This window comes from Phragmites australis, chromosome 21 (assembly GCF_958298935.1).
Source record: "Phragmites australis chromosome 21, lpPhrAust1.1, whole genome shotgun sequence".
In the NCBI taxonomy this organism is placed as follows: domain Eukaryota; kingdom Viridiplantae; phylum Streptophyta; class Magnoliopsida; order Poales; family Poaceae; genus Phragmites; species Phragmites australis.
The window spans coordinates 1,787,771-1,859,514 of record NC_084941.1 but is presented as its reverse complement, the minus strand read 5'-3'; the positions used below and the strand labels follow the sequence as shown (position 1 = coordinate 1,859,514).

The following is a 71,744-nucleotide window of genomic DNA, read 5'->3' as shown; positions in this document are numbered from 1 at the left end:
AGATTTGACACTTTGAGTACCGTACTTGTTTACAAGTGCAGAAGTATAGCGAGAGAGAAATTAGGAGGAAGACGCACCTGGCAGGTGCCGGGGTTCCATTTATATAATGGCTCGTGAGAGCGACTAGAGGGATTACAATGATATAATTGTTATAATATGTGTAACTAATCGTATCGCTAATATTCCTATGTAGTTGGAGTAGGAGGTGACTAGACGTAAAGACTGGACCGGAAATCAAGAAACAGTTGAGTCGGCAACCCTTTCGTCATGATGTCAGTGAATTGGAGAATGGACGGCACGTGTAAAACACGAACGTGACCGATGGAGACCTTTTCTCGCACGAAATGAATGTTGATCTTGATATGCTTTGTTCGTCTATGTTGGACGAGGTTGGACGACATGTAGATCGCACTCATGTTGTCGCAATAAACGAGAGTAGCAGTCCGTAGTGGTAGATGAAGCTCCTGAAGTAACTGTTGAAGCCAGTAGCATTCAGCAACAGCATGGGCGATGACATGGTATTCCGCTTCGGCACTAGAGTGGGAGACTGTAGTCTAACGCTTGGATGACCACGAGACGATGTTGTCTCCCAAGTAGACATAGAAGCCGAAAGTCGAACGATGAGAGTTAGGGCAGCCAGCCCAATCCGCATCAGAGTACGCAGTGAGAGAGGTAGCTGGTGTAGCCTGGAGGTGAAGACCGAAGCCGAGTGTGCCCTTCACATACCACAAAATGTGCTTGATGAGCGCAAGATGGGGATCGTGAGGAGCATGCATGTGAAGGCACACTTGTTGAATGGCGTAAGCGATGTCGGGACGCGTCAGAGTCAAGTACTAAAGTGCACCAGCAAGACTCCAATACTCTGTCGCGTCCTTGACTAGGTCACCGGCCATGGCGGACAGCTTGGCCTAAGTGTCCACAGGGGTCGTGGTCGAGTGGCACACAGCCATGCTGGCATGCTGAAGGAGGTCAACAACGTACAATCGCTGGGACAGGAAAAGCCCGGACGTTGATCGAGTCACCGAAATGCCAAGGAAGTAGTGGAGGTCACTGAGGTCCATCATGGCAAATTCGTTGTGGTGCCGACGGGTGATGCGTGAAAGAAGCTCGGTGGAAGAGGCGGTGAGGACGATGTCGTCGACATACAACAGCATGTACGAGATGGCATCGCCATCATGAAGGACAAATAGCGACGTGTCAAAGAGGGACGCCACAAAGCCCAACTTACGAGTGTATGTGGCGAACCGCTGGTACCAAGCGCGGGGCGCCTGCTTGAGACCGTATATAGACTTCTGGAGGTGATAGACGTGCTGAGGTCGAGAGGGGTCGACGAAGCCAGACGGTTGCTCACAAAACACCGCCTCGTCTAACGTACTGTGGAGGAACACGTTCTTGACATTGAGTTGGCAAATCGGCCAGGAGCGAGAGACAGCGATGCTCAGCACAATGTGGATGTTCGTCGGCTTCACAACTGGGCTAAAGGTCTCGTCATAGTCGATCTCTGGCAGTTGAGAGAAACCGCGAACGACCCAACATGCCTTGTAGCATCCGAGGGATCCATCAGAGTGGAACTTATGTTTGTAGACCCACTTGTCGGAGACGATATTAGCACCAAAGGAACAAGGGACGAGAGTCCATGTCCCGTTGTCCATGAGAGCAGTTTATTCATCGGACATAGCTTGACGCCAGTGGGTGTCCGTGAAAGTGCCTAGAGGGGGGGGGGGTGAATAGGCTTTTCTGAAATTTAAAACTAAAAACAGCGGATTAAACTGCCGGATATTCCGGTGAAGTTCGGATACTCCGGTATGGTCCGGAGTATCCGGTCTAGTCCGAAGTCTCCGGCCTGACAGGAAATTTTAGAATAAATTTGAACTAAAGATCACAGCTAGATTCTATGAGATTCACTAGGTCAAGTAGATATTACTAAGCTAGAATAACAATTAAAACTAGCAAGATTGATACTATAGCAATTTAAATGACAAATCATCAAAAGCACACGATCAAGTAAATTTCACAAGTAAGAACACGAGAAAATATCCCGGAGTTCGGCCACCTCACAAAGAAGTGCCTACGTCTCCGTTGAGGAGCTCACAAAGAGCCGGGTCTTCTCCAACCCTATCCTCTTCTAGCGACCACAAAGATCAAGCTAGAAATTCTTACTCAATTATGAAGATGCTTACAAACTTTCCGAGGCACACCACAAGATTTGGGTGCTCTTCGGGCGACTCCTTTCCTTCTAGAAACCCAAAGCTTCAAAGGAGATGATCGCAGTAAATGCTCAATGAAGAAATCAATGCTCAAGTGGCTTGAACCCTCTCCAAACACACACTCTCAAATTTGTGCAAATTTGGCTATAGAGATGATTGAAGAGACTTTGAATGCTCTTAAAGTGCTCAAGAGGTCTCAAGGAAACCAGCCACAGCAAGCTCTAAATGATATGGAGAGAGGAGGCATTTATAGCCCTCTCTCACAGACTAGCCGTTACTGTTTTTGTCAGAGCTTACCGGAGTATCCGGTGAACACCGGAGTCTCCGGTCCTAATTCCAAAAACGGCGTCAGAACGGTCACGAACGTGTCAGAACTAGCCGTTACAGTTCTGTTTAATTACTGGAGTCTCCGGTGAACACCGGAGTCTCCGGTCCTGACAGATTTTCCAAAACAGACTAAGTCCGGAGACTAGCCGGATCCTCCGGCATCTCCAGGTACCGGAGTATCCGGTGAACACCGGAGACTCCGGTCTTTACTATTTTTTATCAAAAAGATTAAAAGCTAACCGAGAGCCTCTGCCGGAGTCTACCTCGGAGACTCCGACTGCACACAAAACATTTTACCGCAGTATCCGGTGAACACCGGAGACTCCGGTCTTTTTCTTGAAAAGATTAACCCGTAACCGAGACTCTCTGCCGGAGGCTAGCTCGGAGACTCCGGCTGAACGCTGAGTACCGGAGTATCCGGTGAACACCGGAGACTCCGGACTCAGAAGATTTTCAGAAAGAGTTTCGTGTCCGTGAGTGAATGTGTCTCTCAATTGGGTGATTCTAAAGGATCTCTTGAGCATTGAGACACTAATCAAGCAAATGAATTCATCCATCTAAGAAAAAAAATCTATCCTAGACTCAATTTCAAAAGTAAAAAGAATTTAAGCCCTATCTTATATCCTTCGTTGATTCTTCAATTGTTTCGACGGGCGTCAAACGTCATTTACCTTCACAACTAATGCTCATACCTGTTCAATACTCACAAAGCATGTTAGTTCTTTAATCGTTTTGTCATCAATAAGCCAAAACCCACTTAGGGGGTCTAGATGCACTTTCAGTCCGGAAGAGCATCACGATACATCTTGGGGATGGGGAAAGAGCATCATGGACGATCGACAGGTTGAGCTGATTGACAGGAACGACAATCTCGTCCTTGGCACGCGTCCACATATGATGTGGGCTAGGTGCCGGCCTGACGGAGGGCCACAACACAGGTGCCATGGCAGTGGGCGCGACCGAGCCACCTCATTCCAAGGGCCCAGTGGAGCCACCCTCCGGAGGCCTTGCGGAACCCTCTTGATGTGAAGGCCAATGGGGTGATACCAAGGCCGTGGGTGCGGGCAACGTTGAACTTGCAGTGTGAGGTGCAGCCCCCTAACTAAGTCATTACAGTTGAGGCAGCTGGAGCACCGCATGCATGCTCATTGGTGGGAGCACGAACACGAGGTGGAGGAAGGTCCGACACAGTAAAATCCTACAAAAAATTCAGCTGGGTAGCCATAGTTTGTGGTTGTGAGTAGGGGTACAATCGGATCTGATCCAGATGGATATCGCTGATCCTATATCCTATCTCACTTTTTTCTTGGGGTCATATCGGACACGGATAGTGTCAAACAGTGTTGGACACGGATATCGGTCATCCCATATCTGCTTCGGACCCCTTCGGGCAGTTAGATGGTTGGATAGATAGAATTTTTTTTATTTCATTTGCATCCAAAAATCACAATAGGTTTTCTCGCAACACCTAACGTTCAAATACTTTGGATATCGGATTGGATACAGATGAATAGTATCAAACAATGTCGGACACGGATATCGGTCATCCCATATTTGCTTTGAACCCCTTCAGGCGGTCGGACGGTCGGGAAATATCCATCCTGTTTGCACCCCTAGTTGTGAGTTTGATGATGTGAAGGGAAAAATGGAGTTTTCAAAAACCACATGGCATGATATGATGATATGTCGAGTGACTGGGTCATAGCATCGGTAACCTTAGTGAGAAGAGGTGTCGAGGGTTAATTCCTGACAATGATTTCGGGATGTACCGATCGAAGGGCACGTGAACAACGTCGGGGTGTGTGTGTGTGTGTGTGTGTGTGTGTGTGTGTGTGTGTGTGTGTGTGTGTGTGTGTGTGTGTGTGTGTGTGTGTGTGTGTGTGTGTGTGTGTGTGTGTGTGTGTGTGTGTGTTGGTGTTGAACTAAAGGACACTGAGGTTATCTAGATTCAGGCCTCCCGAAAGATAACAACCATACGTCATATGTATTTTGTTATGAGTGCCTGTGAATCAGTTATCGATCCTCCTTTACAAACTAGGTCCTCCTCTCTTTGTATACCAGAGGGAGGGAGAACTTACAAGTCGGCCTCGATTAGCAGACCCATGTCTGGTTAGATATTCTACTCTTGGATCATATCCTGGAGAACCAGGTAAGCCCAACTTGCCCTAAGAGCTTTGAGTGCTTGTCCCATCACCGTGCGTTGTAAGATCGTTTGCCTAGCCATCATGTCCTTATGCCCTGTGAATCTACCCGCAAAACCATCAACTTGCCTAGTCGTTCTACAGATCCTATCTCGTCAACCGTGCGGTGTTGCGTTGGCCCGCAAGGCCCCATCCGTAGTATTTAATGCTATGGGATAGGGCAGTGCCCAACCACACTGGCCATGACTTTGTTCACTAGATGGGGTGTCTGGGGAAGAAAAACACTTAAGTAGATAGCAATAAATATGATTAGATGGGTTAAGTAAGGATCGGCCCTGTGACCAGCATGGGCTAATCGTGGGATCTCATAATATCATAAGGAGGCTAGTTGCACAAGTCTTGCGCTGGTCGTGCGAGCTTGGACTTGTCGCGCGATGGGCCAGGGTTCAAAAAATATCCCTCGTCGGTCGTCATATCCCTCATGGGATCTGTTAGCTTGGATGCCCCCTTACTCAATACTCCCACAGTAGCCCCTAAGCTCCCCCGTGGCCGTGGTCAGATCTAGTCACACCACTCGGACCTCGAGGGAACATAGTTCACCCAGAGAGTGGTCGCCAACGCCATTTAGCTTTCAGAATTTGACTCTGAACTTCATGTTGCGTGGGGAAGTTAAGCATCCTGAGATGAAGAGAGAGATATTTAATGTTTTCGGACTCGAGGGGCTTTCGGTTCCTCATGCGTGCCCCTTTGGACTTCAAGCGGTTTGGATGCCGCACCGATTGAGATTCCTCAGTACTTCCTATGGCAAGGTATCTATGGTGGAATGTGTAAGAAAACTAGGGTGCTGATGCCCAGGCGCTGCCACGCGTGCACGGGTTTGGCCCGGGCGTGGCCATGAGTCCGCTTGGTAGTAAATGGTAGGATCGCGGGGACATTTTCCATGGTGTTTCCACCTTCCACCCCAGGCATGAATCAATGGCTGGCTGGACTATAAAAGCAAGAGTTCACCCAGCAGGCCACCCATCGATGCCTTTTGCAAAGCAAGAAGACAACTCTCCCTGAATCATGGCATCCTCCTCCCATCCTTCACCGGGAAGGTTGATGGGTTTGGAGGATTTGGCAAGGTCTGAGCTGCCCCCGATGCTGGCTCCGCTGGTGTTGGTGCCCCTGAGGGTAGACTATCTCAAGGACCTACTCGCATGGTTGGAGCTGGCCACCCTCGTGCTTCCCTCGCTGCAGAGAGGGCCTCCCCCTGCCATTGCTATTTGATCACTGAACCGAGCGGTCGCCCCGAGGGAGGTTATAGACATCTTCGACAATGAGGAGGAGATCGACTAGGACCTTCTACAGAAGAAGATCGATGAAGAGGAGAAAGCGGAGGAGGAGCAGAAAAAGGTTAGCAAATCCAGCAGGGGCACCATGCTAGCCATCTTGCCTGGCCCCTACGTCGGCCGTCGGCCAATTCCTGGGGCGACCAGCTACCGCCCCAAGGAAGAATATAAGAGGTTCCTTGGCTCTTTTTAAGGGTAAGTAGGGGTCCACATACTTCTAAACTCTTGGAGCTGGTAGATCCCAATGCCTTACAAGATTTAGGCGGAACCTTTCTACCAACTGTTCATCGGCCACATGAGTTAGGAGGGAAAGAACAGGCATGTAACAGGATAGTTAGTCCAACCAGATGTAATTGTCCTGCCTGTAACCAATTCTTTCCATGAATGAAAACGTTCCGACCACTTCTGATGGCCTTGTTGATGGCCAGAAGATTATATGGGGGCCCTGTGGTTTTTGGATCGTTTGGTCCGAGCCTCTGTTCAGAGTGTACAGAGAGTTTTCCCTGTGTTGTCACGGTGCGTAGGCCCTGATTGTTCCGCCCTACCTGTCAGTTAGACTCTCGAAGCGCGGGATAGTCCTTGGTACAACAAGTCCCTTGGCTGCGACTAGCGTCCGACCCGAGCGGGGACTTGTGGCCTTGCGGTCATTATCCCGGGCCGTTAGTGCCTTTGTCATTGCGCGAGCAGTGATCCCATGCTATACCAGAGCCCACGGCCAACTGGTTGTTTTAACTTCCTGGCCGCTAGGTCCCGTGGTGGTCGAAGAGTCAATCCAGTTGGGGTCCATTGTTGGTCGTGACATCCTGCAAAACAGAGTCTAGTCTTTCAAACTTTAAAAACTTACAAGTCTTATTCCACAGTCGTCCGAAAGGTTCTGCAAAATAGAGAAGTAGACCCGTCTTCGAGCAACCCTACACGTAGAACTTGCGCAACAAGGAGATGTTCCAGGAGTTGTGTAATTCATGGTCATCCTCCATGGTTAGCTTGACCGCACTTGGTCGGGTGACATCGACCACTCGTAGGGCCCTGCTCACCTCAGGGAGGGTTTATTCCGACCGGTCTTATTCTAGATTTTCCTTAGGATGAGGTCGCTTACGACCAGTCTCCGCTCCCTCACCTTGCGGTTGTGATAGCGTCTGAGGCTTTGTTGATATTAGGCAGCTCGGATTAGAGCATGTGAAGGGAAATATTTATGTAAGGTGAAACTAACACCTTAGCATAGGATGTGATGATGATGCCTAAACTTTATATTGTGGGCCTTTGATGTGGTGATGGTATGTAAATGTGATATGCTTTTGTTATGTAAGACAAGCTAATGCAGCCACATCAATTCTGTCTAGCTGCTGGACTTTTCATCTTGTACTTCACTATCACTAAAAACTCCTTCTCTCTTACTTTTGTCTAAAAGGACTCCTTTTATCAACTCTGATTGTACGAGGTTGATTAATCTATATACACTTTATCTGTAGTGCAAACTCAAAAGCCTCAGTGAACAAAATTGAGTCCAACAATACCTATTATGTTTCATAGCTATATCATTACCCACTAACCGTCAAGTTATCATAGTTTTAATTGCACATGCATTTTATGACTTCAAGTATGTGGTAATTAGTTTGTTGATAGTGGTAATTAGTTCTTAAGACAAAAGAGGGCTATACCCAATGTCACGTCTCAATCCTTTAATCACGTCATTAAGCATAAATATGTCGTTAAGTATCATAATCATCATGTTTATTGTAAAGCAATTTTTATTGCTTGCTATCTCAATTGGTGTTTTGATTTTTGTTAGGCGTTTTGAAAATAACCAATGTTAGACTTTTCGTTAGTTTAAGTCTCGCTTAGAAGTTAATCTTTGCACCAGTTGTTATAAAAGTTTAGCAGCGGTTATTAGCTTTTCTCTCTCTTACAAGTGTGTCCCACCTTTGACCAGCCCCACCCCTCCACTCTTTTCCCCCTGGGTGCCCACCCTTCTCCCACCCCACTCACTCACTCTCTTGCTCTCTCTCAGCTAGACAGAGCAGAGGTAGCAGCCCCTCTCTTCTCTCTCAAGCACTGTCTCCATTCTTTTCCCAAAATCCCACCCAAGAAACAAGAAATGAGGTTTGCATGTCACTCTATGACATTCTCCACCTCTCTAGCTCTCCATCCATCTAATTCTTACTCACATGCATGAAGGTTTGGAGGATTTGCAATCAGATTAGTCACCCTTATTGTGCCACAACTTTCAACAAGTTTGCTCTCCCTTCTCCAAGTATTTTCCTTCCGTTTTTCCGCAAATCGATGTCCTCAAGCCTTGGAAAATGACTTTGGGTAAGTACCCTATGGTTTCCTTGATAGCATCGCAAGTTTTAGCTCAATGTTGGTTGAATTTGTGGACATCAATGGAAGATTAGCAAAGCAATGTTGTGTTCTTGAGGCATTAGAGATGGAAAGAAGGTTTGGATGAGACAGATAGTAAATCGAGGGTGTGGAATGAGTGTATTAGGTTTAGAACCAATGTATTAGTGCCATTGCATGTTTATGTGGTTTAGATTTCAACATGCAAGTCAATTCGATCGACGAATCGTCACGAATAATTGTTCTGCAGAACTCCAAAGACTCCAGAAAAATCCAGAGAGTCTGAAGAATTATGTGGAGACTCTGGACAAATCCTAAGAGTCCGAAGAATTATGCGGAGACTCCGAAAAAATCCGGAGAGTCTGGAGAATTATGAGAAGACTTTGAAAATATCCGGAGAGTCCGAAGATTTGTCCAGAGACTCCAGACTCCTGTTACTTTCTGACAATGTTTAGATCGCAAACTTTAGTTGTTTCTTTATATGTTTTGTACTTTTAGTTTGATGTCAGGATGCACCCACTACTGATATGCATCATGCAGCATATTTCATTGCATCTCTTTCATGCTCATCATCGCACGCGTTCTTCTTTAGTGAACGAAGGACCGGAGAGGGTGACGTGGGCATGATCGAGGGTGATCCGGAGGTTGTTTCTGTTACTTGTGAAGCTAATCAACAAGGCAATCATCTAAGCATTTTAATCATATTATTTTTGATCATATATTGTGTCAATGGATAAGTTATGCCCTATGTATATTTGCATGCCAATGAGTCTTATGTCGGGTTTTGGGTTAGATCCTATTTGTTGTATTACTCTCCTTTGACATTGTTTATCGCTTGATCATTTGTAATCAGGGTGGTTCATGACAAGTAATGATCTAACTTAAAATAAATGTGTTATGCTTAGCATAACTTAGGTCGTCGGTAGAAGTCGAGCGACGATTCGACCATCGTTTGCGAGCTTAGGGTTTACTATATTTCACAAAGATAATAATGATGGATGATGATGGGAAGTATGAGATCGTGAGGATGAGGCGAGGTTCGGGTGGGCAATAGGGATGGCTCGAGAAGGGAGTCTCAGAGGCTATAAGCTCACTTGAATCGATTAAGCATCGTTCGTTGCTGCAGTTAGCTCTAGCACTTGTCCGTACTTATGACATATCTGTATATGGGACGGATGAGCCGAATACCTTATGTAGCTGTGATCTTTTGGTGTACTAGTCTCAGGTGTTGTTGGTATAATAGACTTAGAAGGGGTATTTAGTTTGCTCCAGGAGTGGTTCTAGATGACCTCTGGCAAAGGCGCATGTCCAAACGGTTGGAGCTTATTTGGGAAAGGTTGATATAAGTAACCCTTGCGTGGACCTGGGTGGTCACGTGAGCCGAATGGTCCTCAAGTCGTGTGGGTAAAGAGATACTCCTCCGCAGGGTATATAAAATAATTCAAATTGTCGTGCTCTTAGTTATGAGCACGCTTTTTGTCTATTTGCAGCAATCGTAGAGTTTTTGTTTGTGATCATGATGGTATGATGGGAGATGGATAGTGATATTGATGATGGGTGGTTTGGTTCGTACGTTGCGTAGATACTCTATCGGTGTTTGGATCATGTATTTTATTGTAAAGTTTAATTTACTTAAAGACTTGTAACTTATTTTTAATTACTCGCTCTTTATTATATCTTATGATGATGTGTTTGTTATGAAGGTATGTGTTAGATCCTGGAAGAAAAATACATGTCAGAACTACCGGATGATATTCCGGTTAGTCATGAGAATTGTGATTACATAGATGATCGACTTAATGACTAATTAGAATATTATCTGGACAATTTCTCACACCCAACTTTACCCCCTTAGCTTCAGACCTGCTAATGCCCATGGTGCTGGTTTTCCCCTTTGTCCATGCTTTCTGCAATGTCCACACTACGTATTGCTTTGGAATTTATTAGAAATGCTCGAATTTTAGGACAAAATGACCTAACAATTCATTCCTGGCTGCCAGCAGTTTTTCATTTCATCATGTTCCTTTCATAGGGATGTGTAATACTACTTGCATCACGTTCTTGGCTCATTGCAATTTCTTGCAATTTCTGATGCAGCTGCACACAATTTTAGATGAAATGATACTGGGAGGACAGGTGATTGAAACATGTTCAGATCAAATAATGAAATCTGTGAAAGAGATTGCAAGGAGGGGGTAAGCACACCACACCCCATATGTAGGATCATCATAACCACTTTTATGCAGTCAACCAATCAGAATCTCAGCACATCTAATCCCTCGTACAGTCTTAAATTCATTCAACTAAACAGAAATTCAACTCAATCTGTATAGACAGATAGAACTAATCAAACACCTTTCTTTTCAGTAAATATGACTTCTCAGCTTGTGTATATGATCCATACGAGTAAAACCCGATGCGAGCAATCAATCACTTGAACGGTTGCCGCCAAATAATACCATCAGTTCATGACACTGACATGTACAAGCATGCAAAGAGGTTCACGTAAGACCATCTGATACTCTTATTTGAATAAGTCGGGTTGCAATTCACTTAATTTCAATTTTAATTTTATTAGATTTGTAATGTAGTGCATATATTATATTAGAAATTACAATTGTATATAGTTGATATGGAATGGGTATATCATGAGAATTTTTCTAGATCTCTGACATGTAAAGACATGCAAACAGGTTCAGCATGTCTCGTTACATCTTTTGCTTTTTCCCACCACTTGTTAGGTCACCATTTGCGTGATCTGCGCACCAGCACACAATCTTACAGACTGTTGTTTGCGTGGGACGTTCGCAAGTGGGACGAGACACGCGACATCAGGTTCACGGGTGGCGAAGCCGGGGATCCGGTTGCTTCCAATCCCCTGTCAACTAGCATTTGATTGGTTGGCTGTACTTGGCTGTACTTGTCTTGTCTATATGAATTATATATATAAATAAAAATAAATTGAGCGGAGTAATATTCGTTAAAAAATATTTGTTTGATTATATCTATCTAAATAGATTGAGTTGAGTTTCTATTTATTTGGTCGAATATGAGGTAGCATGAGTGGATATAAGAGTTAAGATTATGACTGATCGTTTATATAAAAATAATTTTATGATATTGATAAGGGAGTTCATCTGTATAAATGGATGTAAAAATCTGTATTTACTGGACCAAACTGTTGAGAGAAGGTTCAATCGAGCTTTCCTCCTAGACCAGGCTGCGGATGCACATTTGTATTCACTAAGCCAGATTAGAACAGTGCACGCGAACAATCAAATATATTTCTCTCTAAGATTATATGTATTCGTCTAATCAGATTATTCTCGTATGGACAAACAATCAGACCCCTAATGATCTCAATCATTGAACGGGCACGGGAAGCTTGCATGGTCTCGGTCTTCAGCTTTAAAAAATGTAACTCCGCGACGTGATACATCCACATCTTTAATCTCGACTGTCTATCTCTCTCATCCATCTATTTATTCTCTCATCTACCTATATTTTTTCACCTAATCCTCCAACATAAATCAAAACGCAGATATATGGCTAAAATAGAGGCTACGTACGCAACACGTTCTAAAATTTTCCCTTTGCTTAAGCTTCACACCGATCGGTATGCTATTGCTTGCTGTTTGGTTTGTGGCGTTGTGACTGATGTCACGATGTTCGATTCTGAAGCAAATGGAGCATTTGGGGCCAGATCGATGATCTGTGCCAAACCATTTATCACAGGCATCGATCCAACTGGAGAACACTACAGCTCACCAATCGGTGATGATCATCATTTGAGGCCTCCCGGCATTTGCAGTTAGTATAGTACCTTGGAATTTGATTAGTTCTGTCTTCTGTGCACATAATTAGCTAGCAATCTTTAGTTTCACTTGATTATTTGTACAATGCAACTGTCAGGACTGAAAGTTCTTTTTACTAGAGATCGATTCCGGATCTAGTGGCTACGTATCGAGATGGCCGTTCCATTTTTGTGTCCATCTTAATTTCATTCGTCGCGACTTTACCGCTGTACTGTGCTGAGGGTAGCAGTAGTATCAAATGAATTTTCCCTTATTTCAGTTGTATGGAAAATTAGGTTCCATGCATGTTACAACAAGTTTTGCAACTCGCGAATTCCCTGGCCGTTGCTCAACACACTGTTGTTTCAGAACGAAATAATCTTCTTGCTATTTTTTGGCCCTGCTAGTGCCCGGAGGTCTGATCAGACGCTAGCATCAGACGCTGGCATCGGACGCATATTCTATCATTTGATTCAACTGCATTGACAGTTTTTAAGTCGTCCGATCATAATGAAAATCTCTTACCGCAACATATAGAGATATTTCGCATAACATTCATCTTGATCCGCCTTTTTTCTTATGAGGTAACAAAATCAACTGCAAAAATTGCAGCATCCCACAGTAAAGTTGACATCCTAAGTCATCCCGTTGCAAAAATTACAGCAAGGTGTGAACAAAATCAAAAGTTCATCACTAACAGCTGACATATGCAAATGGTCTCAAATAGATGACGCAACTCTTCCACTGAAACAATAATATTTGGTAGTGCAACAAGAAACAAATAGTCCTTACAACATACTAAAAAGCTTAGTGCAATAAGTGCCAAAAACAAAAGAGATTGCAATAAATGGAAAACATTGCTGCAACATTTCAAAATAACTAATGAAACATAAAAGTAACACTGGTGTAATATATTGAAATATAATTCAAAGATCTCAAATAAAAAAAATTAGAATTATGCAACATTACAATATTTCAAAACATAACTACCAACATTAAAAAATTGTACTTGGATCATCTAAGAATAGAAGCTAAAATATATGCATCAAGCAACATCTGCAATATACAGATATGAAGGAAGCTGCTCAAATATCAAACACCTATAGGAACAAGTCAAAAATATTGTTGCAACATGCCTACTCAGAATATGGCACACGAGAAGCCATGGGGATGCTCTGGGATCGATCCCACGACATCAAGCTCGTTGCATCCCGCTCCTACAAATTTTTCTTGGCCAAGACCGACCACCGTACAAAATCCACGGATGGAGCCACCGGATACCTAGGGATTATGTTGACACAAAAAATTATCACAGCAAACACTGAGCACCTTGTGTGTAAATCGAACCGAAACCTCCCTGGAAGAACGAGAAGTTTCGGCCTCCCCGATTGGAAGTTTCGGTCTGGGTCACCCGACGGGCAGCACCGTTCATGTGGCACCGCACGTTGAATCTTCGTCGTTACATGCTTGGGAGAAATTATTGTTGCAACAAATAAAAATATATACTACAACAACAAAAATACATTCCTGCAACATCGCCAACAAAAATGTGCAAGAGGCTCTAAAAAAGTAGACGCATGACGAGCAAACCTACGAGTGGACGAGTGCGTTGATCATGCGATCCGAGAACGAGGCCACGAGTAGCAGGCAGGGTTCAAAAAACCGTCGGTAACCGCTCAAAATCGCGGTTACCGACCTTCCCGGTCCGGTCCGGTTTCAAAAACCGCTCGGTAACCGAAATTTGAATTCGAAAAATTCAAAAAAATAAAAAAAATTCAAAAAAATTCAAAAAAATCTTTAAAAAAACTAGACATAATTCTAAGAACTTCTGTGAAATTTTTTTTCAAAAATAATGTCGTTTGCATCATATTCTATAGGGAGAAAGTTTGAAAAAAATGAAAAAAATTGAAGCGCGCGGCTCAATTATTAACTCACGTTAAGGAAAAGTGTAACATGCAAACACATATTTTTCTTGTATAAAAACGTATTTTAAGAGAATCTTTAAAATTGATTTCACTTTATTTAGAGTTTTATTAAATTCTCTATGATTTTTACAAAGTTCACAAGCATAAATGAATATGTTAAGAAACATCACTGTAATTAATTTTTTCATGTCTACTATTATTTTTTCTATGTAAATCATAATATAAATAAGCTAATGAAAGTGGTTTCACTAATTTTTAAGGTGTGATGGGTCAGTTATGAATTAATCTAGTCGCAACACATTTACACAATCATGCATGTTACAATAACTAATTCATGAGTTCATATATTTTTAAAAGGTATAGGATCATGTAAGAAGACTAACAAAATTAGTTTCATGATTTTTGGATTAGCAAAGAGTAAACTATGCATTTACCTTGGTTTAACAAATAAAATTTCTCACAGAAAATTTTGAACTTTTTATGAGTATAAATACTTTTATCATGTAGATCATGTTACAAGGAAGCCAACAAAATTTGTTTCACTTGATTTGAAGCTCGGATGAATTAGTTATTGATTTTACAAGATTGAACCCTTTTTTAGGTTTTTTGTTGAACTGCGCTGAAATTCGATAAAACCGCTCGATAAATCGAGAAAACCGAGCGGTTACCGACCCAAACCGCTCGGTAACCGACCGAATCAAAAATGCGAGAAAATCGCTCGGTAACCGACCCAAACCGCTCGGTAACCGACCCAAACCGCTCGGTAACCGACCCAAACCGCTCGGTTACCGAGAGGGCAAAAACATGATTTTTTCGCAAAAATTTAAAATTTGCCGAATGAATTTTCTCCGAATTTTTTTGAATTTTTGACCGGTAACCGCGGTTATCGCGCATTTTCGGTTACCGCCGGAGCTCGGTAACCGAGCTCCGGTCGGTAAATGAAACCTTGGTAGCAGGTGAGCACGTGCGATATTTCACATTGACGGATGATGCAAACTCGTGGACGTTTTCCTTCACTTGAGGTGGGCTGCACTCAAGAGTCAACATCCGACTTTTTTTCCCTATATTCAACGTAAGACGAGGAGCATTACCGTATTTTTTGTTCACTTGTGTATATTATCCGCTTGCTAATTACCTTATGAAAACCACATTTTTTTTAAATAATGGCATCAATATTTAGGAAATACTTTCACTTCCTAGAGAAGAAATATGCATGTTCGGAATGGCATTCGACTATTCGTTCCTGTACTTCACGTTGAGCTCCTAGTACGTTTATGCAAGTAGCTTTTTTTTTTCGCGAATGGTTTATGCAAGTAGCTTGCTACACCAATGTACACATTGTGAACATTTCCTCCTCCTATTTTCCGACATGATCTTTAGATAGCGGTAGCGAAGATAACCAAATGAATCCCAGCGTCTCAACTTTATCAGAAGGAAATTACAAAACTTCATTTCCTGATTGGACGAAAACCATACAACAGATCATGAGAACTGAGAAGTGCTGCAACTAGTTCACGGTTGTTTAAGCTTCTCTATACTTCTTTATTTCCATTTTAATCTTCAAGGGAAAAATAAATAAAGATCTGTATTTGCGTCTTGGATACTGCATAGCTTCTTGATTTATAAGACCCTGTTTGTTTCCACTTAAGATTATAATAAGCAACTTATAGATGGTGGATTATAATAAGCTAGATTATGATAAGTTGGAGGAAAATAAGCTGTGAGCTGTTTGGCAACTTGGATTATTAGAGTCTAGATTGTTGGCAAAAGTCTGCAATACCCTCAATAGGGAGCGGGGGATTCGGGTGTGAGGTGAGAGGAGTGGTATTGGTGGGTAATTTTCTCTAAATTTAATAGGTAGTATAGTAAAAAGTCGAAATAAACTAAAATAAGCTGAAATAAGCTTCTCCTCCATAGCTTATGAGATTATTATAATCTGAACTTCAGCTTATAATAATCTGGATAAATAATCTATTTATTTGTTTCCACTTTACACAAATAAGCTAATTTATTATAATCTTAAGTGAAAACAAACAGGGCCTAAGGCCCGTGAGACACATCGAACATAAAAGCCCGCAAACTCAAATCCGTTGGAAGTTCTACTGTGGTTGTGGATAACAAAGGACAGTCATAGCATCTCACGCATGATTAAACTGCTGCTTAATCAATCAGTACGCACTGATCGCTGAATTTGATATATATGTTAAGGTCCATAGTTAAGAGTTAAGACGATGGTTTGTTTGCCAGTGCGAATTTGATATGCGTTAAACATTTTCACGCCGCCTCGCCGGCCGGCCTGCCTAAAGGTTCTCTGCTCGCGCTTCTGCTTGTCGGGCGCCGGCAACCTGGACCTGGACCTGAACCTCAAGATATAATGTGTATCGCTCGTTGCTTGGCTGTCCTTGATACGCAAGTTGTTAGGAGAGATACGTCAACATTTTGGCATGAGCCATGAGGGAATACAGAAGCAACTAAGTTGGCTAATCATGTCATACCCAGTTTACTTCAGAACACATACGAAGGTGAGGTGATAAGCGGTAACACACGTGAGCAGAGGTTGTGAGTTCAATTTTAGGGAACATAGAGTATAAAAACAGTTTGAATAATAGTATTTGACATGTGACGAGTGGTGATAGCTCCTACGTTAGGATAGTTCAGTGAAAAAAATATGTTTTAGCTTTTTTTTTCCAAAAACACAAAAAATATTCATCAATCATAAGTGACAAGTCATAACTATAACCCGTCACTTATGACTTTTTATAAGTTACGGATCATAATTATAACTCGTCACTTATAATCTTTATTAGTGACCAGTCAAATTATGATCTATCACTAATAATATTATTGGCGACAGATTTTTACCTATCACTTATGATAAATTATCAGTGATATGTTCCGAGTGACGCATGACGATTATCACCCATCCATTGCAGTTTTTTTTTTCACGTAGGGAGTGATGGTCTCTGACTCTAATCATCTACATACAGATATGTAGCTAGGCAAATGCAGAAAAAAAATGATATAGCTGGAATCATTTTGCTTAAGTAGCTAGTGTGTATGATAAGATTGTACAGGTCGATCGTTCACAGATTTCAGCCTGCTCTTTGTGTATGCTCAAATTAACCACTACTTGCATAAAGCGTTTATATTTTTGAGGTAGCATCAAAACTGATCACACTACTTAGTATAACCATTGCTTGTTAATGGTTCTCTTTCTGACTGAAGACCTCCAGGTCACTACAAGAAAATGGATTTTTGGTGATTGTCCCACCGATTTGATAACAGCTATAAGAAAACAGTCACCTGCAGTGTTGTTTTGGTGACTTGCAAGGTGGTACTGTCACCAAAGATCGATGAAACTTTCGTGACAATTTTAGCACTACTGTCACCATAGATAACTATTTTTGGGGGAAATAAGTATGCCTAGCTTTCATGGTAGTTTAAGGTCACGCAGTCACAAAAAAAAAAGTATCCTCTGTGTAACGCGTGAATTGAAATCATGGAAATTGTGTAGCATATTTTTTTTTCCAAACAATTTATATATTTTTTAGTTACAACTCAATGACAAATGGGACCATGAAGCAATAGAACTTTTCATTACTTAAGAATCCCCAAAACTACATAATTAGCCACTTCAAGTCACTGACCAATAGCCCCAGTAAATCTGAGGCCCCACTGGTCAGCAGCTCTCTCTCGCTGAGTCCCTAACGGCTTTATCCTTCTCTGCTCATCCTATCTCACCGCTCTCTCTCCTCCCGCGGTAGTAGGAATGTCAACAGGGAAATTCCCTGCTGGGAATGGGTAACCATCCCCGCCTTGATTAGGGGAAATTTTCCCCGTCCCCGTCCCCGTCCCCGTCCCCGTCCCCGCTCGCGGGGGAGAAAATTCTCCCATCCCTGTTCCCGCGCGGGGAAATATACCCGACGGGTTCCCCGCTATGTTAGCATGATGAAGGGCCTATTGGTTGATGGGTTTTGGTGGGTTGAGTTTTAGTTGGACCGTTTCTTGCATATATGGGTCATGAAGAGTTTAAATATTTCGAGGAATTATCCCCACGGAGAAACTGGGACGGGGGACAGGGAACCGTCCCCGCCCCCGCCATACCCGACGGGGGAGAATTTTTCCCCATTAAACCCCCCACGGGGAGAAAATTGGCCCCATCCCCATCCCCTAATAAGGGAATTCCCCGTCGGGGAACGGAAATCGGGGCCTCGTTGACATCCCTACGCGGTAGCAAGGTGAGGTAGGCCTAGACCGAGAGTGCCACTGCGGTGGATGACCAAGCCGACCTCTGATTTCACCCCCTTCCAACTGCATCCGTCCATGGCGTGCTCGGTGTGGCAAGCACCTGTTCACAGACGGCGACAACATACAGTCTACTAATCAACCATTTCTCTCCGCCAGGTCATACACCTTCCCTTTTTCTTCTCACACTCCCCGGCGGCGGTGGCAATGAGGAGGAAAGGCACAGCAAGGGATAGTAGTGATGGATTCAGAATAAAAATAACTGAATGTTCTAGACTGGTCTGCTAGCAGACCAGATGTTCCGCTTGTTGGTTTAGAAGTTGTCACATAGATTACTATATATGATAAATCACTAAAAACAAAAAATTACTCGATAGTCTGTACATCCTGTGAACACAAGATGATCCACCACTAAAGGACGAGGCGGGGCAAAGTGGGAAGCTCTGGACTATTCCATGTGAGAAACATTCTCCCGGGCAGTTTCATTTCTATGGAATGTTTCGCTTGTTTCTCCCCGAAACTTTTCTCCGAACGGTGCGTTTGTTATGGATTCTTGAGAAACGGTTCGGATTTTGCCATCCAATCGCACCCTTAGTTAACACGTGGCATCACTTGGATTGTTCACTTCCATGTATTTTAACTGCACATAGTTAGAAAAAAAACATAGACACCTCTTACAGTACACCCTGTAAAATGCTACTACTCCTGAACTCACGGAAACATCCATCTGATGAAGATATGGAATATATCCACCAAATGGCATGTTAGGCGTGTGACGATCTCTTTTAAAGAAGCATACGGAAGTATCCATCTGATGAAGATATGGAATATATCCACCAAATGGCATGTTCCGCGTGTGACGATCTTCTTTTAAAGAAGCATGTGACAGTTTTTTTAAAGAAGCACGTGACGATTTTTTTATCACTCCTGAGCATGTGATGATTTTCTAAAATGCTACTACTCCTGAGCTCACGGAAGCATCGTTTTTTTGTTTAAAGAAGCATGTTACAGATCGTTGGTTCCAGGCAACTTTGCATAATTCATGCTTGATCTTTTTGCATCTCTGTTCGCTAACGAACAAAGTACAGTTTTCGCAACAAAGTATATATGCACAGTTATTTAATCAGCGAAAACGCATCGTGGACTCGTGGTGTGAGCACAATTCCATGCTTGATCTCTCCATGTGAAGAAAATACATCTTCGCGCCACCGGAGACTGATCCGACGAACAATGTATGTGGCTTCTGTTCTGAAGTCTGAAGTCAGAACGGCCAAGAAGTCGGGATCAGACAAATCGTGCCACCATGTGTTCATTTATACCCAAGTGTTAGGAGAGTGTAAGCCTTATTTGTTCACAAATAAATATAACTCAAAGCTAGTACTTGATATAGATATTTCCCAATTTTGTCATAGTCATAGTTTTTGTTTTTAATCTACTTTGAATATGTTCATATTACGAGACAGACAGACATATATACATACACACACCATGGTATATATGTACGTATATTTAAGAATACATGTTCGTTTGAAAATTTTACATGTGTAGCCTACCATCGTCCGTTAAACGGATGAGAACTTGTGGGCCTGACGCTCAATGCATTAAATAAGTAGAGAGATGAACACCTCGCCCGTTCAACGACACATTTATTAATATATAGCATAAGAGGTATATGTATAATTATTTTTTCCTAATATATCTTTGGTATATGACAATTTGAAAAATATTACATGTTTATTCGGCGACAAATGCTAGTTATGCAAATAGTTGTTCAAACAATATCACAGAGTGATTCATTCTATCCTTAAATTTGGTTCGATATCATTTTGTCGATATTTCTTTATTTAGTTGATGTAAAAGTGTGTGAGTTAAGTTTTGTAATAAATTAACGTTGGAAGGATATAAAATCTAATTTGTCGAATAATAGTAGTTATGAACCACAATTATTATATAACATAGCACGAAAGTTGCATATGCTGATAAACATTACATCAGACATGAGGTTTATCGTCGCTGCTGAAAGTGCATCTAAGCCCCCTAAGTGAGTTTTAACTTATTGATGATAAAATGATTAAGAGATTAATATGTTTATTGGAGCTATGAACAGGTTTTAGTCTCATTTGTGAAGACACACGACGTTCATTACCTAATTGTAAATCTCGATGAGGTTAGTTGTCATAATTTCATAACGTGAACCATCAGTATCCGCAATGAGTGCCCATTTCTCCAATGGTCCGTGTCTGATCCAGTCAGAGAAACACTTAACTCTCCTTCCACCCTTCCTTCTTCTGATCACACTCTGCGGCTCAAGTGGTAAAGACTCAAGGCTCTCGGGCTTCTCATCTCTTACTACAACTAGCTTCTTCAAAAATTCGTCTATATGCTTACCACTTAGTTTATCTGGCTCTTCTCGCAGTGCATCAAACTTTCTCCTTTAATTATATTTGCACAACTTCTTAAATAGATCATCAACCTCTTGCACAACTTCTTAAATAGATTCATCGATCAAAAAGAAACAACGATCAATGATCGGCTAGAGAAAAAAAATCCGATCAATTAATCCGAAAAAGAGTCTATAGGATGACCGATCAACATGATCAACGGCGTAAATCCTAGGTACGAACGGTGCTATCCCCGGTGGAAATCATGGAGATTGATCTCTCCGGGGGCACACGGTATGGAAGCTGACGATGGTTAGAATTTGTGGTCTAGGATCAAGACCTAAACTCATGATATCATAAAAATGTATAAGGATTGATTAATATGCTCGATGTATTATATTGAGTCTCGAATGCTAAATATATAGTACATATGGTTTAAATATCAAGCAACCTAAAGATAAAACCTAATTATATTCTACTATAACACCCAAGTCATTAGATATCCTTATACCATATACTCTAATAAAATAGAATATACAGCAATGCTGAGTAAATACTTCCTCCTCCTGCAGCACCGCATGATAGCGGCGCACCTGTCCCCAACGTGAATATAATTTTCTTTTCCCAAAGTATCTGCACGGTTCAAAGTTCGAATTTACTCCTTGTTTTCCCTGCTGCTCTTCACGAAAGCTTAAGAGAAGTGCATGCATGAGTTCCCGCCTGGCCGCTGGGCCCAACATGCACGACTGCCCGTCACGAATCGAAAGCCTACTCGAATTCGGCCCATGGCATGGCGCCCCACGGCTGCCGCACGACGCTCTCGTTTAGTACCACCTTGCCTATGGGAGAAGCGTTGCGTGGGAGATCTGGCTATATGACAAGAGCCTGGGGGTTCCTAGCAACATACTTACCTGGACGGGGTCGACGGCCGATCAGGAATGGCCGTGGCCTAGATCAATGGCTTACATTGCACTTGGTGAGCGCGTTGGTCTACCATCTCCCCAAGTGGGAGAGTGGACGTCATAATTTGTGGTCGGGGGGGTACGCGTTCGCGCGGCCCCTGCCAGTTCTTGCAAATTAAATTTTGGTCCATAGGCCCTTCTGTAGCCTTGATGGGTTTTATTTGGGGCTCTGACATTTGTTAAAAACCTTGGTGGTTCTTTCCGAATAAACGGACGCATTTTGATATTTTTGCCTAGCTCGTTCCATCGCTAAATGCTGCAATTGATGAATCGAGAGTTGAATGTAGTATTTTTTTTATTTTTAATCCTCCTGCTTGATTGATGTGCGGGAAGTTTCTCTCAACCAAAAAATTGTGTTGAGAAAGCTGACATATCGTTTCGCAATTTTAGGCAGCTGCAATTTCTCGTTTATCATGTTGCATGCCATTTTTGTCCAAAAATTTGTGAAGCACGATCATCCTCTACGCTACATATTTTTTTCAAAAAATTCTATGACTATTTTGATAAAGTTTTAAAGGTTAGTGCATTGAAACACAACATTTTTTTAATTTTTAAATCTACCGCTCGTTGGATTGATAGGAAGTTGTTCTCACCAGTGAACGGCAAAAAGAACCTATTTTTGTAAATTTCTAAAATAGCCGCATAGTTTTTATATTTTTTTAATTAAAAATATATATAAATAAAAAAGTGGCAGGGTGGAACGACGATTGAACCGGCCCACCAGTGCAAGCGACATGCTGACTCACAAGTCAGACCGACAAATCTGCGCGGCGCTAAAATAGCCGCCGTCCCACCAGATAGGAGAAGCATGACGTTGCACTTGCACAATACTCTTTGTATGGTAAAAAGGGCCAACTTATGGTAAATATTGATAAAGAAACATAAATGCCCCTTGGCGCTCAAACTTCAATACGCCAAGGCGTACAATATACATGAATAGTTTCTCCATCGTAACAGTTTGTGCAGCCAACAATAATGGCTTCTTGTGATGACACGTTTTAATCAGGTTCTGGTCACTGGAATGATCCGTGATCATACGAATGCCTCTCGCGATTCCGTAGGTAACTTCAACTCAGGTTCAAACTCACCTAGAGGTGCGAAGTAAGCGTCGACCATGTCCTTTGAAACGTACTCAAGGGCAGGAGGATCCCACTGCAAGAAAAAACAATAAACATAAAGGCCACAAAGAAACAATTGTGCAGAGTAAAATAGTTACCTTTGGAACTAAGTCTTTGTCCACTAGTCGTGCTCTAACACCCTGCATAGTGACGAGAAATTAGTGCACAGAGTCCACATTATTAACAGAAATGCAGATGATTATTTGTACAACATAGAATACATTTTTGCAGTTTTCAAGTAAGCGCTGTTGTAATTCCAGCAATTCTGTGCCGCGAGTCTTTGAATTTTCAAGTGCCAAGTTGGTTAGTATTCACTTAGCACTTTGTGGAAACAGTGATCACTTGGTCAGTGCTAATAATTTATACAATATTTCCTACACTTTTCTAATGAAACCAAAGTAGAATAAAAAAACATACTACATACCTCACAAAAATCATGAGAAAATTGCTTTGAGATTCCGTTGATTGACATGCGGTATTCACGAACAATGCATTCATCAAGTGTCTGGTATCTACCTTCACGTATCTACAGGATAGACAAAAGCAATCTCAGTCAACAGAGGTCTCTCAAGGACAAACAACAGAGGTCTCTCAACTTTTTTACTTACCGATCGGAGTGAGACCTTCAAAGCTAGTGGAGAGGCCTCTTTCAATCGTTTTAGTGCCAAGGTACACCATTCTTCATTCAACCTAGCTGCTTCACTTTCCTGGTTACAATGGTGGACTCTTTAAGAGTTATCAATATGCATATTTAACAAGGTTTCAGTCACAGGAAACAAAACATTGAACTTAAAAAACTAAAGCGTGCAACATCCATTACAATAAAATTACAATGAAACAACACCATCCAAGAGAGTGATAAAAAGTTTGGATCAAAAGATGACTCCAAGACATTCATGAAGTTTCACTTGAGTAACTAATGAAACATTCCACTTGAGTAACTAATGAGACATGAACAAAAGTAAACCCCAAAAGACATGCATAAATCACTATTATTTTTTGGTTGCCCTTGAACAAATGAATCAAGCAATGAGATATGTCACTCACCAAAGCATCTGCAATCTCTTCAACTGTTTCATGGCTGAAGCATTTATCTATAACCTCCAGCCTAGAGTAACACAAAGGACAAAAATGAGAAACATATTGATCAAGACTATGGCAGTACTTTCATAAACGATGTGATGAGCATGAGGATCTATGCAGCAATCTACATGAAGTCATGACAAACATTTCAAAAGAAGATAATGCAGCATCCAGATTAATACCATCCCAAGCATGTATATTATCCAATAATTGCAAATTTCTGAGAAAAAAGATCACCATAGGCCCAATGCTAATGGCAAGGAGGAAAAGAACTCACAGATCAAAGTCCTGTCCTCCATGCTAATTCCAGGAAAGAAGAAGCATTGTTCCTAGCTTTTGCTTCTTGTTCTTAAACAAAAATGTTACTACTTACTACCTTTTTTATAACCTGCACTCTATTAGTCCTAATTTATCAACAATAAATAGGGATTTGAATAAATAGGGTTACTGAGTCCTTTTAGGTCAAATCTTAAACCTTGTGCCCAAATCTAGAAGGGAACATAGAGGCTAGAAAACGCCAAGACGATGGTTACATCTAGGATCACCTTGAGACTTCTGTGCTATCGTAATTTAACCCTGATATCTAAAAGCACTTCTGAAAAACCTCACAGTATGTTTGGCAAATCAGATTAAAGATCAACAAACTCTGTTATCTAACAGTTGTTCAACAAAAAAAGATCATCCAATCCACTGAAATGGCAATAGTGATGACCTGTGTTACCCGGACACCCATGTCCAAAATTTTTTTCCGAGTCGGACACTCGCGTATCCGTGTCGGATTCCAAGTGGTATTTGGCGTGTCCCAAATTTTTTTTGCTGAATCTGACGCCCCAACATGAGTCGGACTCCGACACCCGCACCCGTGTCCATGTAACACAGGTGATGACATGGTAAAGTGCTTGATGAGGAAAATGTTCAGTGAAGAAATCATTTTTATTTTCCACATGGCCATTGTATAGCTTACCTGTGAACAATGCTTGTTTTGTCTGGATAAACCATGTCTCCATATTGTGCAAGGGAAGAATCAATAACTGACGGATCATCAGTTACCAATTTTGCAAGTCGTTCATCAACTAGATCAAGATGCTGCCGAAAGAAATGGAACATATAAGGTTGATCCATTAACTTGCTAAAGGTAGGGCCAGGGGAGGAAGACCAGAAATGCAGAACATGTGGTTTATGAAAAAGGATCTTACGCCACTCATGGAATAATGTGTAGCAAGGCCAAGTGCAATCATATCCGCTCCATTTAGTTTTTCACCAGTCAAGGCCAAGTATTCCCCTGCAAAGTGTCCATGATGAGAATGAAAAGACAATTATGTGTTCCCATCATGAATTAGACTATAGCACAGCCATTAAAAACAACCGAGGACACCATGAAACTATTAAAAATTTAATGAATTAATAAGAACACCAACCAACATGACCGGTTAGATGTGACAGATAAAAGGAGGCCGCAGCATCAGGATGGAATCCAATATGAACTTCTGGAGTTGCAAAAACCTGAAAATCATAGTGGCAAACAGATATATTAAATAACTAACTTCCCTTTTTCATGAAACAAGCAAGCATCTAGAGAAAAATATTACTGTAGGAAAGAAAAGCAAATCAGACAAAATATTTTGACATACTGTTCTATCAGTTGCAATGCGAAATGTTCCAGGGATGGAAACACCTCCTCCACCACCCATAGTAACACCATCAAGAATGGCAACCTATATACTCACAAGTCAAGGCAATCTCAGCTGTCAAATGGAAAAGCTTAAAATGAAACATCATAAGAAAGCAATTTTGTCCATATACTTACATGCGGTTTCAAGTAGGTGCCTAGAACATAAATGAACATGTACAAGGTCTTGAAAAAATCCTTACATTCCTCCAACTTGCCTGATTAAAAACGAAACGATTAAAACTGAAGGTTAACCAAGACATGTGCCTAAAATCTTTTGTCTATCCATAATATTACGAGCGACGTTCAATTCAAGAACTTAACATAGAATTAATTTGGAGCAAAACCTTTTATTTGACATTCTTGCCATCAACCTTTTCTAGAAATAACTGAAGAAGGCTGCAAAAGCAATCAATGGAAACTTGTTCTAAATTGTGCCATTATAATAACTTCCTACTCGTTTCTAAATGCAAACATGACAGCCAACTTACTATTATGCACAAGTTCTGTTTGAAATATAATGGAAGCATCAGTATCAACAGTTCACAACGAAATGAGCACTATATACCATGCACGGCCTAATCACTCACCTTCACTGATAAGATCGCGCAATTTAACAACGTCCCCACCAGCACAGAACGCTCGGCCGCTGCCCTTCATGTAATCAACACCTCAATTTATATTTGTCAAGCAACATTAATAGCATGCAAATGATGAAGCACCATACCTTCATCATGACGAAGCCAATGTCTGGGTTGTCCTCCCATGACTCATAAAACTTATTGAGCCGGGCTCCCTATCAAGACGGTCACATTTCACCAAACATCAGATCAGTTATCACCAATGTAGAACTGTAAGATATAACCCATGCGCTCATTGTAAAAGAAAAGGTGAATTCAACATCACAAATACATAAACAGGTCTCGAACCAAGCAACAAGCATTTGCAGTGAAATGAAGGCACTAAATCAAGCAGGAGCAACAGGTATGACAAGGCAGATATTTAATCAAGCCTGCATGGGCATTCCATTCAACACCATGCCACCTAGCACACTTAAATGACCATGCAGGCATTTCATCAAACACTTGGCATGCTACGCAGATGATCACAGGGGATCCAACTAAAACACCAAGCGCACTTCATCGAACATCACGCCTACAGTTCACTGAGCCCCTCCATCGCATAACCGAGCAAGCATTTTGTCGAACACACAGGCACTCCATCACCATAGAAACACGAGTGCGCACCGACGCACAGCCGCTAACTAATATACCAGTGTAAGGGGCGAGGGGTAGAAGGCGTGAGCGAACGAACCATGTTGGTGGTGAGGGCGTTGAGATAGCCGGGGCGGTTGAGCACGGCGGCGCGCGCGCTGGCCTTTCCTTCCACGAGCACCTGCCAACACGCATACACCCACCACAACACAGCATCAGCGACGGAGCCTCTCGTCCCCCTCCGATCTCGTGTCGGGGGAGGCCACGAGATGAGGCAAGGCGGCCCGGCGCCTGGTTACCTCATCGCTGGCGGCGGCGGCGTCTGCGTGCGACGGATGGAGGGAGGAGAGCGGGCGCAGTCCCCCCAGCGCGCCGCGGCGGGAGGCGGAGGCGGCGGCGGCGGCAGCGAGGCGCAGCATGGTGGCGCGGGGCGTAGGGTTTTGGACTCTGGAGAGTGGTATGTTGAAAACGAAAGGCGAGGCCCGTGGGAGTGCCGTGATGGGAAGAAACTGCGTGGAGTGGGCTGGTATGGGCCGGGCTTTGGTTCCTTCCCAAGGCCCGCATACTGAATGTTTTCTCGGCCCGATTGTTTATGGGCTTTCAGTTATGGGATATTGCGAGAACTAGTATAATTTCTGCAGAAAGCAAATACATTTTTATAGGACTAGCTAAGTGCTTGTAAGTTGTAACAAAAATATAAATATTAGATATGGTTATATTAAGTGTAAACTCAAGTTATTGAGATACAGATACTTCAGATGGGATTAAAAAAAAGAAGATGAGATTATTCACTATTATTTCTCATAATTTTTTAATTTATTTTCATTAATAAAATCGGTCTATATTTATAGCTACTAACAAAACGGAGAGACTGAAAGACAAGAATGGATCATAAAAGTGAGTAAATTATTTAAATTTTTAGTTTTTTAATAGATAGAAAAAAAATAGGGGAAGAACGACGCGAGAAATTACTCGTATTTTATATAATAATAAAGATTGAAAATAAATTCACACGTTTCAAACGGGAACCATAAATGGTTTGCTTGGAATCGGGAATCTTTGTTCCACATCTATGCGAACAAGTACATAACGTGCCTGCAAGGTAGGGTCTGTGCTCACTTGACTTTGTGTGAGCATATTGACAGCCAAAAGCTGTTTAAACAAAGGACCAGTTCTTTACAGCGAATACAGAATAGACAATTGCCTAGAGCAAAACTGCGAGACAGCAACACACTAGCGAGAACCAAAAAATTCAACATATTTTCGTATATACTAAAGGAACCTAAATAATTAAAGAATTGAATTGCTTGAGAAACCCGACACAAGATCAAAGTGGGACCAAAATGTAGCAAAATGACGCAGCCTCTTATAAAATGCCAAATCAAAAACGCTTTGGCCTGACTCCTCCAAATAGCTGACTTATTTGGTTAGCAGCATAAATCTTGCTAATATTTATACTCTTGGTTCTTCTCCAAGACCAGCCAAACCGATGTTCTTCCACAATCAGGTGGATTGCTCCTTCCATGCTGCCAACTTTCTCAGGAATTCCATCACCTGTGTATATCAAGAAGAGTGCTTCATTTCTCTTAAATTGTGATATCAACCACATGACTAAACATTCAAAAGTTTTCTTTTTCCTTTTGAACCAAGACTAAACATTAAAAAAAATTGATGCGGTTACTCAAGTACTAGCAGTTACCTCAGCTGGATGCCTTAAGGAGTAGAAGGCATCGCTCTCCTTAGGTATAGATGACACCAATATTCCAAAGCCACGGTTGCTTGCCTTCAGAACCTATTCGCACAAAGAGGAAGTTATATTGAGGAAATGGGTTATATATTTACACGTTCTTGTGAACAAACTAGACATGACTACTAGACTAGGTATGTATACCTTGAATGCATCTTCATCAGTTCTGTCATCTCCAACATAGACAGGAAGGACATTTTCACTCTCGTTGAGTCCAAGCGATTCGAGCAAAAACTCCACAGCTTTCCCCTTGTTCCAATCGATCACAGGCCGGACCTCAAAAACCTGCATTGAAGAGTGCAATTGAATTAAATTAAATTTAAAAATGCTAGCTAACAAATAATTTAAGATAAAGCCTTCTAGTTGTGCATAATCCTCACCTTCCTCCCATGGGTTAGCTTTAGACAAGGATAATCTTCCAAAACAGCAGTTACACGCTGGAAAACCTTTCGATAGTCCTGAGAAGCAAGAATAGAAAACAGGAGATAAAATGGTAAATATTCAGCTAAAATATCCCCAATAAACATTTCTTGTATGAAATAAACACTTAGATATAGAGTAGAATTATTACATCTTCAGCTACATTACGGTAATGCACAGACACACAGAACTTGTTGTCTTCCATCCTTGCACCATCAATGTCCTTGACACTCTCACCAAGTTTTTTGTACACCTGGCAAGTACAACACTCAGCAAATCGAACCATTTCATAAAATGGCATCCCAAGTTCCAGAAGTTGATACATACCTCACCGATCATGGGCAAAAACTCACTTGCAGGTTGGAAGAGGTTCACCTCTTTACCCTACGAGGGAAAAAAAGAGAAAATAGATTTACAAAACCGAGTGTAAATTAAAATTATGTGGGCATAAGATCAAGTAAGGTGTTTCACCTGCGAATCAGTGGACCGAATACATTCCACACCGTTGGATGCAGTAGTCTTCCCAACAGGCCCCATGATGTCCATTCCGTGACTTCCAGCATAGTACAATTCATTTAGTTTGACAAAGTCAAAAACCTACAAAAATACTTTGTCGATGAGAAAATGGAGCCCACAACAGAGGAAAAATGAATAAGGTTGATACAAAAGGTATTTCTCGCGATGAACAATGACATCATATACCTTATCACGAGACCTTCCACTAATGATAGCAGTTGGGAAAAGTGATGCCACATGCTTCACAGCAGCACGCATCTGTGAGACAAAATCTTTAGAAAGTGGATCGGAAATTGCACTGAACACAGATAGGTTGGTGCTTTAATTTTACATGAATTGCAGTATTTAAAATATATATATACCTCATCAGACATTAGTGCATTTTCAGGATTGTCCACAATTGGCGAAAGAGTTCCATCATAGTCAAGAAACAATGCCAATCTTTTACTCCCAGCAAGATCAATAATATCCTCAAATGAAGTCAAAGCAGAAGGATACTCCACCTGCAACAGTAACAATTTGGGAATCACTGACAGTCCAACTTTCTTTATCACTGTCAAACACTAAAATCCAAATACATACCATCCAGTTACGATATTGCAAATCAAGATCATCAGCTTGAACATCATTGATGACATCCTTGATCTGCCTTTTGCGAGTTGGTGACGAGGCCATCATGAGATCAAGCCATCCAGAAGCGCGAACTTCTTCGATCTTACCAGGCAGAGGCTTCTTCTTTGCAGTATTCAAGTAAAGCCCCGGAGAGGGGAAGCTAGTAGGTGTTGTGAAAGTCATGACAGCAGGAGGCAGGGCTAATGTCAGAAGAGGATCAGCAATTACAGGTGAGTTGAGGCTTGTCTTCAAATCCATCAACAAGACCCAACTCTCCCTCTCAGTCTTGTTGTAAAACAGTAACAAACTACGCAAGGGAAGTGCACTGGATTGTAGAATTCCACACAGCCAAGCACTTAATCAACCCTCTTGTCGATGAAAAACCAACGTTTCAATGTCTTCTTGTCACTGCAAACGTGCATGCAGCGCATCCAGCCCATCAAGCGGGAAGTCCTTGCATTCTGTATCAGCAAAAAGGTTTAGCCTTGAAACATAGCAATAGTTGAAAAAGAACTACAGAATGTTCAGACACATTACCGGTTCATTGCCATTCGACACAGATCATTTAAGAGGAAGGATCATTCATCCGACAGGCCGATCAGCTCCAAGGACATCAATTGTGCACAATCACAGCCAACACTGCAGTAATAGCAAGGACAAAAAGCTTTGTCATGTGATGGTCTAATGAAACACCACACAACCTAATGCAAGAGCAGCTGACCACACTGAACATCATAGTTACTGTTTTGCCTTGTAAGTTAAAAAAAAAAAGGCTAGTAGACCTTTTTGTCAAGAGTAACAAGGGAAAATGACAAGACATCAGTTGGTGAGTCATGATTCCTTTTATGTACTACCAAATATTAGTTGGAAAACGATGTTTGATCCATCCATCATTAAAACCTTAAAAGGCCAAATTACAGCAAATCACATAAACATGGATGATTTGGTGAGACCTATGTGTACTAGTGGTTGATGCTCAAAGTTTGCAGTGGTTGGCGCCGTCGGCTCCAGTCTCCACCGTGATGAATTACACAGGGTACCCATGAAAATGCATAGAAAAAATACAAGAAATACAAAGACCTATTCAGGGTATGTGCACATGTAATTGTTTAGCGGTGGCGCTCAGAAACAAAACGCAAACACATAATTAGGGATTAGGTCAGTCATCATCATGTATCATGAGAGGACTAATTCATTGGACCACCGGTGCATCAATCAACCAATCAATATGCTTGTACAAAAGATGGCGCCTGGCCAGGCTTGCAAGAAAGCCTCGCCGATGCAACATGCCGCGCGCAACGGCGGCAGTGAAAGGCACAGCTCCCATCAACCCCAACCAACCAGAACAAATACGGTGGGGCGCGCATTACGCTGCATCCAAAGACAAGCCCAGGACAGTGCACTGCGGCAATCATCAAAGCTGAGATTTTTATTTCCCTCCCCTTGTAATACATCCAAAAAGAATCGGGGAAAACGGCAAGAAAAAGGGTACGGCCAGTTGGACAGACCCCCGCCTCGGCCGTAGAAGTAGGACCCCCGCGAGGAAGAATCCCACACAGCCAACCACCACCGCCACTACCCTCCCTCCCCTCCGCATCCCACCTGTCCGTTCATTCATTGCCGTGGTTTTGGAGATTTGATTAAAAAATCGCGTCTTTTTGGGTTCTTCTGATACAGTCCCATACATGGAACGGAACTGATTTCCGGAGGGGACGACGACTGGCCGCCAGCCGTCGCCGTCGCCGTCGCACGGAGAGACAGAGACGCGACGAACACGCCCGAAAAAACAAAAATTGCACGATCCCGGCAAGGAATTCGGCGCGAGATCTACTACCGTTAGATAAACACCGCGACACGTTCCCGAAGAAAACATCAGAACCCGATCCCGGAAGGAGAAAGCTTACCGTACGGAGCCGGCGAGGTTATCCCCAATGCCGGAGCCGGCGAGTCACCACCGAGCGGAGGTTACGACGGCCAGGTGGGCGGCGACTACGGAGGCGGGGGATTTGGGAACCGAACGGGGAGGAGAGAGAGAGAGAGAGGAAGGGAGAGGAGAGAAGGCGGAGGAGGCCCCGTATTAATAGGCGGCGACTCCCTCTTTCTCTCTGTAGAAGCGGACGCGGAAAAGTAGTTACCAGTTGCTTCGGTAATTGGGCGCTTCGTTTTGCTTTCCCTCGTCACGGGATTAACCCCAAGGCGACCGGGGCGCGGGGCCCACTCGGCGTGCTTTTGCTGACGCGGACGGGTGACGGCGCGCCACGTAGGGGCGAGCGACGGCGATCGGGAGGGGGTCGGCTTCCGGGGGTCCACAAGTGTGTGCGCGACGAGGGGAGGGTGGGCCCGGGATCTACGGAGCAGGAGGGGGAAGGCCTTCGGAATCTCCTTGACCGCTCCCGTCCCCACCGATGCGCCGACACGTGGCGCCGCGTGGCGGGGGAGAGGGTCCACCGGATCTCCACCCGTGGGAATTTGTTTTATTTTAGGTTAGTTAAAAACTAATATTTTGATAACAGTATTTGAGAAACTAAATTTTCAAAAAATTGCTCTTTTATCCTGTCGAGGTTCTTAGTGTGACTCTTAATTTCATCACGTCAATGCATATAGTGTTACCAAGTTGATCACGATATTATCCCGTATAGTGGCCGTCTAAGTCACGTCAGGATAACTAAGTCCCGTACAGAGGTCGGATGAACAGTACTAATATATTTTAATTTTTCTACTTTCCTCTTACTTTATTTGGACAGTGAGGTTATCGTACTATAAATTTATGAAACTTTTTTTAGTCTATAATTCATGATGAATTCACTTTAAAAGGATTCACCTCAATACTCATGTAGGTTTCAAAATTAAAAAACTCTAAAAAAAAGGCTAATTTTAGAACTTCTAGCCATTTTTAAGGCCTCAAAGAAATTCTAAAAATCTGAAAAATTTCACTAATACTTCTCTCATGTGGCGTAATAATTTCTAAAATTATTTCCAACCCTAAGTTTTTTTGAAAAAGTGAGTTCCTTTGTAATGCTCTATTTATATGCATTTTTTATCATTTCATGTGATATTCTTTTTTTAAATCAATTTGAGTTCAAACATGTAATTTTAATGTGATGTCATTTTATCCGGTACCAGAGCCTCCGCAGCCACGGTAGGATCGTTTGCCTCTGTCACCATATATTTTGTGTTCGTCCTATCCATAAAAAACCAAAAGTTTTTTTGCCAAAGCCCTTTGTTTGCATCTGTTATTTTGGTAAGTTTGGTTAAGTTTCTGTCCATTAGAGTCTTTGTTTTTGTCGCTTATCATTCATCTTTTGTGTATCCTTTGTGTCATTATATATTCTTGTGTCATTCATATCTGGAAGTGAAAATCTCACAAAAAAAAAAGTTATAGCCCAAGTCATCTTTTGAGAAAACTTTGATCCCATCAAGCTCTGGCTACTTGTTGTGTTGGGTTTTATCTTCTAATTGTTCTAGTCATATATCTAGTTGTGAGGAACGGTGATGTTCTAAGATGGAGGTGAATTGTGACACTTAGAACCTAATACCTCCAAAAATTTCACAAGTAAACATATATCAATTTCTATTTAAATATGCTCTAGGGTTATCTATTTTGTCTACTCTACCGCTCAAAATGATTACAAACTACTCTTGCAAGGTAAATTGCAAGTATGTAAATGCAGAAACGTAAATAAGGTACAAAGACAAACTCGGCATAAGGAATTTTTATCCCGTAGTATCGATGGCATGAATGTCACCTCTAGTTCACGTTGAACCTCCACCAAAGATATGCTCTCGGTCGACACCCGGTCAAGACTCTTAAACCAACAAGCCACCAAGGCAAGACCTCAAGCCGGATGAGTCACTAAGCCACCAAAGTAAGGTCTCATCACTAGCCTCTTTTCTGGTCACTTGCCGCCATGATTACTTCGGAGCTTGAGTCACTAAGGCAAGGGTTTCCACGTCCTCATACATGTGTCTTGCCGCTGCTCCTCTCCAAGTCGGAGGATCAATAAACTTGAGCCACCAAGACCCAAAATGTCGACGAGTCACTAAGACTCCAAGGTATTAGCGTACCTCTCGGTATAAGATAGGATCACTCCTTTATCCTTTCTTCAAACTGCAGCACCTAGCTACAACTCACTTTAGGTCTATAAGTAGTAAACACTTTCTACTCTTATAATTAATCACTTTGGATGATCACTTTAAGCACATTGGTGGCTCAATATATTCTCAAGTGTATATGAGCTTTCTCTAGACTTCAGTAGCATGCCACACTGTCGGTGTATCAGGAACCAGGGGTCCCTGAGTCCCGAGACCGGGCCGGCCATCTGCCACGCGTCACCATCCCGCGAGGTCCGCCCTGCAAGATAAGAAGAAGCTAAGTCCCGGGAGAAGGTGCTCGGGGCCGCCGCCTCTGTTTCCCGAGCACCCCAGTTCCCCGATGATCCGCAGAGTCCAAGTACCGGGAAGGAAGTGCTCGGAAGGGTCCTCGCCTACCCCCGAGTACTGTAGTCCCCCGATGATCCAAACAGCCAAGTGCTCGGGAGAGAGTGCTCGGGGCTGCACGTGGCAGCCCCCGAGGACTCGGTTCCCCGAAGGTCTCACCCAAGTGCTCGGGAGAGAGAGCTCGGGGCTGCACGTGGCAGCCTCCGAGGACTCGGTTCCCCGAAGATCTCACCCAAGTGCTCGGGAGAGAGTGCTCGGGGCTGCACGTGGCAGCCCCCGAGGACTCGGTTCCCCGAAGGTCTCCCCCAAGTGCTCGGGAGAGAGTGCTCGGGGCTGCACGTGGCAGCCCCCGAGGACTCGGTTCCCCGAAAGGTCTCACCAAAGTGCTCGGGAGAGAGTGCTCGGGGCTGCACGTGGCAGCCCCCGAGGACTCGGTTCCCTGAAGGTTCGCGCAAGATCATCCGACGGCCCGAAAGGTCCCATCGTCGGGGTGTCAGCTAGTCAAAGGCCCAATGCCGCATTTAATAGGCACGCGCGGCCTGACATCCTGACATCCTGACATTCTCAGCTGCCCACGCCCTAGTGTCAGACCCTGCCATGCTCTGGCAGGGGGGCGTGGGTCCATTAAATGCACGGGTCCCGTCCCATTTCACCCGGGTGCCTCGGGATAACGTTGCCAAAATCTAAGCGCTCCGCCTGCCACCCTGCCCTGGCAGAAGTACAAGACAGGGTGGGCGCACCGGGCACGTCTGCGGCTGCCCGGTGGGCCCTCTTAATGGCGCCAGAGGACATCCACAGTGGCGGGTGGTCGGATGCACGCCGCAATTTTCCACCGCCCCTGTCACTTCGCCAAGACGGAATGATGACGCCTTTCTTCGTGACGCCTTGGCACTCGCGCCCCCTCTTTCCCATTCAGGATAAGTCGAGGTCGGCGCGCCTATAAAAGGAAAGGATGGAGAATACATAACGACTCCTCCTCGGCGGCCTGAGATCCCGAAGCTCTCAATAGAAGACCCGGAAGCCCAGATCAAAAGACGAAGAACATCACAAACAAGCTCAAGCCAAGCTAGAACACGAGAGCCTCAAGCTCTCTGTAGACAGCTCACCCCTGTAACCAGATACATCCTTGAAGAATTCCCTTCAAGGAGAGATATAACACTCACACAGGAGTAGGGTGTTACGCCTCCGTGCGGCCCGAACCTGTCTAAACCCCGGTGCACCCATCTTTCTTGCACTAGGACGATCATCTCCCACCAGCCACTGCATTTATTTCCGTTCCCATTTATTTCCCAGACAAGCTCGTTCAGGATCACCCCCCGGCCGAATCTCTAAAAAGGGGTCTCTCGGGATCCCTACGACAGGAGTTCATCCTCCGACACACACCTTCAAATAACTGAGTAGAGGGGTATTTATAGCCTCAAATCCGCCAACTAGTTATTTTCCTAACGACTCAAAAAGCTATTAACACCGAAAGATCTGGTGATAACAATAGTACTAACACCGGATCATCAGGTAAGTACATCTTCAGAAACTAGCAGTTGGAACTCTACTCAGTATCTCTATGAACACCGGACACTCTGGTGTACCTTCAAATCTATCATCGGACTTTTCGGTGAGTTATCTTAAGCTATCTGAGTCTTTGCACTCTCTCTGTGTAAAATGCTCCGGTGCATTAATCTTCAGAGCACCGGACCTTTCGGTGGGTTGTTCTTCATTCTTTAACACTTACAGTCGCTTCTGCAAGAAATGCTTCGATAATATAATCTGGTGTGCACAAACCAAGCATCGGATCATCTGGTGGGTTGATATTTAGTGTTCTGCACTTGCATTCTTCTCTGCATGAAATACTTCGACGTTACCCAATACAGATTATCGGACTATCTGGTGAGGTCATCAACCTTCTCACCCTTTGTTAGAAATTTTACTAATATTCTTCTTATATGATATATTAATTTATAAAAATACACCAACTCAACTTATCTGATACATCTAACCAAACCAAATAGAAAACTGACTCATCTAATCCATACAATCAAATAGAAAATTAAATTATCATTTCCTAAAAATAAAGATAAACCCATCTCATTCAACCTCACCCGCTGACAAATACACCCTAAGCAATTTTGCCTTGCTCCACTCGGACCTTTCTTTTTTATTATATTATTGCACGGAGTCGTTGCTCATGCTGTTCATGGCTTTCGTGTTTTGCGTTGAGTTCGCCGGCCGTACAGGGTTGCCAAAAGGGCAGAGAAAAAGAAAAACCATGGGCGTCGCGATTGCTGCGCCGATCGGTCGGGGTGACATTGCAGGTCGTGGCAGGGAGAAGCGGTAGGGCTTGGGATCCTGGATGAATGAATATTCGGTGAGAATAGTCGACAAACGAGATTAGACATACGTGTACAGTGGACGTGGAGCTGTATTTTACATGACCCTGTCGTTGCACACGGTTCTCCATATTGCATGCATTCTTGGGTTCTTAATTTATATGGCGATTGGCGAGCTAGAGATGTCCTCCCTAACCAACAAACCAGTAGCGCAGTACATGGCCTGTGTGAAACAACGCATCTACCTAAACCAGCTGGATCTTCGCGGCGACAGTTCCTGAGAGCCAAGGGATGGAGAAAGAAACACGCGTGCGTGTCAAGGAGTACGTCGAACAGCTAGGCATGCAGCTAGCGTCACAACGAAGAAGCGTATCTGCTCAGCTCTAGCTTCACGATCCCCGGGCGGCCCCGTGGATCACGTGTACGTACATGTTGGTGGCAATGGTCAAACGCCAAGGCACCGCGCCCTTTCGCCGCAGAAAGCCCGGTGGGCTACGGCCAACTTGCCACTTATTCTAACCAACTAACTAAGTAATCGTGTACGTTATAACGAAAATATATATATTGAAGATAGAACATTATCGAACGAATATGTTAAAAATTATACTGTAATTTGATTTTGGATGAAATCCGAAAAATAAAGTTTATTCGCTAATTTTCTTTCTAATTTATTCATTTATTTTTATTGATAAAATAAATCTTACATTCATAGTTAGCAATGAGACGAGTAGATTGAATGGCGAGAAGAGATAGTAAATAAATAAATTATTTAAATTTTAGAGAGGTTTATTATACGAGGAGAGAGCTTAAAGAGCTGACGCGAGAGCTAATTTAAAGAGCTCGCATGCTTGCTTGCTTGTCTGTCGCTGACGAGTGAGAGATCGCGCGGGCCAGCTGGGCGGCCGGCCGGCACGTCTCGTCTTCGTCGTCGATCGCAGGCGAGCGCGACGTTCTTGTCGGTGGAGGCACGTACGATACGCGCGCGAAACCCAGCTGCATGCGTGCGTGGCGCTGACGGTGAAAGCCGCGGATTCGATCGTCAGTCCGTCGGAACCGAAAAGGTCTCGGCCAAGTCACACGTCCGTCAGAGTATTCTGAGGATGACGAAGCAGCAGCTAGCTTCGCTGAGGCCAAGCAGATGCAGACAGCAGCTGCCAGATCGATCGAGAGATTATTTATCGACGACGGCGAACAGGTCCATCCCAGAATTACAACGAAACCAACGCACAGGGTTAATTTTTACTTAATCAATGAACCAGTAACAAGTCAAAGCATGTGAAATTGTACAAAAGCTTCATGACGGTGGCATTTTTTTTTTTATGTGTTTGACAACTTAGTTTGCTTTTTTTTATGTCGTTTGACAGAGCGATGGGAGCGGCGGCGGCGGCATGCCTTGACATCCAAGAAAGAGAGGACGAGGAGAACATTTCTTAAAAACTTGGCTGTTGAAACTACGCATCATGTGACTCAATGACACGTCGAGGAACCGCCTCGACCGTACATTTGGCTGCATGCTAGTAATTTGTAGTGCCAGCAATCCAGCTATTCCAGCAAGTAGTGACTACTGACCTGCTAGCTAGTAATGATCTCTCTTTATTGTCGATCTAATGATGAAATAGTCATTATGTAAAGTTGAATTATGTGTCTCTTTTTAAAAATATATTTAATTTTTTATTATTTATCTTTTATATCTAGATATCTAATATTTATCTTTCATATATTTTAAAAATACATTCAATCTCCTATTATTACCTTTCATACATAGACATATAATATTTGCATTCCATACATTTACTATTAGGTTTCTCCAGAGGGTGTGTCGTCTCCCTTACTTCATCTACAATGTCTGGTTTCTTCAGAGGGTGTGTCATCTCCCACAATTTGTCTACAGTGCCAGCTTTCTGGAGAGGGTATGTCGCCGCCCGCACGTCGCCTCATCCGCCATCTACCACGAATAGAGATAGCAACGTGTACAATACTTATAAGCTATACAAACCTGTACCCGCGAGCTAATACCTAAACCCGCACCCACACCTATTACCTAACACGGGTGAAAACTAACTCTACGCCCACCACCCGAGGGCACGCCCGTATACCCGCCAATATAGTAAACTTGTATTGAACATAAGATCAAGTATGTAATAATAATATCATCAATTTAAACATACATCTCAACTAAGATAATAAACAAGCATCTCACAAATACATAACAGGCATATCATATTAGTACATACCACATAGTCTATAGCTTATATATTAAAAATGATGTGGGCCCACATGTCAGATGTGTGGAGAGGGTGCACGGCCAAATCGGGCACAGGTAATCCTATTTCATATCCGTCTCTCTATACCCATTAGGTTTAACTTCAAACCCGCACTCGTACCAATAGATAAAAATGCATCTCAACTTCGTGTCTGTTAGGGTTTTTACCTACAGACATACGGGTAAAATGTGTCCATTGACATCCTTGACCATGGAGGTCATCTCAGTCGCACTGTCTTTACACATTACAAGAAATCTGACTATCGATGATGATAGCGTATCGTCACGGTATAACAAATTTTTTTGTCACAGAATAATAATAGTGACATATTTTTTGCGTCACTTGTTTCGTCACAGAATCCACGTCATAGATTGTAATTAGTGATGAGCCTGCAAAATCGTCATAGAACAATCGACATTTTATGATAATTTCATTGTCGTCATAGAAGATAGGCTATTCTATGACATTTTTATTTGTCATGTAATGTGGTACTAAACATCATTATTGGCGCATATTTCTCCACTAAAATTTACACAATCGTTGTCTGTCTGTGACGAAAAAACGATATCGTCACGCAAAGCGTGATCACTGTGACATAATAGTTCATCATGAAATTTTATGTATCATCACTAAGGTACATGTATTGATTGATTGTGATGAAACACTTAGTCATCATGCAATATATGGTCTATGACAAAATATTTTGTCACGTAGTTGTGTCTATACCGTCACAGATATCGTAAGAATGGCAGCAACATATATTACAAAAAAATATGAACATTGTCTCAGCACAAGTCCCAAAATATTTCAAAAAAGAACATCACATGTCAAGTTTTCTCAGCACAGCTGTAAAATATAAGCATGTCTACATTATTGCCATCCTTGCAGTCATCTCATTACATCAAGTCGTAGGACCTTATAAATAATATACAACACATGTCAAGTTACTTCACCACACCTACAAAATATAAGTATATCTACATTGCCATGGATACAGTCATCATATACTTCAAAAGGTAACTTAATGTTCTATGAACCATGCATATTCATCAAGTAATTCAAAAGCAGCTACCTTGTAATGTAGTATTAGAAAGAAGATTAACCTGAACCTATGTTTGAGAATTGGCTTATGTAGTTCACGATGAGAGATTTGTACACAAACACGGTAAATTAGCAATATAAGAATTTCTTTATAGTTTAAAAAATAACGATGAGTACTAATGTATAAATATATTACTCTCTAAACTCATTCTTCACGAAATGATCATCGTAATAGAAAACTGGGTTCTTCACAACAAGCACTTTGGCTTTCTTGCACAACAAATTAGTACTACAAGTTTTTTATTCATCTTTATCCAAGACCTGAACAATGTTCTCCAACAGTTTAAACCATTCGAGACGCCTAACCATGCAAGGTCAAGTTCATTCCAAAATCTTATACACTATCAGCAAACCATTTTATCTCGAAACTAATCACAAAAAAATCTCCTACTAAACTCAGTCAAACATTTGGTAACCCTGCACATTATTGCTTCCAATCTGCATTCTGAAATCCTATACACTATTAACAAACCATTTTATCTTGAAACTAATCACACAAAATTTCCTGATAAACTCAGTTAAACATTTGGTAACCCTGCACATTACCGCTTCCAATATGACCAAGAATCAATGGAGCACAATTACACAACTAAGTTCATGAGTTGGATGATGGTAACTTACTTGCTTAAACATCTGCTCTCAAAGAGTTTTGATAAAATTGTTAGGCCCTGAAAAAAAAATGAGAAAACATTTAAGAGGCATACTACAAAAGCCATGAGGCCAAACCTTCAAACAATAACATTTATCATACAAGTGATCAGTACAGGCCAAACAGAAAAGAGAAGGTAAAGTGAAGTCAAATATCTAAATCTTTTTTCAAAATAAAGAATGAAGATAAAAAATGACAGGGAATATGACTACTACAGACCAGATACAGTTGTTCCCCAGTGCTTTTTTACGCCCTCAACAGCAGCAGCAATTGCTTTTCCTTTCTCACCTGCTCTTTCCATTCGTGCAATTGCATCATATAAGTATTTGGCTATGTCCAGCAGTGCAATGACCTCACCATTCTCCACAATAGGTAAATGCCTAAACTTACTTGAAATCAAATAAAACTTTTCAGAAAACATCAAGAAAGCTATAGATAAAATGCCCAAAAATTGTCTTAACAACACGACATCGACTCTGCGTGATGCCATCCTCCAACATGCCTCATGCACAGTTATGTGATTCAGTATTGTCAGTGCTTTGGACAATCTGAGCCTCTTCACAGTTCTCTCACCGGTCATTGACCTAACAATTATTATGTGAGCAGTGAAGTTCATATGGTTGGAGTAGATTTTAATCATTTGAAAGCAGCACCATCATTGACCAAGCAAAGTTTAACAGCAATCAATGTCATTTTGAGCCAAGCTTGCTTCTCAATGACATTTTGGAGCCAAACTTGCTTCTCAGTGAAATGTGTCTACCTTACGTAACCTAAATTCCAAAGTAAAAGCCGTGAATTCGCACATGGTTGTAACAGCTCAATGGGATTCATCACTTTCTATTGTGAATAAAAGGAATCATACCGTTAGACCGAATATTGATCAAAATCTCCTAACCTCCGTCAACTCCATAAAATCGAATTCAATAAAGGCTACATATGGAAGCCGCAAACAAAGCGAGGCCTAAAAGCTATTCCATGCTTTTGACCACAACCACACAACATCACGCAATCTAAGCATCCTAGTACTAACTACATCTAGCAACAAATGAACAAGGGGATGTGGCAAATCCTTACGATGAGTTGCCTCAGGAGACAGAGGCGGCATCGTCGTGGCCATGGCCATTCTCTGCGGGAGCCCCCTCCTCCTGGAGGTGGAGGACAAGGAGACGCTTCTCCTGCTGGAGACGTGCCCGCTACCCTCACCGCCCCGGATGGAAGGGGGGAAGCAAGGACCTCCAATCGGTGACAGAGCTGATCCGCAGCGGCGAGGGGTCCCTCCCTCAAACTCAGTGCTCCCACAAGATAAGGGGAAGGGAGACCAGAGACAGAATAGAAGGTCGTGGCGTGTGGCTAAAATTTTGGCCAATCAACTTTAGTAGAGAGCAGCAAAGGGCGGTGAGCCGTAGAGGGCACTGGCTGACCGGGTGAGGGAGGAGAGGATCAGGGGACCAGAGGAGGGAGAAGTACCAGAGTTGGACCCACGAAGGTCTACCGGCGATGACCTAGGAGGCTGAGCTTGGGCGGGAGGAAATTTCCCCCTCGCCCTTGTGCTCTCTGCTATAGGCGGCTGGTGAATGAGAAATTTGGGCTAGGGTTACAGTTTGGTACCAGTTATATAGGAGGCATGTTAGTGGGCTGGGCTGTAACACTGTAGTGGGCTCAAAATGACCCTGCTTGACTTGGACGACAAGAACTGGATGACTTGCGTATCGAGCGTAGCTCGGGTGGTCTACTTGCTATGAGTGAGAGGCTGGGTCGAGCGTTTGAGCCTGTCTCACGCACATCCGTGTAGAGGGGATGGATTTATTCTAGCCAGCGTTCGCAATTAGCTCAGGTTAGACTGGGGTACACACACATGCGTGTTCAGTGGTATGCGCGCTCCCGCGCACTGAAGGTCTCGTGCCTCCCAATTGCTTCTCTAACATATGTATGGATGCGCATACGTGTATACATGTGGTGTGAGTGTGAGGTGCGTGTGTTGTGTTCGCTCTCGTTGTACAAGCACAACAGGAGAAGATAAAAGATTCCAGTTCAATTCAAACTCTGTTTAATTCAGCTTGATAGATCTTGATTCAAACCAATATAGAAGATGGACACGGATAGGTGCAAAGTCTCTGATGGATCTTAGGTTTCCTTAATTATGTCATAGAGAGTCCTAGTCAGTTTATCGTTAGGGCTACAAATAGTTGAGTTCACGACCCCTGAATGGCATATCGTGTTTATTGCAAAACTCGGAATGCTTAACCACTCTATATAAATAGATTTATATATCGGTCTATCACTATCAATTTCTTATGAGCCGGTAGTGATGTAATGTCACTACCGGTTCGTATCATATACTGGTACTAAAAGGCCATTTGAAAAAAATCAACAGTAAAAATCCACTATCATTGCCGACTCTAGCCACAAGCTGACAGTGATAGTATCACTACCGGTTCGTGTTATAAGTCGGTAGTAAAACCTTGACTATCACTGTCGGCTCTAGCCACGAGCCGGCAGTGATACTATAACTGTCGGCTCGCGGTTAGAGTCGGCAATGACAGTGGATGACAGTTTATTTTATAAAATTCATAACTTTTTAATACAAAGTCGGATGGAGACAAACTTTATATCAAAACTGTAGCCATCGATGAGATCTATAACTTTATAGTTGGAATTTTTTTTTTCATCCGGTGTCGTTTAGATATCTAAATAATCATTTAAAGTTTCAGACAGAAGATGTCAAAAGTATTGCATATACTAATGATACCACTAGTACTTCTGTGGTGGAACGGTAAAGATGTATCGCGCGAGCTAAGAGTTTGTGAGTTCGAGTGCCACGAACCGTATGCGCACGTATTCCACGCATAAAATCGCGTGACTTGTGACGGCGCAGGCATGAGGGTTCCTCGGGTGAAAAAAATATATTTTTTTTCAGTTTTTCTAGCCAAAAAAATCGATATGTCATCCGACTATCACTGTCTGCTAAAACCTTCAACCGACAGTGATAGTCAGGGATTATCACTGTCCGTTGCCTACTATCGGTTCCAAAACTGACAGTGAAACTCTTTTATGGATCGGCAGTAAAAAAGTTTTTTTTAATAGTGAACGTGTCTAAGACAACCATAACATTTGTTCTTCCTATTGATTTGGCACAGCTGCAATAGAGAGGAATTGGATGTTTCTTATTAAGATCGTGTTTGCTTTTTCGGTTAGACCGAACCCAACGGCTTCCTTTCGCGGGGGAGATTTCCGTCGTGAAGGGATTCCCGTTCCCTTCAGCGCTCCAATGGTTTCCCTTCACGGTTCCTTTCACAATGGGATTCTTAGGGTCATTTACTTCAGGACGGGATTCTCTCTCATTTCCTTTCGCGATTCCCCTCGAAGGGAAGCTGTTGGAGATGAGAGGAAATAAAGAGAATGAGAACGGAAAAGGGAATCGGGAAAGGAACGAAATGAAGAGAATATGGTTGGAGATAGTCTTAGGAATTAAGGGTTTGATATCGTCAACTTATGGTCTCATGGATTGATTTGTAAAGTGTGTGGTTGGGCAGATTCAAAGAGACATAAATCTTTGCATTGATCTGGGTGATCGCTTATGGTTCGTCAGGTCTCATGATGTACCTTCGATCATACATCGAGAAGCTCTGACACCCCACAATTACTCTGTCACCCGTTCCCAGCTGCAAAATTAATCAAGCGCGTGAGACAAGATCGAGTCGTGAAAAGGCATTTTTTGGCTGCTGCATGCGACGCACCTGCTCTGCTGCAAATTTTCCCTAACCAACTAATCCCTCAAGTAAAAAATAAATAATATTTTGATTTTTTAGGTCTTCGCATGCAATTTTGACAACTATTTTTTATTAGAATATAGTTACAATATCTAATAAAAATATAATATTATGAAATTATTTTTTAAAACAAATCTACAAGTGCGATTTTTATGTTTTAAAACTAAATATTTTAAAAGCTATTGAATTTTGATCGGATCTTGATCAAAACATCAAGTATTTATGACAGGAGGGAGTACTACTACAAGCTAGTTAAACTCCTAGTGGCGGTTCTTGCAAACAGGGCAATTCAATATTGCTAGCTACTCTCCCTATTTTACAATGTTTATCAGTAGTCCACCTTATGCACTAACAAATGAAAATATTAAATAAATAAAAACAATGAGAAATGATCATCCATACCCTTGTTAAATGGCACGATGCAACCACTTTCGCTCTTTCAAAGCATTGAATTAAGAGGAGAGAGAGTAGAAACATTACAATAACTATTCTTGACTCTTCTGCAAGGACAAATATTTTGAACGGATTCTCCCGAGCACATGCGTGGACAAACATAGTGGAAGAATGGAGTTCTATATATTGCCGAAGGCGTGGTTGACTTAACTTGCATGCATTATATTATTTTCCACCATTGCCAAGGGCTCGATCGAAAGGAGTTTGCTCGTTGGTGCCGAGTAAGCGGACGTACGTGCGAACGACACAACCCACTGATCAATATCAGTGCTGATGCCCAGGTACATGAAAAAGAAGCTTCGTTCTTCAGCTGCTTCCGTTGTTAAGCTGCTTTACCACTGATCATGAGTTGTTTGTAGCATCGGTTTACCACTGATTATTGGCACGCATGTCATATCAGTTACTAATGATAATTTTTTAGTGTGTCAACTCTCTGATCACGTATTTTATTATACGTGTGAGCAGCAGGTCGACCACAGGTTGTTTGAGAGGGAAGACAAGCGCACATGCATGGTCATGTAGATTGCAACCTGGTCTTTCTCACTTATTCGTGCTACTAGTTCTGAATTGGCTCCGATCCCTACTTGCTCCATTCATCTGGATGATGCACCTATATTAGGTCTTATTTGTTTCCTCTTAAATTTTGAACTGTAAATTGTAGAAGTTCATCTTAAATACAGAATACGAATTATACTATAATTCAGATATATATTTACAGAATTTAATCATTTATTTACATAATCACAATTCATAATCTAGAATCCACGATCCAAAAATAAACAAACAGGACCTTAGTCGAGACCGCAACGTTTTTGTCGGTGGTGGAGGCACACGCGTGCACGTACTTGCTGCATGCATGCGTGCTTGGCGCTGGCGGTGGAAGCTACGGCCGGATTCGTCAGACAGAGCAAAAAGGCGCATATATAACTAAACAAAAAGCCAGTATGCCCGACAACTGGCTTTGCTTTTGTTTATGTTCTTTGACAGATGGAAAACTTAAAAAACTGGCCGGCTGCTGGAACTCCGCGGCATGTGACTCACTGACACGTCGAGGCAGGCAGGTAGGCATCGCCTCGACGGAAAATTTGGCTGCATATAGTCTAGCTACTGCTACGCAGCAAGTACAACCATGGCCTCAACCATGTCTTTTTTTATACTTGCACTAGTAGAGATAAGAAGCTTGTTTGCTCCACTACTGGCTGAGGGCACACGAGTGCACGTGGTAACACCCACGCATGGAGAGCCATGAGCAGATCCATCCCTCACGGACATATTCATTTACCCGTCAAACAGATTAAGTGATTGACACTTGTGCAATTGTGCTTCAAAACGCCAACATAGATAAGTACTTGGTAGACTGATTTATTTTTCTATCTACCAGTATGCTTGATTGTTTGCATACCAACAATAGGTGAATATGCTGAAAACGTCGAGTAGAGTTTTTCGTCCCCAAATATGACCACGAACAGATATTACGAAACATATACAACCCTGGTAAGATATTTACCATAAATAAATGGGTAATAGAATATAATCACCATCCCTAGTCACAACCCATATCCTTCTTACTTAGAGCATCTCCAACCGGCTCGATATCCTGCTCGCTATCGCTACTTATAGCGATCGATAAAAAAACTCGACTCCAACCGGCTCTATACTTCCCTCGCTCGCTATCTGGGGCTCGCCATCTTCTCCATTCGCTCGCTGCTTTTGGCGAATGGCAACGCACTCGCCATCTCTCGAAATGGACTATGACATGTGGACCGCCTCGCTCCAGAGAGCGTTCAGGCTCACAACGCCACTGTAGATTTTGATTGCAGCACAAATCAAAACAATGGCCTTTTGTTGCTCTAAAATTCTAAAAAAATTTGTACGTGTTTCATAATCCATGTGCAACTCATTTTAACTGGATTCACTTAAAAAGCTTGTGTAAAATTTAAACTAAAATTCTAAAAAAACTACTTTTATAACTTGTAACAATTGTTAGAGCTTCAAATAAATTCCCAAAAATCTAGAAAAAAATCACTAATATTTTTCTTATATTATGGACTAATTTTTAAAATTATTTCTAGCCCTAGATTATATGGTGAAAAAATGAGTTCCTTTTAAATACCTCATTTATATGCATTTTTATCATTTCATGTGGTATTATTCTTTTAATTCATTTGAATTCAAACAAAACTCAAATATATACAAAATTTAGCTGTTGTAAATATAGTTGTTGTAAATATTTTTTATTTATAGGGTACAAATAAAATATAGATAAGTGGAATTTAGAGAGTGAGATTTAAAAAGTTGTTTGGAGTGCATAGAAAAATAAAAAGATAATCTTTTAAAGAGACTCTCTATATAAAAATATAGGAAGTGAAATTTAGAGAGTTGGTTGGAGATGCTTTTAAATCGTTGCATCCAAGTGGCCGCCTACTCGCTACAATTCATCTATTAATTCCTACGTGCTGCATGCTTAGTTAGCGCGCCGGTGATGCCGACGGGCGTGCGTTCTCCAGCAGCCACTTCCCGATGGTTGGCCGCCGGCCGCCCGCCGTAACCACCGGTTTTTCCTTAGTTTTCTGCAGTGGCCGGCCGATCTCTATTGAGCCCATGCGCTGCATGTCTACTCCCTATATATGCGTATATATTAGTACTGCGACGCGGCCGAACCACCGGCTCCTCGATCCGGCGATGCGGTGACGAACGACGAAGCGGCCCGGCCGCCGGGCGATAAAATTCTGAGAACGTGCGACGTGCGCATGCTCTGGCCTCACTGGCCTTCTTCTCGAGCAGCACGCACGCACGTGGTGTTGACTGTTGAGGTTTGTACGCGAACATTTAAATGAGCACCAGTAAAATTATACTCAACTAACTGAGAAACTTAGATGAACACTTATTTTTTTCACATGACCGATGCGCCATGATGCATGTCACGGTAGTTTTTTTTTCTAATTATAAGCTGATGCACACTATATGCATCTATGAGTATGTTCTTATCATATATCACTAGTAATATCATTAAAAACACTTATAATAGTTAGTTACGAGTCCACATCATACATAAACATAAAAGTAACAAAGATAATTTTGTAGCTGCTAGGTGATCTCACATCTTCGATCGCCAAATCACCGTGGAATTCAATCAATGTTTCTAACGTTGACATGAGTTGAGTTGTTTAAAAGGGACGATTCTAATTACTCCATCCATTAAAAAATTTAAGACATATTTATTTTAAAAAATCATAAAAATAAACTTTAACCGGTAGTTCCTCTTATAATTTATTGTTAGTTGCTATAAAATCAATATAGTTTTAATACTTTGAGATAAAAAAATATATTGGAACAAATTTTGTGTACTTAAATACTACCTCCATTTGCTTTTATTTATCACCACCTTTTACTGTAGCAAATTTGACGTCCATTTTCCTGAAATGATTTATAGATATTTGAAAATATACAATACTAATAAAGTTTGTTTCATGATGAATCTAATAATATAATTTTTTAATTATCTACAAATCTTTTTAAAAAAACAGATGATCTAATTTACTACAGTAAAATATGGTGATAAGTAAAAACAAACAGAGGTAGTATGTATATAATTTGACTAGTTACTTATCAAAACCCATGGACTGGAGCAGGACTGCTGTTCGGGCTCATAAGATCTGACGACGTGTCGCCAGATCACCAACGCTGACGCACGTCTCCGCATGATTGCGGTGCAGGCGCTGCGCTGGACGTGACTGGATCTGGACCCGTCGTCCTCTTGCGTACGCGATAGACGGCGGAGTTGCAGCTACAGCCTACCTACATGCGTCTGCGTGCAAGCGAAGCGCCATTGCCAGCAAGACCAACCTACCACGTGCAGCTACTGGCTACAGCATTTACTCCCTGTAGTTTGGAAATACTGGACGTTTTAGTCCTGATATCAGGTAACAGTGCTTATTTTCTATTTTATCCATATTAAATATTTCATCCATTTCAAAATAAATGATGTTTTAGCCTTTTATACTAGATTCAAAATACACGATGCTCTATAATTTGAAGGTATTTTAGCTTAAGTTTTCTAATCTTATCCCTTTAATTTCCTATCTAATGTAATTCTTATTTTCCACATAATAAATAATATTAAAAAAGGTTAGATTATCGTTTTATTTCTCACCTTTGTATTTGCACTCAAATTTAAAATGACACTTCCTCCGATTGCAAATTTATGTCGTTTTAGACTTGTGCACAAGAATTAAGAAAGTAGATCAAATGACTTTGTTGCCCTTTATTTATTTTGTATTGGAAAAGATAACTCATTCATTTGTGAGAGTAGTAGCATTTATTAACAAAAGAGAAAAAAGTGCATATAAGTTCGAGAATGACTTATATTTAGAAAATAGTTGAGCAGGCTAAAACAACCTACATTTACAATCAGAAGGAGTATCTATTATGAAAACGGAGGCAGTAGGTCGAATTACTAGCATGAGTCAATAAATTGTTTAGTCTAAGTGGTTTGGGGTCATCCCCTAAGACTATTGCCAAGCGTTTACCTTCACGGCACAGATTCCCGTCGTGAAGGGATTTTCGTTCTCTTCAACGCTACAACGGTTTCCCTTCACGATTTCTGACACGAAGGGATTCCCAAGTTCATTCCCTGCTGAACAGGATTCTCTCTCATTTTCCTTTACGATTCCCCTCGAAGTGAAGCTGTTGAAGATGAGAGAAAATAAAGAGAATGAGAACGGGGAAGAGAATCGTAAAGAGAACGAAATGAATAGAATATAGTTGAAGATGGTCTAAGACTACTCCCAACGGTTTCCCTTCGGGGACGAAAATCCCATCGTGAAGGAATTTTCGTTCCATTTAGCGCTCCAACGGTTTCCCTTCACGGTTCTCTTCAAGACGAGATTTCTAAGGTCATTCACTTCAGGATGAGATTCTCTCTCATTTCCTTCACGATTCCACTCGAAGAGAAGCTGTTGAAGATGAGAGAAAACAAAAGAAATAGGAACAGGGAAAGGAATCGGGAAGAGAACGAAACGAAGAAAATATGGTTGGAGATGAACTAACACACGGTTTGAGTCTTGCTACTCACATTTGATCTCTTTTTTCGCTTTTCTTTTCTTGTGGCCAGTGACCACGCCGGCAACGCTTCCGCTACCGCGCCGCTTACAAATAAATGCCGCTGTTGTGCACTACACGCTCGCTCCATTGCATCGATTTTTTTCCCTCCACACATCAGAGGGAGCGATGCCACTAGAGATGGATTTGAAATCCCAACAATCACCGCATGCATAGATCACAGAGGCCGATTGGGAAAGAAGAGGGCATTAACTGCATGTAGCTTTGGAAAAGACTAGTTTTTTGCTCGTGCTTTTGCACGCGGCGGGAAATGTGATGGTACGTGGGACGCTGCGGGGCGCCGCGTGCGGGGAGGGTGCTACGCGCGTGGAGGCACGGGACGTGGGCCATGCGAGAGATGCGAGCGTGCGGAACGGATGGACGGCAGACCACGCACAACGATGGAAAATTAGCAAAAGTTTTAAGTAGGAGAGAAAGAAGTGATTAACCGCACTAATACCAGGGACAAAAGAGTCCAAATCCTCTCTTAATTCACTCAACGTCAAGTATTTACATGCACCTCCTAAAATGCTCCAAGGTCAAGTATTTCCAAACTGGATGGAGTAGCTGCACAGGCGAAGCTAGGTAGAGGTAGGGTGATGCACTGACATCAATGTAAATCAAAATTTTAGTAGTAATTATCTTACTTTGATTATATGTATATTATATGCCGTGAAGGATTGCTGGCTGAACTGAACTGGCCCATGTTGCGTCCGATATCAAGTGGCTGAACTGAACTGGCCACCAACTTTTCAAGATTTGTTTTCTGATGAAACTTGAAGCCACGAAGTATGAAATATGAATGTATGATGGATGGTTCCAAGTTTGAATACCTGAAAGAAATGGGCTGCATTTGATATGAACTGTCGATATGAGCCCATCAGTTGCATGAAATAAAATGTTATTACGCCCGTGGTAGTACACACGATGAAGGACCAGACATTTTGAGTCGGGCTTGTTAGAAGCTCGAAGCAGCTCGGCTAGATCTTTGTGCCTGTGGCAAAGCAAATGGACTTGGGCCAAATAAAAGCAGGGGTCTTCCTTCAATGAAGGCCGTTCATAGTTATTACCACCGCATTAACGATTTTTTAATAAATTTTAAATTTTAAATTGTAAATGTATGTGTTTATTTTGAAATATTTTAAGTTTAAACCCATGTCACATGTTGGAAGGACGATACGCTTTGATAAGTTTATAAATAAAAAAATTATGTTACAAAGCTTTAAAATTTAAAACACTATCAAAATAGTTATTTTTTTTAAATGATGTAGAGCATGCTATCGTCTAGTTCTTAAAAAAATTAACTCAAATAATTACTTGTAGAATAAGAAAAAAATTAAACTAAATTTGCAATTTTTCAAAATGAATGCATATATTTGACATTTTCTTATGAAAAATACTATCTATTTATCGATAGATTTCTTGGCAAGAAATATGTCGAATTTCTCACCTAGGATCCGCTTAGAGATTCATGCATCATTCTTCTCTGGTGGGCTCTCATCATCTCTGGCTAGTCCATTGTCTTCTTTTACGAGCTCGACATCTCCAGCGAGGTTTAGGTTTAGCGTTAGGGTTCAGGATTGGGGGGGGGGGGAGGGATTTGTGAGCCTTCAACTCTAGACGATGGCCGGAGAGCTTGTAGACCCTTCGGTGGTGGCGGCCGGCGGGCAGGACAGTGGGGGGCGTCATCTGCTGTGGTGGTGATGGATGGTGGTTGGGCCGGCAATGGTGGTTGGGCATCAAGATTAAAGTGGTTAGTGGCGATGATGGTGACGCAGTCGGAGCCGATCGGAGAGGCGATGGCAGCGGGGGAGCGTGGGGAGAGAGAGGGGAGGAAGGGAGGAGGGGAGGAAGGGAGGAGGGGAGAGGACGAGTGACAGAGGAGGGAGTGATAGGGGAGGTGGGCAGGCAGTGCCAGAGCCAGGGCGGGGAGGTATTATGAGAGTGGATGAGGTTCGGACGGAGTGGACAATTGGAAAAGCTCACGGAGGCTGTTTGAGCTCATCCGACGGCTCAAAATTCAATAGATTTAGGTTATCCAAATCTGTTAACATGCATCTAGATATTCCCTAGTTTTATATAAATAAAAAAAATTCTAGCATTAGCAAGCATTTTATCAGCAGCGGTGAAATCCACGAACTTTTTTACAGTTTCAGTTACGCAACCACTCACTCTCACACCCAAAATGCCCAATTCGATCATCATCTTCCTCCTCTCCGTCGCCGCCCTCTCCGGGCAGGACCCCTGCGCGGGCCGCTGGAGCCACATCCGGCGCTTGCCCCCTGTCAGGACATTGTGAAGCAGCTGAAATTTTCAGTTTCGTCAGACAACGGAAGTTCGGACATTCAGACTTGTTCAGTTCTCCAGACCATGCCGAAGTGATATGAATCATGCAGGACCGTCCGATGGAGAATCGTTGACGCAGAATGAGCTGGAGTTACTGTGGGAACTTAACTGTTGTTTGCCTGTTTACTTCCAGTTAATGAATTGTTACCTGTTTTTTTTTCCGTTATGTAATTCTGGACCAAATGCTTATGACCGGAGTGGTCTAGAAGGAAAAAAAGGGGAGAGGAATATTCCCTAGTTATCGTCTCGTAGCTTAGGATTCGTTCTTCTTGTGTGTTCATCGACGCCACCAAGATAGTCATCAAATTCCACTAAATTCACCAATTCCGTCAGGATTTCTCCCTCTGCAAGGTGAGGTCCTGACACAGGTATCAGAGCCCAGGCTCTTCCTCGGACAAATCAGCTGGTGATTCGCTGAAGACACAGGTTGGGGTGGCTGCTTGCAGTCCGCTCTGTAAAATCCCGACGTCAGAGGCGCATCCAGGCCGGAGGTGGCGGGAGAGTCATCTGAGGCTTGTAGCAAGGAATCGGTCCGAGCTGATCTCAGTGACTGGTTGATGGCAAAGACGCGAGCCCAGAAACTGCAGATCGGTATGGGTTCAGGTGAAGAAGAAACTATGACGCAGGAAATCGTGCAGATTAAGGAGGATATCACGGAACTCAAAACTATGAAGGTTGAGATGCATTCACTGAAGGGGGAATTATCTGAGATCAAGAGGATTTTGATGGCTATAGGATCTGGAATTACTCCTGGTGGAGATGCAAATGCAGAGAAAGGTGGTCAGTGCAGTTCTATGACTAATACTGCAACGAACGCTAAGAATGAGGTGAGTTCTACTCCTCTAGCGCATACATCTGCAATACCTGCACCCGATGAGGTTAACATGAGTGGAGGAGGTGTTAGTTCTAGGTTTAATTCCGGTGATGTGAGATGTAAGTCTGTGATGGTGACCAATAGCATGGGGCCTCTTTATACTCATTCAGTTAATCCGACAATATTTCTATCATCTGGATTAGGAAATAGATATGACTACTTAGCAAAGGAGGGTGGTTTGGTCAGCTTTAATCCTTATGGGATTGACCAAGGTGTCTTAGCGGGGGGGCAGTAAGGCACATAAGACTATAGAGATGGAACCATGGGGAGGAGATCCTGTCCGGGCATTTACACACCCAACTGACAAAAATTTGCAATTACATGCTAACAAGAGCTCCTTGCCATATGCTGAAGCTGTCCTGCGTGGACCAAAGTTGGAATTGCCATTGTTCAGTGGTGAACAACCTTTGAGTTGGATTAGACAGTGTGAGAAATTCTTTGAAATCACAGGAACACCTTATAATCAATGGGTGAATCTGGCCACTGCACATCTTGTAGGAAGGGCTGATTTATGGTACAATGGGTTAGGAGTACCATGGCACTGTATTACATGGAATCAGTTGTGTCGGATGGTTGTTGATAGGTTTACTGAGATGGGCGCCCATGAAGCAGTATCCAAATTCCAGAGTTTGCAGCAATTGGGATCAGTAACCAGTTATATTGACAAGTTTGAGGAATGCATGGCATTCCTAAAAAGGGATCACCCATATCTGCAGGAAGCTTACTTTTTGAGCTATTTTATTGGAGGGTTGAAGCCAATAATCAAACATCAGTTGATATGCTATCAACCTAGAAGTATCTTGGAGGCATTTTGGTATTCTAAACACATTGAACAAGCTACAACAGCCAAAAGAACTTATCCTGTGAACCAGCCCAACAGCACAAACAAGCCAGGCATCAAACAAAATACTCCAAGGGAAGCTGCTCACCAGTCAACCAGCCAGGATAAAAACAAGTGTTGGTTTTGCCAAGAGCCCTGGACGCCCTAACATAATTGTAGGGTGAGGAAAAAGCTGATGGCATTGGCCCTAGATGAAGGGAGTGAGTCTGCTGTTAGAGACAAACTCATGGCTCTTGCAATGAATGAAGAAGGACAAGTCGAAGGAGAGAACCCTAAAGAAAACTCTTCTGAGGTGGGGTTTGCTACTGCACCTGGTAGTCCTCACAAGCCAGTACAAGCAGAAGTCCCTGAGGAACTGATGCAAATTTCATTGAATGCTGTGACTGGCACAGCTGGACTCATGACCTTTTCTTTGTTAGTGAACATTGGTAATAGGAAGGCTGTTGCTCTTGTAGACAGTGGAAGCACAAATTCATTCATGGACTACGAATTTGCCATTAAGTATGGGTTCAAGCTGAGCTATGTAACAGCTAAGAAGGTAACTGTAGCTGGAGGGGGAGAGTTGGTCACAGATGCTATAGTTCAGGATCAATTGTACAGCATCAATGGTGAAAAGTTTTGCAAGACTTTCAGATTGTTGAAGCTCAAAAGTTATGACCTCATCTTAGGAGGGGACTGGATATATGAGTACAACCCTATAGAATTGGATTTACAAAGAAGGCTTTTATCCATAACAAAGGGAGGAAGGAAATTCTTAATCCCTGATCATACTGTTCCTTGGAACAAATGGGTGATCAATGCCAAAAGGTTGCAGAAGATGGTGAGAAAAGGAGTATTAGGGTATGTAATTCAAGCTAAGATCATACAAGATGCAAATACTGAACTAGATTCAGAAATTCCCAAGGAAGTTGAAGAATTGCTCAAGCATTACCCTGAAATATTTGAGGAGCCCAGTGGTTTACCCCCAAAGAGGAGTTGTGATCATGCTATACCACTAAAGCCTGATGTTGTACCTCCTAATCTGAGGCCATACCGAGTACCACATCAACAAAGAAATGCAATGGAAGATATTATCAAACAGCTGCTGAAATCAGATGAAATTAGGCCAAGTGTCAGTCCATATTCATCTCCTGCTGTTATGGTGAGAAAAAAAGATGGATCTTGGAGAATGTGTGTTGATTACAGGCATCTGAACTCATTGACAATTAAGAATAAATTCCATATGCCTGTGATAGATGATATTCTAAATGAATTACATGGAGCCACTATATTTTCCAAGATTGATCTGAGGTCTGGATTCCACCAAATCAGGATTGTAGAGACTGGCATACCTAAGACTGCTTTTAGAACCCATTTGGGCCATTATGAGTACACAGTTATACCCTTTGGCTTAACTAATGCCCCTGCCACCTTTCAGTCGTTGATGAACCAGGTATTTTCTGAACAAATTGGTAAATTTGTGCTGGTTTTCTTCGATGATATACTTGTTTATAGCAAGAGTATGGAAGAGCATATTGTACATCTGAAATTGGTCTTGGAGATACTAAAGAGGGAGCAGTTATATGCCAAGCTCAACAAATGTACTTTTTCTCAAAAACAAGTAGAGTACTTAGGCCACATTATCACTGGTGAGGGAGTATCAACTAACCCTAGAAAAATCTGTGATGTCTTGCATTGGCCAAAACCAGAAAATGTCACACAACTCAAAGGATTTCTTGGGCTGACAGGGTACTACAGGCGATTTGTAAAAGATTATGGCAAAATCTGCAGGCCCTTCTTTGATTTATTGAAAAAAGATGCTTTTGACTGGAAGGAGGTCCATACTGAAGTTTTTGAAAACCTAAAGAGAATCATGACAACTTGTCCAGTTCTAGCTTTGCCAGATTTTACACAGCCTTTTATTTTGGAGACAGATGCTAGTGGGACAGGACTGGGTGCTGTCCTTATGCAATCTGGAAAACCCATTGCTTACTTCATCAAGACCCTTAGTAATAGAGCAATGGCTAAATCTGTTTATGAGAAGGAAGCTTTGGCAATCATAGAAGCTCTGAAAAAATGGAGACACTATCTATTGGGGAACCCTGTCATTATAAGGGCTGATCAAGAGAGCTTGAAATACATCTCTACACAAAAACTTACTGAAAGCATCCAACATAAATTGTCTCTCAAACTGATGGAATATGATTACAAGGTTGAATATAGAAGGGGAAAAGAGAATCTTGTTGCAGATGCTTTGTCCAGGAAGTCATCATCAGAGTGCAGTCCAGAATGCTATTCAATTACTACTGTCCAGCCAGATTGGGTGCAAGATATTAAAGATAGTTATAATGGAGATAACAAGTATCAATTGGTTATAGAAAGGCTGAATGATGAACCTGACCCATTGGGGATTTATTCAGTTACTGCTGGTCTGTTGAGGTACAAGGGAAGGATTTATGTTGGTCAAGGAAATGATGTTAGAAAAGATATACTTAAATCTTATCATGCATCTGCAATGGGAGGACATTCTGGCAGAAGAGCCACCTACCACAGGATAAAAAAATTGTTCTATTGGCCAAAATTGAAGTATGATGTCCAACAGCTAATCAAAGAATGTCTAAATTGTCAGATCACCAAGTCAGAAAATGTACACATGCTTGGGCTGTTGAATCCATTGGAAGTGCCAGATATGGCATGGACTCATGTGAGTATGGACTTCATTGAGGGGCTTCCTAAAGTGAGAGGGAAGGATGTTATACTTGTGGTTGTGGATATGTATACTAAGTATGCACATTTTATAGCAATATCACATCCCTATACAGTCCAGCAGATTGTCCAAGTCTTCATGGATCAAGTTTTCAGGCTGCATGGGTTCCCACTGGTGATCATATCTGATAGGGATAGAATCTTCACTAGCAAGTTATACCAAGAAGTATTCAAGTTTGTTGGTGTGACCCTTAGATTGAGCACTGCGTACCACCCTCAGACAGATGGGCAAACCGAGAGGGTTAACCAATGTCTCGAGAATTATCTTAGAAGCATGACTTTTCAAGATCCAAAAGATTGGTTGAAGTGGTTGACTATGGCAGAATGGTGGTATAACACATCCTTCCACACTTCTCTGGGCACAACTCCTTTTCAGGCATTATCTATTCCCTGCAATGTATCAGAAGAAGCAAGAGTTACTGTGGAAGAGAAAGAGGAAATGTTGAGGAATTTGAAGGAAAACCTGACTAAAGCTCAATCGAGGATGAAGCACTTTGCTGACCAAAGGAGATCTGAGAGAGAATTCAGTGAAGGAGATATGGTATATCTCAAGTTACAACCCTACAGGATGAATGCTTTTGGCTTGAGAGGTGCTATCAAGTTAAGATCCAAGTACTACGGACCTTTCAGAGTCTTAAAGAGAATTGGGCAAGTAGCTTATGAACTGTTGTTGCCTGAAGGCTCCAATTTTCATCCTGTTTTTCATGTTAGTCAGCTGAAAAGACATCTGAGTGCTTATGCAATTCCTTTGCCTAACTTGCCATTGGTGACAGCAGAGGGTAAAATAAAAAATGAACCTTTTGCAGTATTGGACAGGAGGATTGTGCCAAGGGATAATGTAGCGGTGGTGCAATGGCTAGTTCATTGGGTCAACATGTCTGCCGAAGAGGCTACCTGGGAGGATGCAAGCTTTATTCATAAGACATTTCCAAAATTTCATCCCTGAGGACATGGATGATCTCAAGAAGGGGGAATTGTCAGGACACTGTGAAGCAGCTGAAATTTTCAGTTTCGTCAGACAACGGAAGTTCGGACATTCAGACTTGTTCAGTTCTCCAGACCATGCCGAAGTGATATGAATCATGCAGGACCGTCCGATGGAGAATCGTTGACGCAGAATGAGCTGGAGTTACTGTGGGAACTTAACTGTTGTTTGCCTGTTTACTTCCAGTTAATGAACTGTTACCTGTTTTTTTTTTCGTTATGTAATTCTGGACCAAATGCTTATGACCGGAGTGGTCTAGAAGGAAAAAAAAAAGGGAAGAGGAATATTCCCTAGTTATCGTCTCGTAGCTTAGGATTCGTTCTTCCTGTGTGTTCATCGACGCCACCAAGATAGTCATCAAATTCCACTAAATTCACCAATTCCGTCAGGATTTCTCCCTCTGCAAGGTGAGGTCCTGACACCCCTGCGCCTCAACACGGACCTTCTCCGCCACTGCGGCAGCGCCGCCGCCTTCCCGCTGTCCGACCCGTTCGCGGCGGCCACCTCGGCCCCGCCCTGCGAGTCGCTAGCCAACCACGGCCTCGGCCTGCGCACGCGCAGCCGGTCCTGGTACCGCACCGACACGCGGCTCCTGGAGGCCTTCTTCCACCGCCGCGTCCTGGAGCGGGACTGCCTCCCCGACGATCCGGCCCACGCCGACGTGGTGTTCGTGCCCTACTACGCGGCCCTGGACGCGCTTCCTTACGTCCTCGACCCCGTGCTCCTCGACGCCCCCGCGCGACACGGCGCGGCGCTGGCGGAGTTCCTGGCGCGGGACCAGCCGCGAATCCTGTCACGCCGCTGCGGAGGATACGGAGGCGCACGCGCGCGCTGGAGGACGGCCGGCCGGAGAGGATATACGCGCAGGAGGACGACAGCGTCGAGGCGTAGGATCAGGAGAATGTTCTTGGTGACATCCTCTTCGGTTGCGGCAGGACATTTTGGTGTTGTGAAGAAGTTTATTCATTGCAAGCTTCCACTTTATTAGAGAGTGTGTACATTTGCTGTTTTGTAAGGAGATGAGATTTGTCTCCTCGGAGACATCCAGTAATAAAATTGGAACATACATAAAAGATTAGCATGCCTCTGAGCAAGCACGACACGCACAAATGACAGTTTTGTTCCTGGTAATGGTACCAATTTTTTATGGGTTTGTGGTGTTGTTTTGTGTTTTGTACTATGGGAGCTTTTGCGGTGACAGTAGCAGGATAGATCATAGACGAAAATTTCGGTTTGATTCGAATAGTAAGAGAGATGAAACAAGATCATGCTTCATCTGCTTGTGTAATCGCCGGTTTGTTAATTTGCCGAAGAGCAGAAAGGTGTTAGGCCAGCTAATTCAGTGCTACAATACTTTACGGTACTGTTCACATAGGCTGACAATGGGTCTGGAGCAGAAAAATACCGTCAGGTTACTGTAGCAGTACTGTTTATAGAGGCTAACTTCGAGACCGGAGAGAGAAAAAGAGAGTAAAAAGGTAGGAAATGTAGTAATTGCTAGAGATAAAAAAAATAAAGGATACTATAATAATAATATGGGATGTTGTAATAGTATTTTTAAGAATAAAAATTTGAGATAACCGCTGAAGATGTCTTAATTATATATTCAATAACCGAGAAATCTTTGATAACGAAGGCACCAGGCAGGTAGAATAGTACCCTGCCACGGCACAGACCCGGGCTCGATTCCCGGCTTGTGCATTTTTTTGACTTCTATTTTGCCCCCAATGAACATTACGAAATAAGATGAATAAAGTGCTGGCCCAGCATATATGTCCTTTCCAGAGTTGAAATTGTCATTTGCTCTGTAATACTTATTCTAATGATGGCCGTACTCTCACAGATCAATAAAATGAATTTGGAGATGAGAATCATGAGACAGATTTTACAAGTACTTATTGAAATCTTCATGTGCGTCAGCCACTAGATGATCGTCATCCCACTTGTCGCGGTAACTCTCAGGACGGGCCACCTTGTTCCTCGCATTGGCAGCATACATCAGCTTCCTCCATTCTTCAATCGGTGGGTGGCCGCATTGCTCCGCGAGCCAATCGCCATACTCGAACTGCGTGTAAAGCATGCTTGTCAAGGGAAATTCAATCGTATCTGTTGTGATGTCAACGTGGCTAATTGACATACATCTTCAGGTTACCTGATAGTTTGAAAAATTGTGAGTGTATCTCTTAGGCCATCCGCATGTTTCCAGTTTCGCATAGAAAGCTTTTACATCCTCCATCATTTCTTCTTTTGACGGAAGCTCGATCCGTCCTGATAGAACACCAGCAACCCACTTGCTTTGTAGTTCAAACAGCGGAAAAGGTATAACCTGGATGGAGCAGAGGCTGGAAGGTTTCAGGTCTTAGAACATTGCAAGGTAAGTTAGAAGTGCATCTAAACTGATGGGCAGCAATCTGCACCCAAACTGACCTTCCACTGCAATCCGATGAAGGAAAGTTGAGGAGCCACTTCCGGTGGGAAAACATGCTTGTACAGTGGGTCGACACAGTTATCATCCACAGTGATGGTGCTGTCATTTCCAAGGAATGGGAAGTCATACAGGTAGCTAGCAACATACAAAAGCAGGGGCACATGATTAGCTTCACTCAAAGATGCATGCTTTGTGTAAGAAACGGGATTGCATGGATGCTGCAAGTCTCTATACCCAGTGCAGTGCATGATGACATCAGCTTTGATTGAGCTGCCATCCTGGAACACTACGTTGCCATTGTCCTGTGCACGGTTGAGCTGCAGCTCGAACATTAGTTTCGCAACAATAAAAAATGTGGTAGCTCTTCAATGGATAAAGACACCATATTCTGACTCGCCAGGGGAAAAGGTCGTTTACCATGGAGTGAAGCCACAGATTATCGTAGCCAGGCTGCTTCTCACAGGTGGAAGCTGGTACCGATCTATCTGCAATATGGACCTCCTTCGCGATGTTTGAGATGTCTCTTGAAATGTCAAATGCACTTGCTGAGGCCCCGATTATGATCACTACCTATCGATGCAACGCATACTCTTAGTTAAGCATGGAGATGTATAATGGGAGTAGACATCACTGAGAAAAAACACAGACTTGATCAAGAAATGGCTCCGGCACACGGTAATTGTGGCTATGCATCTGCTGTCCAGGCCAAGCATCTACCCCTGTCAAGTTTTGAAGCTTAGAATTGGTAACTGAAGCCATTAACCATCTGGAATTCAAGTGGCTGGAAAGTGTTATAGATTTCTATCGCCCTCCTGGATGATCAGTTCCCAACATTGTAATTGGACGCCGTGGATTAAAAGATTATGCAGTTCCTCCATTTTAGGAGTTCAAAATTACGCGATCACAAGCTGTGTAGCGCCGAAATTACCGGGAATGACGGCGATGCGTGGCTCCGTGTAGTGCCCATTGCAAACTACAACGGCGTCGTACACCTCCTCCTCGCCACTCCCCTTCTCCCCGAGCTTCCTCGACGTCACCGCCCAGCTCCCGCCGGGGTCCCTCCTCACGCTCACCACCTCCGTCTCGAACCGGACGAGCCGGTGCAGATCGAACCGCCGCGCGAAGGCCTCCAGGTACCGGAGCACCTCCTCGTGCCCGGGGAACCTGCGGGGGTCGGCGGAGCCGGGCGCCGCGGCGGAGAAGGGGAAGTCGAGGAAGCCCATGGTTTCGCGGGGCAGGTTGGTGCGGAGCGAGGCGTAGAGGCTGGAGTGCGTGGCCGCGGCGCCGAGCGGGTCGGCAGCTGAGGCGGGGGGCGTGTAGAGCCAGGTGCCGCCCACTGCCGCGGCGCGCTCGAAGACGACGGGGGCGTGTCCCTCTCGGCGGAGCTCCCGCGCTGCCGCCAGTCCCGCCGCGCCTGCGCCGATGACGGCGAGGCGGAGGGAGGCCGACGGCATTGGATGGGTGGGGGGCGGGGGGCGGGGAGTGGAGACTGGAGAGTCGTGTGGAGATGGGAGTTCCGAATCGTTTTTATGTGTGTGTTTAGGGGCGTTGTGTTTGATCACGTTTCTGGTGGATTTTTTATTTTTATATTGTAAATAAAAATAGTAAATATAAGTATTCGTTTTGAAAAATTGTGACATTTAATTTACCAGAGTGTATTCGTTAATCGTGTGACACGTATGCCCCATTATTGATCAGACCCGTAGATGCTAAGGCCTCGTTGGTCTCACCCCACTGCTCTTTCATCTTCCTTGCGTGGGTACTATTGTTTCTGTCTCTCACAACGTATAAACTACTATATTGTAGTTATATTTTTATCTGTAGCACCATCCCTATTATTTCAATATCTGAGATCTCACGTCCCTTTTGAAATGAAATCCTCTTAAATCTCTCTCTCATAAAGGGGAATCGCCCCCCAAAACCCTCTCTCCATCTCTCTGAATCCCCCACATCTCTCTCCTGAATAAGAATCGCCCCCACATCTCTCTCTATAAGGGGAATCGCCTCCAAATCTCCCGCTTGGCAAGCCTAAACATTTATCTTTCTAGTGATTTTGATTTTTCTACAGTGCAGTTTCCGATTTGTGTTCTATGGTGCTGATCTAAGCATGGAGAGCACTTAAAGGAAGGAGCTGGAGGCAAAATGAGTTTGCAGTTTTTTTATGATTTTTTTCTTTTCTTTATCTCATGAATCAATGTGGTGTCATGAATCAATGTGGTGATGTTTTTGTTTCTTGTTTCGTCAGTCGAATTTGCATCGAGCCATGTTTGTGGTGTGGTGTTTCTCTAGCGATGCTCCTCCAGTGCCTTGAACTTTTGAAGGTCTATGCAGCCATGCTTTCCCATTTCACAAAAAATGCTTCAAATTCATACAATTTTTATAAGTTTACTTGTAGATTGAAATAAATTTGCTCTCTAGACCATTTGGATTTGCTTGTAAACTTGAAACAAATAGGATTTCTGAGTTGGCATAAATTGGAACAACTTTACTCTATGAATTCCTACGGATATTTGCTTGTTAATTGAAACAAATTTGCTATCTGAGTTGTATGGTGATGAGGACATACTTTTCACGGATACACGTATGTCTCCTACCACACAACACACTGAATATGTGATAGAAGGATCAATAACGCGAGTACGAGCACGCCAACTTAATCATTAGGTGAACTTGTTTCTAGGACTGCCCACAAATATTTACAAGAATGGATTACTATTTAACTATTGTGACAATTTTATTGTCCTTAGGAACCAGGGAGAAGAATCACACAAGCCCAAGTATATAAGTGGAGGCAAGTTCAATTCGGATTCGGCCCTCCTGACAGCAGCAAATGATAAAGGCCATAACTATTGATTCCGAAGGATTCTCGGGGCCCATGAGTACTTGATGGAAAGATAATTTTGTCTACTTTCAGATGGATCCGGCCTCATCTCGATATTCCTCCTGAGCTATCCGAAATCGTTAAAGAGAGTCGCGTCTGTTTTCCTGTCTGAATCAAACTTGGATCTTGTATTAGAGTCCAATTCGGCTTCCTGTGTTTTGGTCAAAACTTCTCCTCTTCTATCTCATAAATAGACATCGTGTCTTGATTGTGCGGGATGATGGTGATTTGGATGAAGATACATATGCTATGCTTGCAGGTGACCATGCAGGGAGTGGAGATGGTCATGATCAAGACGAAGAGCACATTGGTGCTGAAGATGCGGACCGCTATGAGAGCCTCATTGTGTAGCGTGTGTTGAGTGCACAAATGGAGAAGGTGGAACAAAATCAACGTCATACTTTGTTTCACACTAAGTGTGTGATCAAGGAACTTTCATGTCGCATCATAATTGATGGGGGAAGCTGCAACAATTTAGCAAGCTCCGAGATGGTTGAAAAGCTTGCATTGAACACCAAACCGCACCCGTAGCTATATCTGTAATTTTTACAAAATAGACACATATATTTGCAATTTGTTTATTTAAAAATATAAAAAAAACATTTCTGATCACGTCACGCGTGGATGAGTTTTTTATATTTTTTATCATTAATATTTAAATAAATAGATCTCTGATGATAATATTTACACAAATAGACGCCTACAGCCGTTTGAAAGGCACGCAGCCCTTTCAGACAGCGGTAAGGATGACAATGTGGCACCGAAGACCCTTACCGCCCTCTGAGTGGATGGGTAGGCCCCACCCCCACCGTGCAGCGCCCCTTGCCACCCTTTGAGAGAGCAGTAAGCCCCACTGCTTGGATTTTTTTTAATTTAACTTTTGTATACATTAATTTGAAAAATAGTGCACACTCATTCGATGAAAAATGTCAGTTGTGAAAAAAATTGTCAAATGGTATCGCTGATAAGGCAGGGGCTGGTCCTGACCTTTCGGTGAGAGGGGATAACTCGATTTGGGGTGGATTCGACATTGTGCTGCCCGACTACAACGACCAACAGGGGCGCTGCACCTTAGCGACAGTTACACTGACTCCGATTTGTTGCTGTTCTTGCCGTGCCAAGAACAACCTTGAACCAGCTAGCAAATCGAAGAACAAGCAAGAACAAGATGACAAGCAAAGAGTGCACAAACCTTGTCAAGGATGAAATCGATACACAAGAAGTTGGGGTTCTGAATCGAGTAAAACAGGTGGTCTAGCCGACACACGTGTTTACAAGGAAGAAGCTGAAGCTATCTTGCATCTAAACAAAACCCAACCTTCTTCCTGGTGGCTGCTGGTGCTATTTATACATAGGAGGCAGCCAGGAGGCGTGGGTGGGGGGGAAGAAATCCTAACTTAGAATGGGCCCCTACTGGGCTCTACGGAATACAAGGACCAAGGCCCATGGCTGGAGGTCCGAATGTTCTTTCGCCGATTCTGAGTAGCTCTGATGGAGTCTGATACTGGTGTTGGATCCATATGAAAGTAGATGATAAGATATTTCCAACAAGTGCTCATGGGCCCCAATCACCTTCCGGAGCAGAGAATTATGGACAAATCAAAATGGTGATGCCTGGAAGTCCGAACGTGCAGTCTGGAGGTTCGAATGTTCTTTCGCCGATTCTGAGCAGCTCTGATGGAATCTGATGCTGGTGTTGGATCCATATGAAAGTAGATGATGAGATCTTTCCAACAAGTGCTCATGGGCCTCAATACCCTTCCGGAGCAGAGAATTATGGACAAATCAAAATGGTGATGCCTGGAGGTCCGAACGTGCAGTCTGGACGTTTGGTCCGATCATGTTCTTGTTTACACCAGCATCCACCTGATGGTTACCTTGGTTACTCTTGTGTCCAGCTGGTTCGTCTCCCAAGTTTCTAAGCATAAGAAAATCATCACAAGGCTTTAGTAGTACCCCATTCGGAGAGGAACTTGTTTGGACAGCAAGGAACGACTTTACCTGATAATTGATTCGGCGTCCTCGAGCTCGAGTCATTGGTCCCTGCTGTGCAATAGGCATGGTTGTATCAATGGAAGGGATGTCCTCATCCTCCTCCCCTTCTTGCATTGGAGTCGTCCTCAACTCAAGTTCATCCTCTTCTCCCATGTATGGCTATAAATCTGCAACGTTAAAGGTGGGGCTAACCCCAAAATCTGCAGGCAGCTCAAGCTTGTATGCATTTTCACTAATCATTTCTAGCACTTTGAATGTTCCATCAGCTCTAGGAAGCAACTTAGACTTTCTCAAATTAGGGAACCTATCCTTTCTCAAATGCAACCAAACCAAATCACCCGGTTCAAAAGTGATATGTTTCTTTCCTTTGCTACTAGCAAGTTTATACTTAGCATTCATGCACTCTATGTTCTTTCTAGTGGTCTCATGCAGTTTTATCATTAATTCAGCATGTCGTTTAGCATCAAAATTCACCCTCTCCGAAGTTGAAAGAGGCAAAAGATCAATAGGAGCACGAGGCACAAACCCATAAACAATCTCAAAAGGGCATTTCTTAGTAGTAGAATGCTGTGAACGATTATAAGCAAACTCAACATGAGGCAAGCACTCTTCCCACATTTTTATATTCATTTTCAAAACAGCCCTAAGCATGGTAGAGGTGTTGTCATTTAATTTATAATTAAAGCTCTGTCATGTGGTCACTTTATGTCTACAGCCTGCATCAGGACAGAGGTGTTCTTATTTTATGGTTAAAGCAGAATCGCGTGGTCACTTCGTGTCTAAAGCCAAACTCACGATATAGATATTGTCATTTCATACTTAAAGTTTTGTTGTGCTTGGATAGTACGTTGATATAATAAACTTATCATCACATTGATTAGATATAAAGTTCACAAATAGTTCATAACATAGTACGTTAATATAAAACAATGACCATATACCCATCGAACTAGTCGTGGCTGGTATTTGCATAGTTCTTAGTGTATAGATGTTGAATACCTGATCATCTTAAGATGGCGGAAGAAAGTGGCGACGTAAATTAGCGGAAGAATGCCAGTTGTGCCAGTCAATGCTATCAGAGTAAGATAGTTGTCATCTCTGAGGTTGTGATGCGAAGTTGTAAGTATAGGTACCAGCAAATCCACCATTACTTTCAGGGTCATCAATGTCCTCCGGAGATAGAGGCCTTGGAGGGATGGGTCGTTGTGGCATAAAATTGTCGTCGTCATCATCTTGAGTTATCATCGTAGTAGCACGTCGTATTTCCTTATCGGTTGTACGCCATCTCGATGTGATGCATGAACGTCCTCTTGCAGTGTTCCTTGAACCTTCTCCTGTATTGCTGGTGGAACATCGAAGCGTTGGGGGTATGAAATCATCATCCTCATCAATTTGTGGATGAGTACTAGAGGGCACTCCTATAACCCTTAGGTTCGCTGAACGTTGTTGTCTTCGACGCCAACCGGGCATCGCACTCTCGCTAAAGAGCGTATACATCACCAAGAAGTTTGTAATTTCTTTGTTGATCAATTGTGCATCTTCCGGGAACACCTAACGTAAAAGAAGAGCATTCAAATTAATAGAAAAAGGATAAGTAATATGACCAAATAGAAAATAACGAACCTGAATGTGGGATGCATATTGGTCACGCAACATCACTATTGTTCTTTGACTCCTAGAGAAACCTGGCACAGAAGGATAGTCGGCCAGTTCGCACACCCTGAGATACGTTTGACGTTGCTCGTGCAAGAAGGCATTAAGGTCCCCGGTGGTTATATGTTGGAGCGGAGCGGTTAACGCAGAACAGAAGGGTCTCGCATGCAATTTGGCCACAGCTTGGATTAGGTTGTTCTCATTGAAGGGATCATCCTTCCCTTTACGCATAACTTGTAAGGAGGCATTAAGTGCTATATGGATCATTGTAGGTGTCCATAAAAAGTATGTACTCGAAGATCCCGTCATAGATTTATTGATCCTTTACTGCAACGTTATGACTCTGCACCAAAGCGCGAGTCCTCGATTATTTAAGAAATATTAAACAAGTATTAAATATCATAATTAATATCTAACAAAGATTAATAAATAATTAACAAACAAATTTAAAATGTGAAATGGCGAGCTCTGGTATGCCTACGTTTGGTATACCACTGTCGTTGTGGTATGCAAAATGAAGGTATTCTATAAGCTCAGAACCTATGTGAGGAGATTCTTCCGGTGGTCAAACATTGATCCTTCATCCAGATAGTAAATAATTTAATTTATATCATATTTCACATGATCTATCAACTTTTATTCCAGATAGTAACTAAATCATGCGTACAACCGTCCATTAGGCTTTGTGACTTCATAATGTGGATTGACTTCGACATCAAAGCCGAGGACGAGGAATGGGTCAACCTGTTGAAGAAATATAACTAGCACGCGGTCACATGGGATTAAGAAATGTAGTAATAACATGATAAGTAGTACATAGAAAATAGACACGTCCGAATATGTAAGACTAGTTTGCGAATCGAAGATGCATCATGAAACAAACATGTAAGTTACAAAAGCAAAGTTGAACCCTATCGTTGTCTCTCCCGTTGCCGTCGACTGTTCCCACCATTATGGTCCCATAGCCGCTACTGCTAGTTCGCCCTCACGTGGCCCCTAGAGTAGGTTAGGGCGTCCGGTGGACCAACCTGCCTAGTAGGCCTCATAGCGATCATAGGTGTCGAGGCCTTCTCTTGGGTCTGCTGCATCGGTAGTGGAGCACTGGGCAACTGGGACCGCATGAAGATGTCATAGTCCGGTGTGGCCCCGAAGAAGTCCCTCACGAGGTCGAACGGGGGGTTTCGCCCAGGCTCAACCTCCTGACTCGGGTATGATGACTACAATGGTGCCATCGTCATCCATGTATAATCACTCGAAGGGCATGCGAACAGATGAATTTATTAGATACGGTAAATGTGGAATAAATGTGTTAGTATAAAATGCAATGTTGTACTTGTACAGTATGCAGATGCAGCAGTAAACGGCCAAGAATGAGTGCCGAAGTAGGGTGCGAACAGTGGTGGTCCAAATTATGGATGTGCGAACGGTCCAGGTGCAGATGAAGACGTCCCGACTTCATCACCGTAGTAACCTACGGACGAATGATTATATTAGATATACTATTGAATATATTGAATACGACAGTATATTGGCGTCCATTAACTAAGAAGCCTACGAACGGGGAAGGTGTCGGCACTGGCCATGGTCTAGGTGTCAGCGTCGATAAGTATGTAGGTGCACATAATATATTTTTTGAAATTAATGCATCAGTAACAAGAACATCACAAACCGCCGTGCGTATGAAAAATTCATACCTATTGTGTCCGGCCCTAGATGCCATGGTCGAGGTGGCGATGTGGATGTCGGTCCCGGTGGAGGTCATTGCACATCAAACCTTCTAGATGACTCTGCATGGACCCCACTCGACCTGGAAGGAGCATCGATGACGTCTGCGTGGGATCAGAATGAGGCAAGCTTCAGGGCTGTCACGTCCCAAATTCTTAATCACGCAATTAAGCATAATCATGCTTTTTAAGCATTATATTTAATTTTGCGTAATTATAATTCAGAATATTAATGCAATTCGTTTGAAATCATTTGGATGAGAGAAAGAAATCCGGGAGAGAAAATGATTGAATTCGCAGCGAAAATGGACACCTTTCACTTACATGTGGACCCCACATGTGGCCCCACCTTCCAACCACCCCAAAGGGGCAGCTCACTTGCCCTCTCTCTCTCTCTCTCTCTCTCTCCCTCCCACCTGCTCCCTCACTCCCACACGTGCAGCAGCTGGAGCTTCCCCCTCCCCACTCAAGAGCTCTCACTCCCTCTCTCCATTTCTTCTCAAATCCGAGCTCTAGAGAAGGATTGAAGGTATGCATGTGGTATCATTGCATTCTAGAGTTCATAAGCTACTCATCCATCCAATTCATTTTTGTTTTCTCGAAAGATTCTAGCCGGATTTGATGTCTTTTGGTGTTCATGGTTGAAGCACAAGAAACACCGGAGTTCTTCGATTTCCCTTCATTTCCTCCACTTTTCGGCGGTCACCCAACTCCACAAGCATCTTGAGTAAGTCTCTTAGGCTCCCCATGGCAAGAATTTGGGGTTTGATTGGTCGATTTTGAGTTTTAGCAAAGTTCATGAGTTTTTGAGGTTTTGGACCAAAATGACCATTTAGATGAGATTTTATTTAGGAATTGAGTTGCTAGCTGATTAGTTGAGTTCTAGACTCTCTAAACTCTTCCAAACATACCCCCTTTGGAGTGGAAAAGATCGCAAATCGATTTGGCAAAGTTTCTCCTCAAATGGGAGTAGTCCTGGAAAGTCTGGAACCTCCGAAAAATTATCCGGAGGTTCCGCAGTCCGGAACCTCCGTAGAAAAGTGGATAGTCCGCAAAAGTGCGGAGGTTCCGCAGAAAAGTGCGGAGGGTCCGCACTTACTATTCATCAGGCGCGTTGAGGCTTGTAAAATTCATAATTTATTCATCTGAACTCCAAACGACGTGAGACCAATTGCGTTAGCTTCGTATGAGTGTGAACTACGTGCTAAAAATGTTAGAACTTCAGAAAATATTTTTGAGAATTAGTGAGTTAATTAAATATGTTTCGGCTTGTTTAGGTCACAGTTAGTTGTTGACATGTCCTAAAATTTTGAAACCACTTTTGTTAGCCTTGTATTGACATGCTCTACACATTAAAAATACTATGAGCCATGAGATGAGTGTTTGAATTCCGTTGGTTAATGAAATACGCGTTGAGGTTTAATAAGTCATTGAAATGGTTTCAATCTTTAACATTTCATAATTAATTGAATCTAAACCCCTTATATAGTGTATGACCATGTTTAGGTAAAGTGTGTCTAGTGTTCAAATTGAATCGATCAACGAATCGGTGAAAATGCATTTCCTGTCAATGTCCGGAGTGTCCGGACAAAGTCCGGAGGGTCCGCACATGTCCGGAGTATCCGGAGAATTCTCCGGATAGTCCGGAGTTTGCCTGAGTTGCGCAAATGTCTGGATGTTCCGCATAATTTTGTGAATAGTCCGCATATGTCCGGAGGTTCCGGAGATTTCTCCGGAGGTTCCGCACTTTTAGCAACTTTTCAAATTGGTTTGAGTCCCGATTTTGTTCAAGTTCGCATGTTTGCACTATTAACATGTTTTGCGCATCTTATGGCATGCATTGTTGCATTTCATCCATACTCATGGTATTGCACGTGTTATTCTTTTTAGAGAACGTCGATCCGACAATCCCGGCGAGCGAGGGCGATCCAGAGGCACCCCACCTTTGTGAACCAGTGCATCAAGGCAAGCAACTAAGCATATCGATCCCTCTTGTGTAATTAGAGAAGTCTAAATATTGAGAAATTATGCTTATGTATGTATGCATGTTTAGTGAGTCAGTGTCGGGTACCAATGAGTAGAACCTATGCCGATTGCATTCTTCTACCTTGAATACTTGTGTATTTACATTCCTTGTAGCCTTGAGGTGTTGTCAATATATAGACACGAGTTCGACTTATATGCTTAGCTATGCTTAGGTCATTCGGTAGAAGTCGAACGACGGTGCGTTCTGTTGTTCGCGAGCATAGGACCTTCTTATGGTTACGCACACTTGTTAAGGTTGGGATGGTTGTATGAGTGGTGAGTATGAGACGAGATGTGGGCGGTGCTAGGATGGTGTTTTGTCCTGCCCGGATGTGGAGTTCCCCTGGGTAAGCCGGTAGAGGAAGACCGGACAACGTAGACAGCTTGCATCGTTTAAGACTGATCGTCGGGGTAGTTGGCTTTAGCACTTACCTTACTCACCACATGCCGATCTAATGGTAAGGTAAGCCGAATACCTTCGCATTTGTGGCTTTGTGGGCATGAACATCGACGGTGTGAGCGGGCGGGCTTGTAAGCGGTACTAGTTTGCTTCGGGAGTAGTTCTAGTATCGCCGCGTCGAGCGATGCATGCCCCACACGGTTGGAGTTGGTTGGAAAATGTTGTCACGAGTACCCCCTTGTGTGCACTTTGACCGATGGCACAAGCCGAATGGTCCTCGTGTCGTGTGGGTCCAGGAGTATCCCCTGCAGGTTATATAAACAGTTCAAACTGCCGCGCTCTCGGTCATGAGCATGCTATTGTTTCATTTGCACCCGGTCATAGAGTTTCGAGTATGGTTTGTGGGAGATGGTGATTGTGGGCACTTGTTACTTGTTGATATACATGTTATTTACAGATACACTTGTTCAGTTATTAGTTGCAGGGTAGTTTTCATATGTTTTGGTTAAGTTTTAGTCGCTCACATATATGTTTAGGATGCTTAGTGCTTATGTTTTACTTAACATGTGGTTCATCCTTGCTAATGATCAATGCATAATCCTTGGAGTCGAGCTATGTATATGTGCTCTATATGGTTTAAGTCTTGTGAGTACCTTCGTACTCATGCCTGCGCTTTCAGGTACTCCTGTCGCTGAGGAAGAGGCGATGTTTGGCTACTTC

The 71,744-nt window shown here is 42.9% G+C and overlaps 3 protein-coding genes, 1 non-coding gene and 1 pseudogene across 6 annotated transcripts; 2 read left to right on the top strand and 3 right to left on the bottom strand.

Moving 5' to 3' along the window:
• The first annotated feature begins 21,591 nt into the window (after nt 1-21,591).
• Nucleotides 21,592-21,751, top strand: LOC133904181 (U1 spliceosomal RNA). The gene has a single exon (XR_009907416.1). It is a non-coding gene; the product is annotated as a U1 spliceosomal RNA (small nuclear RNA).
• Nucleotides 21,752-22,506: 755 nt separating this feature from the next.
• LOC133903814 (small ribosomal subunit protein mS47-like) lies at nt 22,507-27,216 on the bottom strand. The gene is made up of 14 exons (XM_062345276.1): nt 27,034-27,216; nt 26,835-26,915; nt 26,248-26,316; nt 26,111-26,174; nt 25,659-25,738; nt 25,483-25,566; nt 25,270-25,354; nt 25,048-25,133; nt 24,816-24,937; nt 23,816-23,876; nt 23,377-23,475; nt 23,193-23,294; nt 22,867-22,908; nt 22,507-22,802 (listed from the first exon to the last, which is right to left on the bottom strand). Exons 1-14 carry the CDS (start codon nt 27,151-27,153, stop codon nt 22,683-22,685), a joined length of 1,215 nt encoding a protein of 404 aa, XP_062201260.1. The 5' UTR covers nt 27,154-27,216; the 3' UTR covers nt 22,507-22,682.
• A 556-nt stretch (nt 27,217-27,772) lies between these two features.
• On the bottom strand, nt 27,773-32,086 carry LOC133903877 (probable trehalose-phosphate phosphatase 2). Of its 2 annotated transcripts, none has more exons than XM_062345349.1 (12): nt 31,934-32,086; nt 30,567-30,668; nt 30,000-30,490; nt 29,780-29,920; nt 29,604-29,675; nt 29,373-29,498; nt 29,229-29,285; nt 29,053-29,154; nt 28,862-28,939; nt 28,626-28,766; nt 28,434-28,526; nt 27,773-28,288 (listed from the first exon to the last, which is right to left on the bottom strand). In XM_062345349.1, exons 3-12 carry the CDS (start codon nt 30,285-30,287, stop codon nt 28,238-28,240), a joined length of 1,149 nt encoding a protein of 382 aa, XP_062201333.1. In that variant the 5' UTR covers nt 30,288-30,490; nt 30,567-30,668; nt 31,934-32,086; the 3' UTR covers nt 27,773-28,237. The 2 variants fall into 2 exon arrangements, with proteins under 2 accessions (XP_062201333.1, XP_062201334.1); XM_062345350.1 differs by having other exon boundaries at nt 30,000-30,437.
• Nucleotides 32,087-58,946: 26,860 nt separating this feature from the next.
• Nucleotides 58,947-59,064, top strand: LOC133904174 (U6 spliceosomal RNA; annotated as a pseudogene).
• Nucleotides 59,065-59,665: 601 nt separating this feature from the next.
• LOC133903737 (flavin-containing monooxygenase FMO GS-OX-like 3) lies at nt 59,666-61,836 on the bottom strand. 2 transcript variants are annotated; one of them, XM_062345180.1, is made up of 7 exons: nt 61,275-61,836; nt 60,995-61,065; nt 60,764-60,916; nt 60,581-60,663; nt 60,346-60,481; nt 60,071-60,244; nt 59,666-59,983 (listed from the first exon to the last, which is right to left on the bottom strand). In XM_062345180.1, the coding sequence occupies exons 1-7, from the start codon at nt 61,798-61,800 to the stop codon at nt 59,804-59,806; spliced, it is 1,323 nt and encodes a 440-aa protein (XP_062201164.1). In that variant the 5' UTR covers nt 61,801-61,836; the 3' UTR covers nt 59,666-59,803. The 2 variants fall into 2 exon arrangements, with proteins under 2 accessions (XP_062201164.1, XP_062201165.1); XM_062345181.1 differs by having other exon boundaries at nt 60,581-60,648.
• Between the last annotated feature and the right edge of the window lie 9,908 nt (nt 61,837-71,744).

Bases quoted from the DNA above. Each gene is read 5' to 3' on its own strand.
- LOC133903814 (XM_062345276.1), bottom strand. From the start codon at position 27,153: ATGCTGCGCCTCGCTGCCGCCGCCGCCGCCTCCGCCTCCCGCCGCGGC. The intron at 25,739-26,110 runs GTGAGTGATTAG...GTTTTTAATCAG, and splicing joins GCGCGATCTTATCAGTGAAG to GCAAGTTGGAGGAATGTAAG. The intron at 24,938-25,047 runs GTAAGATCCTTT...TTCTTTCGGCAG, and splicing joins CACATTATTCCATGAGTGGC to CATCTTGATCTAGTTGATGA.
- LOC133903877 (XM_062345349.1), bottom strand. From the start codon at position 30,287: ATGGATTTGAAGACAAGCCTCAACTCACCTGTAATTGCTGATCCTCTT. The intron at 29,676-29,779 runs GTATATATATAT...TTTGTCTCACAG, and splicing joins ATGCACTAATGTCTGATGAG to ATGCGTGCTGCTGTGAAGCA. The intron at 29,286-29,372 runs GTGAAACACCTT...TTTCCCTCGTAG, and splicing joins TTCGGTCCACTGATTCGCAG to GGTAAAGAGGTGAACCTCTT.
- LOC133903737 (XM_062345180.1), bottom strand. From the start codon at position 61,800: ATGCCGTCGGCCTCCCTCCGCCTCGCCGTCATCGGCGCAGGCGCGGCG. The intron at 60,245-60,345 runs GTCAGTTTGGGT...TGCTCCATCCAG, and splicing joins TCATCGGATTGCAGTGGAAG to GTTATACCTTTTCCGCTGTT. The intron at 59,984-60,070 runs GTAACCTGAAGA...CTTTACACGCAG, and splicing joins ACAATTTTTCAAACTATCAG to TTCGAGTATGGCGATTGGCT.